Source organism: Arachis hypogaea, chromosome 16, assembly GCF_003086295.3.
Source record: "Arachis hypogaea cultivar Tifrunner chromosome 16, arahy.Tifrunner.gnm2.J5K5, whole genome shotgun sequence".
Taxonomy (NCBI): domain Eukaryota; kingdom Viridiplantae; phylum Streptophyta; class Magnoliopsida; order Fabales; family Fabaceae; genus Arachis; species Arachis hypogaea.
This window is the reverse complement of record NC_092051.1, coordinates 119201561-119273649: the sequence shown is the minus strand read 5'-3', so window position 1 is coordinate 119273649 and position 72089 is coordinate 119201561. Positions and strand designations below refer to the sequence as shown.

At 38.6% G+C, this 72089-nt stretch overlaps 1 protein-coding gene, 1 long non-coding RNA gene and 1 other non-coding gene across 3 annotated transcripts; all 3 read right to left on the bottom strand.

Annotated features, from left to right (window-relative positions):
* Window positions 1-6559: 6559 nt before the first annotated feature.
* Window positions 6560-6667, bottom strand: LOC112761518 (small nucleolar RNA R71). The gene has a single exon (XR_003181910.1). It is a non-coding gene; the product is annotated as a small nucleolar RNA R71 (small nucleolar RNA).
* Window positions 6668-39347: 32680 nt separating this feature from the next.
* On the bottom strand, window positions 39348-41859 carry LOC112758936 (uncharacterized). Its single transcript, XR_003179861.3, has 5 exons — window positions 41630-41859; window positions 40867-41503; window positions 40584-40667; window positions 40365-40471; window positions 39348-39962 (listed from the first exon to the last, which is right to left on the bottom strand). It is a non-coding gene; the product is annotated as an uncharacterized lncRNA (long non-coding RNA).
* Window positions 41860-51181: 9322 nt separating this feature from the next.
* On the bottom strand, window positions 51182-51658 carry LOC112757419 (uncharacterized). Its single transcript, XM_025806010.1, has one exon. It carries the CDS (start codon window positions 51656-51658, stop codon window positions 51182-51184), a length of 477 nt encoding a protein of 158 aa, XP_025661795.1.
* Window positions 51659-72089: the final 20431 nt, after the last annotated feature.

The following is a 72089-nucleotide window of genomic DNA, read 5'->3' as shown; positions in this document are numbered from 1 at the left end:
TAGAATACAGTCATACCAAAAATCATGAGGTCTTTAATTAAGGTTGTAATGGGGCCAAGGTAAAGGTAAGGATATATGTATAAGGCTAAGTGAGCTAATAAGTGAATCCTTAATTAGACTAAGATCTCACCTAACATACATACTTAGTAAAACAAAACTTCTTTACCTATTTTCCCATGTTTTTCCCACTTTTGGATGTTACATGCTCATGTTTCAATTTTTATTTTTATCCCATGTGCATTGCTTTTATTTTGCATTTGGGGAATTCTTTTTGTATCCCCTTTATTAAATACTGAAAAATAACTTTTTTTTAATGATTTTTTTAATGCACATGGTAATTTAATCACTTTGATTTCTCATGAGCATGCTTCCCAAAATTTCTTAATTTGAGTTATTTTATTCCTTTCGAATTTTTCTACCTTTTGTTTTTATCATCCATGTTCCCAATAGGTTTTCCACATTTTAAACTATTCATAATTTTCTATCTTAAGCTAACCAAGGATTCAACTTGGGATTTTATTTTATTTTTCTGCTTAAGGCTAGTAGTGTGGCTAATAGAATAAAAAAAAAGGGATTTAAAGGCTCAAGGGGGCTAACAAGGGTGATGTGAAAGGTAGGTTATTTTTGGGATAAGTGAGCTAAAATCAAATAATGGCCTCAATCACTCTTTTGGTATGTATCTATATTCTATATTCTATATTCTATAATTTGACATATAGATTAAAGCAAAGTAAAGAACATCAGAATATAAAAGAAGGGCGGAACACACAGGAATAAAAATTATGGTTTAAATGTAACCATACAATTAAGCTCAAAACTCACAGGCTATGTGTTCTCTAGCTCAAAAATCATTTATCACTTATGTATGTCATGCAGGTTTAGTTAAAAATTCTCATTATTCTCAATGTAAAGATGGAGCAAGCAAGAAAGCCCATTCATGGAGCTCAAGAGGCGCAGGAAGCTCATCACCATGAGATCCCGGAAATGCCTCAAATGCATTTTCCTCCACAAAACTATTGGGAGCAAATCAACACTTCCCTAGGAGAATTAAGTTCCAACATGGGACAATTAAGGGTGGAACATCAAGAGCACTCCATCATCCTTCATGAAATTAGAGAAGATCAAAAAGCAATGAGGGAGGAGCAACAAAGACAAGGAAGAGACATAGAAGAGCTCAAGGACATCATTGGTTCCTCAAGAAGGAAACGCCACCATCACTAAGGTGGATTCATTCCTTGTTCTTATTTCTCCTGTTTTTCGTTTTCTATGTTATGTGCTTATCTTTGTTTGTGTCTTATTACATGATCATTAGTAGTTAGTAACCTTGTCTTAAAGTTATGAATGTCCTATGAATCCATCACCTCTCTTAAATGAAAAATGTTTTAATTCAAAAGAACAAGAAGTACATGAGTTTTGAATTTATCCTTGAACTTAGCTTAATTATATTGATGTGGTGACAATGCTTCTTGTTTTCTGAATGAATGCTTGAACAGTGCATATGTCTTTTGAAGTTGTTGTTTAAGAATGTTAAATATATTGGCTCTTGAAAGAATGATGACTAGGAGACATGTTATTTGATAATCTGAAAAATCATAAAAATGATTCTTGAAGCAAGAAAAAGCAGCAAAGAACAAAGCTTACAGAAAAAAAAAGGCAAAAAAAAAAAAAAAATAGAAAAAGAAAAAACAAGCAGAAAAAGCCAAAAGCTCTTAAAACCAAGAGGCAAGAGCAAAAAGCCAATAACCCTTAAAACCAAAAGGCAAGGGTAAATAAAAAGGATCCCAAGGCTTTGAGCATCAGTGGATAGGAGGGCCTAAAGGAATAAAATCCTGGCCTAAGCGGCTAAACCAAGCTGTCCCTTACCATGTGCTTGTGGCGTGAAGGTGTCAAGTGAAAACTTGAGACTGAGCGGTTAAAGTCAAGGTCCAAAGCAAAAAAAAAGAGTGTGCTTAAGAACCCTGGACACCTCTAATTGGGGACTTTAGCAAAGCTGAGTTACAATCTGAAAAGGTTCACCCAGTTATGTGTCTGTGGCATTTATGTATCCGGTGGTAATACTGGAAAACAAAGTGCTTAGGGCCACAGCCAAGACTCATAAAATAGCTGTGTTCAAGAATCATCATACTGAACTAGGAGAGTCAATAACACTATCTAAACTCTAAGTTCCTATAGAAGCCAATTATTCTGAACTTCAATGGATAAAGTGAGATGCCAAAACTATTCAAGAGGCAAAAAGCTACAAGTCCCGCTCATCTGATTGGAGCTATGTTTCATTGATAGTTTGGAATTTATAGTATATTCTCTTCTTTTTATCCTATTTGATTTTCAGTTGCTTGGGGACAAGCAACAATTTAAGTTTGGTGTTGTGATGAGCGGATAATTTATACGCTTTTTGGCATTGTTTTTAGTATGTTTTTAGTAGAATCTAGCTACTTTTAGGGATGTTTTCATTAGTTTTTATGTTAAATTCACATTTCTGGACTTTACTATGAGTTTGTGTGTTTTTCTGTGATTTCAGATATTTTCTGGCTGAAATTGAGGGACTTGAGCAAAAATTAGATTCAGAGGTTGAAGAAGGACTGCTGATGCTGTTGGATTCTGACCTCCCTGCACTCAAAATAGATTTTCCGGAGCTACAGAACTCAAAATGGCGCGCTTCCAATTGCGTTGGAAAGTAGACATTCAGGGCTTTTCGGCAATATATAATAGTCTATACTTTGTCTAAGTTTAGACGACGCAAACTGGCGTTCAACGCCAGCTCTCTGCCCAATTCTGGTGTCCAGCGCCAGAAACAAGCTGCAAAGTGGAGTTCAACGCCCAAACTGGCACAAAAGCTGGCGTTCAACTCCAAGAATGACCTCTCCACGTGTAGACTTCAAGCTCAGCCCAAGCACACACCAAGTGGGCCCCGGAAGTGGATTTATGCATCAATTACTTACTTCTGTAAATCCTAGTAGCTAGTTTATTATAAATAGGACCTTTTACTATTGTATTAGATATCTTTGGATTATGTTTTGATCTATTGATCACGTATGGGAGGCTGGCCACTTGGCCATGCCTACCCTCTATTCACTTATGTATTTTCATACGGTAGAGTTTCTGCACTCCATAGATTAAGGTGTGGAGCTCTGCTGTTCCTCAAAGATTAATGCAAAGTACTATAGTTTTTCTATTCAATTCAACTTATTCCGCTTCTAAGATATTCGTTTGTACTTCAACCTGAATGTGATGAACGTGACAATCATCATCATTCCCTATGAATGCGTGCCTGACAACCACTTCCGTTCTACCTTAGATTGAATGATTATCTCTTAGATCTCTTAATCAGAATCTTCGTGGTATAAGCTAGATTGATGGCGGTATTCATGAGAGTCCGGAAAGTCTAAACCTTGTCCGTGGTATTCCGAGTAGGACTCTGGGATTGAATGACTGTGACGAACTCCGAACTCGCGAGTGCTGGGCGTAGTGACAGACACAAAAGGATAGTAAATTCTATTCCAGTATGATCGAGAACCTCCAAGATGATTAGCCATGCAGTGACAGCGCATCGGACCATTTTCACAGAGAGGAATAGGATGCAACCAACGACAAGGGTGATGCCTCCAGACGATTAGCCGTGCTGTGACAGAGCATCTTGGACCATTTTCCCGAGAGGATTGAAAGTAGCCATTGGCACTGGTGACATCCTTACAAAAAGCCAGCCATAGAAAGGAGTAAGACTGATTGGATGAAGACAGCAGGAAAGCAGAGGTTCAGAGGAACGAAAGCATCTCCATACGCTTATCTGAAATTCTCACCAATGATTTACATAAGTATTTCTATCCTTCTTTTATTACTTATTTTCGAAAACCCCATTACTATTTTATATATCTGCCTGACTGAGATTTACAAGGTGACCATAGCTTGCTTCATACCAACAATCTCCGTGGGATTCGAACCCTTACTCACGTAAGGTATTACTTGGACGACCCAGTGCACTTGCTGGTTAGTGATGCGAAGTTGTGAAGATATGTTTAGACCATGGTTCTGTGCATCCGTTTTTGGTGCCATTGCTAGGGAATCAATTTCGAACAACAATTCACAACCTGAGTAACAATTTCGCATACCAAGTTTTTGGCGCCGTTGCCGGGGATTGTTCGAGTTTGGACAACTGACGGCTCATCTTGTCGCTCAGATTAGGTAATTTTCTTTTTGTTTTCTTTTCAAAAATTTTTCAAAAATCTTTCAAAATTTTCTCCTTTGTTTTTGAAAAATTAAAAAAAAAATGTGTTTTCAAAAATATATTTTTCTTTAGAATTTTTAAGAGTGAATTCTAATGTTTCATGAAACATGTTGAATCCTATCTGGCTGTAAAGCCATACCCAAACTGCTTTGGGATTGGTCTTCAACTAATCACCTCAATGGAGCCATGTCCAATTCTTCTGGATAGGGTATGTCAGGCGTGTCATGTCTGAGTTACATACTAAAGCTTGGCTGGCTTTTAAGCCATGCCTGACCCTTTGATTGGAGCTTTAGACTAAAGAGCATAAGATTCCTGGAATTCATATTAAAAATTTTGGAATCCTTATTTTCCTTTTTCAAAATAATTTTCGAAAAAAATTCCAAAAAAAAAAATTTAGAAAATCATAAAAAAAAAATATTTTTGTGTTTCTTGTTTGAGTCATGTGTCATGTTATAAGTTTGGTGTCAATTGCATACTCATCTTGCATTTTTCGAAAATTCATGCATTCATAGTGTTCTTCATGATCTTCAAGTTGTTCTTGGTAAGTCTTCTTGTTTGATCTTGATGTTTTCTTGTTTTGTGTTGTATGATGTTTTTCATATGCATTCTTGCATCCATAGAGTCTAAGCATCAAAGATTTCTAAGTTTGGTGTCTTGCATGTTTTCTTTGCATTAAAAATTTTTCAAAAATGTGTTCTTGATGTTCATCATGATCTTCATAGTGTTCTTGGTGTTCATCTTGACATTCATAGCATTCTTGCATGCATTCATTGTTTTGATCCATAACTTTCATGCATTGCATCATTTTTCTTGTTTTTCTCTCTCATCATAAAAATTCAAAAAAAAAAAAAATATATCTTTCCCTTTTTCTCTCTCAAAATTTCGAAAATTAGATTTGAATTTTTCAAAAATTTTTTAAAATCTAGTTGTTTTTATGAGTCAAATCAAATTTTCATTTAAAAAAAAATCTTATCTTTTTCAAAATCTTTTTCAAAAATCAAATCTTTTTTTCAATTTTTTTAGTTATTTTCGAAAATTTCAAAATTTTTTTTCAAAAATCTTTTTCTTAATTTTACATCATATTTTCGAAAATAACATCATCAATTAATGTTTTGATTCAAAAATTTTAAGATTGTTACTTACTTGTTAAGAAAGATTCAAACTTTAAGTTCTAGAATCATATCTTGTGATTTCTTGTGAATCAAGTCATTAATTGTGATTTTAAAAATCAAATCTTTTTCAAAACTAATTTCTATCATATCTTTTCAAAAATATCTTCTTATCTTATCTTTTTCAAAAATTTGATTTTAAAATATCTTTTCTAACTTCTTATCTTATCTTTTCAAAATTGATTTTCAAAATTTGTTTCAACTAACTAACAAACTTTTTGTTTGTTTCTTATCTTTTTCAAAACTACCTAACTAACTTTCTCTCTTTCTAATTTTCGAAAATATCTCCCTCTTTTTCAAAAATTCTTTTTAATTAACTAATTATTTTAATTTTTGATTTTTTATTTTCGAAAAATTACTAACCTTTTTCAAAAACCATTTTCGAAAATCACTAACTCTTTTTCAAAAATTATTTTTGAAATTTTTCCTCTCTCATCTCCTTCTAATTATTTATTTATCTACTAACACATCTCCTCATCTCACATCTCTGCTCTCCTCACCCTTGTGTTTCTTTCCTTACATTACATTCTTTGTCCCCTTCCTTTCTTCCACTCACACAGGGACCTCTATACTGTGGTATAAAGGATCCCTATTATTGTTATTATTATTTTTTCTGTGCCCTCTTCTTTGTCATATGAGCAGGAGCAAGGACAAGAATATTCTTGTTGAAGCAGATCCAGAACCTGAAAGGACTCTAAAGAGGAAACTAAGAGAAGCTAAATTACAACAATCCAGAGATAACCTTTCAGAAATTTTCAAACAGGAAGAGGAGATGGCAGCCAAAAATAATAATAATGCAAGGAGGATGCTTGGTGACTTTACTGCACCGAATTTCAATTTACATGGAAGAAGCATCTCCATCCCTACCATTGGAGCAAACAATTTTGAGCTGAAACCTCAGCTAGTTTCTCTGATGCAGCAGAACTGCAAGTTTCATGGACTTCCATCTGAAGATCCCTTTCAGTTCTTAACTGAATTCTTGCAGATCTGTGATACTGTTAAGACTAATGGAGTAGATCCTGAAGTCTACTGGCTCATGCTTTTCCCTTTTGCTGTAAGAGACAGAGCTAGAATATGGTTGGACTCTCAACCCAAAGACAGCCTGAACTCTTGGGATAAGCTGGTCATGGCTTTCTTAGCCAAGTTCTTTCCTCCTCAAAAGATGAGCAAGCTTAGAGCTGATGTTCAAACCTTCAGACAGAAAGAAGGTGAATCCCTCTATGAAGCTTGGGAAAGATACAAATAGCTGACCAAAAAGTGTCCTTCTGACATGCTTTCAGAATGGACCATCCTGGATATACTCTATGATGGTTTATCTGAGCTATTAAAGATGTTATTGGATACTTCTACAGGTGGATCCATTCACCTAAAGAAAACGCCTGCAGAAGCTCAAGAACTCATTAACATGGTTGCTAATAACCAGTTTATGTACACTTCTGAGAGGAATCCTGTGAGTAATGGGACGCCTATGAAGAAGGGAGTTCTTGAAATTGATACTCTGAATGCCATATTGGCTCAGAATAAAATATTGACTCAGCTTGTCAATATGATTTCTCAAAGTCTGAATGGAATGCAAGCTGCATCCAACAGTACTCAAGAGGCATCTTCTGAAGAAGAAGCTTATGATCCTGAGAACCCTGCAATAGCAGAGGTAAATTACTTAGGTGAACCTTATGGAAACACCTATAATCCATCATGGAGAAATCATCCAAATCTCTCATGGAAGGATCAAAGGCCTCAACAAGGCTTTAATAATGGTGGAAGAAACAGGTTTAGCAATAGCAAGCCTTTTCCATCATACACTCAGCAACAGATAGAGAATTCTGAGCAGAATCTATCTAGCTTAGCAAATTTAGTCTCTGATCTATCTAAGGCCACTGTGAGTTTCATGAATGAAACAAGGTCTTCCATTAAAAATTTGGAAGCACAAGTGGGCCAGCTGAGTAAAAGGATCACTGAAATCCCTCCTAGTACTCTCCCAAGCAATACAGAAGAGAATCCAAAAGGAGAGTGCAAGGCCATTGAATTAATTACCATGGCCGAACCCACAAGAGAGGAGAAGGACGTGAATCCCAAGGAGGAAGACCTCCTGGGATGTCCAGTGATCAATAAGGAGCTTCCTTCTGAGGAACCAAAGGACTTTAAGGCTCAATTAGAGACCATAGAGATTCTATTGAACCTCCTTATGCCATTCATGAGCTCTGATGAGTACTCCTCTTCTGAAGAGAATGAGGATATTACTGAAGAGCAAACTGCCAAGTTTCTTGGTGCAATCATGAAGCTGAATGCCAAATTATTTGGCATTGAAACTTGGGAAGATGAACCTCCCTTGTTCACCAATGAACTAAGTGATCTGGATCAACTGACATTGCCTCAGAAGAGACAGGATCCTGGAAAGTTCATAATACCTTGTACCATAGGCACCATGATCTTTAAGGCTCTGTGTGACATTGGTTCAGGAATAAACCTCATGCCCCTCTCTGTAATAGAGAAACTGGAAATCTATGGGGTGCAAGCTGCTAAATTCTCATTAGAGATGGTAGACAATTCAAGAAAATAGGCTTATGGACAAGTAGAGGACGTGTTAGTAAAGGTTGAAGGCCTTTACATCCCTGCTGATTTCATAGTCTTAGATACTGGAAAGGAAGAGGATGAATCCATCATCCTAGGAAGACCTTTCCTAGCCACAGCAAGAGCTGTGATTAATGTGGACAGAGGAGAATTGATCCTTCAATTAAATAAGGACAACATTGTGTTTACAACTCAAGGATCTCTCTCTGCATCCATGGAGAGGAAGCAGAAAAAGCTTCTCTCAAAGCAGAGTCAACCAAAGCCCCCACAGTCAAACTCTAAGTTTGATGTTGGGAGGCCACAACCAAACTCTAAGTTTGGTGTCAAACCCCCATATCCAAACTCTAAGTTTGGTGTTGGGAGGTCTCAACAAAGCTCTGCACATCTGTGAGACTCCATGAGAGCCCACTGTCAAGCTATTGACATTAAAGAAGCGCTTGTTGGGAGGTAACCCAATGTTTATTTATCTAATTTTATTTTTGTTTTTCATGTTTTCTTAGGTTCATGATCATGTGGAGTCACAAAATAAACGAAAAATTTAGAAACAGAATCAAAAACAGCGGAAGAAAAATCACACCCTGGAGGAAGCACCTGCCTGGCGTTCAACGCCAAAACAGAGCATGGTTCTGGCGCTGAACACCTAAAATGGGCAGTATCTGGGCGCTGAACGCCCAAAATGGGCATCATCTGGGCGCTGAACGCCAGAATTGCACCCTGGAGAGGAGCTGGCGCTGAACGCCCAGAACAAGCATGGTTCTGGCGTTCAACGCCAGAAATGGGCAACAAATGGGCGTTGAATGCCCAAAATGGGCACCAACCTGGCGCTGAACGCCCAGAGTTGTGTGCAAGGGCATTTTACATGCCTAATTTGGTGCAAGGTTGTAAATCCTTAAACACCTCAAGATCTGTAGACCCCACAGGATCACCTCAGGATCTGTGGACCCCCACAGAATCCCCACATACCTCCACCCACCTTACCTCCTCATAATCCTATATCACTCTCTCTCTCTCCATTCATAATCATCCCTTCTATTTTCCATTTACCACTCACATCCACACACCCCACCAACCTTCAAAATTCAAAATCTCTTTTCCGACCCAATCCCACCCATATGGCCGAATACACACATCCCTCCATCTCCTCCATATCTTCTTCTTCTTCACCTATTCTTTCTTCTCTTGCTCGAGGGCGAGCAACATTCTAAGTTTGGTGTGATAAAAGCATAGCTTTTTATTTTTCCATAACCATTAATGGCACCTAAGGCCAGAGAAACCTCAAGAAAGAGGAAAGGGAAGACAATTGCTTCCACTTCTGAGCCATGGGAGATGGAAAGATTCATCTCACAAGCCCATCACTAAGAAAAAGATGGAGCAAGCAAGAAAGCCCATTCATGGAGCTCAAGAGGCGCAGGAAGCTCATCACCATGAGATCCCGGAAATGACTCAAATGCATTTTCCTCCACAAAACTATTGGGAGCAAATCAACACTTCCCTAGGAGAATTAAGTTCCAACATGGGACAATTAAGGGTGGAACATCAAGAGCACTCCATCATCCTTCATGAAATTAGAGAAGATAAAAAAGCAATGAGGGAGGAGCAACAAAGACAAGGAAGAGACATAGAAGAGCTCAAGGACATCATTGGTTCCTCAAGAAGGAAACGCCACCATCACTAAGGTGGATTCATTCCTTGTTCTTATTTCTCCTGTTTTTCGTTTTCTATGTTATGTGCTTATCTATGTTTGTGTCTTATTACATGATCATTAGTAGTTAGTAACCTTGTCTTAAAGTTATGAATGTCCTATGAATCCATCACCTCTCTTAAATGAAAAATGTTTTAATTCAAAAGAACAAGAAGTACATGAGTTTTGAATTTATCCTTGAACTTAGCTTAATTATATTGATGTGGTGACAATGCTTCTTGTTTTCTGAATGAATGCTTGAACAATGCATATGTCTTTTGAAGTTGTTGTTTAAGAATGTTAAATATATTGGCTCTTGAAAGAATGATGACTAGGAGACATGTTATTTGATAATCTGAAAAATCATAAAAATGATTCTTGAAGCAAGAAAAAGCAGCAAAGAACAAAGCTTGCAGAAAAAAAAAAGGCAAAAAAAAATAGAAAAAGAAAAAACAAGCAGAAAAAGCCAAAAGCTCTTAAAACCAAGAGGCAAGAGCAAAAAGCCAATAACCCTTAAAACCAAAAGGCAAGGATAAATAAAAAGGATCCCAAGGCTTTGAGCATCAGTGGATAGGAGGGCCTAAAGGAATAAAATCCTGGCCTAAGCGGCTAAACCAAGCTGTCCCTTACCATGTGCTTGTGGCGTGAATGTGTCAAGTGAAAACTTGAGACTGAGCGGTTAAAGTCAAGGTCCAAAGAAAAAAAAAAGAGTGTGCTTAAGAACCCTGGACACCTCTAATTGGGGACTTTAGCAAAGCTGAGTCACAATCTGAAAAGGTTCACCCAGTTATGTGTTTGTGGCATTTATGTATCCGGTGGTAATACTGGAAAACAAAGTGCTTAGGGCCACAGCCAAGACTCATAAAATAGCTGTGTTCAAGAATCATCATACTGAACTAGGAGAGTCAATAACACTATCTAAACTCTGAGTTCCTATAGAAGCCAATCATTCTGAACTTCAATGGATAAAGTGAGATGCCAAAACTATTCAAGAGGCAAAAAGCTACAAGTCCCGCTCATCTGATTGGAGCTATGTTTCATTGATAGTTTGGAATTTATAGTATATTCTCTTCTTTTTATCCTATTTGATTTTCAGTTGCTTGGGGACAAGCAACAATTTAAGTTTGGTGTTGTGATGAGCGGATAATTTATACGCTTTTTGGCATTGTTTTTAGTATGTTTTTAGTAGAATCTAGCTACTTTTAGGGATGTTTTCATTAGTTTTTATGTTAAATTCACATTTTTAGACTTTACTATGAGTTTGTGTGTTTTTCTGTGATTTCAGGTATTTTCTGGCTGAAATTGAGGGACTTGAGCAAAAATCAGATTCAGAGGTTGAAGAAGGACTGCTGATGTTGTTGGATTCTGACCTCCCTGCACTCAAAATGGATTTTCTGGAGCTACAGAACTCAAAATGGCGCGCTTCAAATTGCGTTGGAAATTAGACATCCAGGGCTTTCCAGCAATATATAATAGTCTATGCTTTGCCTAAGTTTAGATGACACAAACTGGCGTTCAACGCCAGCTCTCTGCCCAATTCTGGCGTCCGCGCCAGAAACAAGCTGCAAAGTGGAGTTCAACGCCCAAACTGGCACAAAAGCTGGCATTCAACTCCAAGAATGACCTCTCCACGTGTAGACTTCAAGCTCAGCCCAAGCACACACCAAGTGGGCCTCGGAAGTGGATTTATGCATCAATTACTTACTTCTGTAAACCCTAGTAGCTAGTTTATTATAAATAGGACCTTTTACTATTGTATTAGATATCTTTGGATTATATTTTGATCTATTGATCACGTATGGGAGGCTGGCCACTCGGCCATGCCTACCCTCTATTCACTTATGTATTTTCATACGGTAGAGTTTCTGCACTCCATAGATTAAGGTGTGGAGCTCTGCTGTTCCTCAAAGATTAATGCAAAGTACTACAGTTTTTCTATTCAATTCAACTTATTCCGCTTCTAAGATATTCGTTTGTACTTCAACGTGAATGTGATGAACGTGACAATCATCATCATTCCCTATGAACGCATGCCTGACAACCACTTCCGTTCTACCTTAGATTGAATGATTATCTCTTAGATCTCTTAATAAGAATCTTCGTGGTATAAGCTAGATTGATGGCGGCATTCATGAGAGTTCGGAAAGTCTAAACCTTGTCCGTGGTATTCCGAGTAGGACTCTGGGATTGAATGACTGTGACGAACTCCAAACTCGCGAGTGCTGGGCGTAGTGACAGACACAAAAGGATAGTAAATTCTATTCCAGTATGATCGAGAACCTCCAAGATGATTAGCCATGCAGTGATAGCGCATCGGACCATTTTCCCAGAGAGGAATAGGATGCAACCAACGACAAGGGTGATGCCTCCAGACGATTAGCCGTGCTGTGACAGAGCATCTTGGACCATTTTCCCGAGAGGATTGAAAGTAGCCATTGGCACCGGTGACATCCTTACAAAAAGCCAGCCATAGAAAGGAGTAAGACTGATTGGATGAAGACAGCAGGAAAGCAGAGGTTCAGAGGAACGAAAGCATCTCCATACGCTTATTTGAAATTCTCACCAATGATTTACATAAGTATTTCTATCCTTCTTTTATTACTTATTTTTGAAAACCCCATTACTATTTTATATATCTGCCTGACTGAGATTTACAAGGTGACCATAGCTTGCTTCATACCAACAATCTCCGTGGGATTCGACCCTTACTCACGTAAGGTATTACTTGGACGACCCAGTGCACTTGCTGGTTAGTGATGCGAAGTTGTGAAGATATGTTTAGACCATGGTTCTGTGCATCCGTTTTTGGTGCCATTGCCAGGGAATCAATTTCGAACAATAATTCACAACCTGAGTAACAATTTCGCATACCAATGGGTCTCTGCCTCGGGCGCATCTGCCTCCTCCTCAGATGCCTCGGATGGTGTGTCAGGCTCGGAGGGGATGTCGCCAGATCGTATCATCAGCTTCAGGTGCTCATAGCGTCGCTTGTTGCGACGCTCTATCTGGTTAAGTCGTCGAAACAAGCGGTGCACCAGATGATAGACAGGCTCTGTGGCAGGTGGAGGTGCAGTGGTGGTGGCAGGGATGGATGGTGCAGCAGTGGAGGAAGAGGGACCGGCAGATGGTGTAGCTGTATCATCAGCAGTGGCAGTCAGGAATGGAGGTCTGTAGCCCAAGGCCAGGAAGTTCCTGCTGTGCGGGATAAGCTTCTTGCACTCTACAGCAGGTGGCCTCTCATCAGCATCCTCCCATGGCACGTCAGGTCGACGTCCCAGCTGTGTAACCAGATAGGGAAAGAGAAGAGTGCCTCGGACGTGGACCCTGGCCATATAGTGTCGGATAAAGCGTGGCAGGTACAGGTCCTTGCCCTCCATCACACACCAAAGGAGGGTGATCATAGCGGCTGGTATCTCAGTCTCGTGAGTTCTCGGCATAATGTAGTTGCTAAATATCTGATGCCATAGCCGAGCCTCATCGTTCAGGTAAATTTGCTTGATCCCTTTAGGCATGGTGGTGTTCTGACCCATGATCCAAGGAACTGACGGGTCAAGGGCGATCCGGGCCTTGACTGAATCCCAGTCAAACTTCATGAAGCGCATATCCTCCTCAGCTTTCTGATAACCATATGTCTGATCAGTCTTAGGCAGAAGTTTTAGAACCTCTTCTATTGCCTCCTCAGTAACCAGAATCTGCTTCCCTCTGAGGTACACTGCATCTAGGAAAGCTTTGAAGTAGTTGCAGTAGAATTTCCTAACCCAAGATGCATTAACCTCAGTCAGAGGTCTCTCCAGAAAGAACCAGCCTCGTTGTTTGATCTGATCAGAGGTGTATTGCTGGAGTTCTTCTGGGATCTTCAAAGTCCGCTCCAGGTATAGGTTTCTGGAGTTTGCAAACACCGGATACTTCAGCTCACAGTATCGGTTTGCAAACTTTACTGGGTCAGTGGCGGGAAGTAGCTGGTCGGCCTTCTCCTGCGGGATAAAGGCTTTCTCCCGCAAGGAGGCATCATGCATGAGGTCGATGATAGACACGGAGGCTTCTCCTCTTTTTCTTTTGCCCGAAGTGGCCTTGCGTTTTTCCTTTCTCTGGGAATCTGACATCCTGAAAAACAGAAAACCAGGATATAATAAAAATAGGAAGGCAAATAGGCAAATAATCAAAGAAAACACAAAGTGGCAAAGGAGCAATAGGATAATGAATATGAGTTAAGTAAAATATGCATTTAGGATTGTATATGAGTGAAAAGTCTGAAAAGAGAAATCACAATCCCAAATTGTAATTGAATGCAAGTTAAATGGAAAAATTAACATCTAGCCTTGGTTAGAATGTTAAAAGAAGGTGAAAGAAAAGCAAAAAAGAAAAAGAAGTTTTGAAAATGTTAGGTTGGTTAGAGTTAAAATTAGTGAGTTAGTGAAAATTGGGTTAAAGTAAGAGGCATAAGGAAAATAGTCCAAGTAACAAGTAATCACAGGTAGAAGCTATAGGTAACTTATATTTAAACAAGTAAAACAGTTGGATGATGATTCAAATAGAGATAAAGAAAGCAAAAATAGGAATCAAACATCAAAATTGCGATTTATGAACCAGGAGATCAAAGAAAATAAGAATGCGTGCCTAAGCATTCATGAATTAGTTTGGTGAAATTATAGGAAAGCACAGTTGAAAATGCCAAAACCAAGACATGAATAGAAATATTTTACAGAAATTCGGGCAGCATTCCGGCTAAAATATGACTTTTCTGGAAAATAAACAGTAATCAAGCTGTTCATATGAATCCAAATTAAAGCTTGCAATTACATATACGGAATATAAACATGAAAGTTCAATGTAAAGAGCAGCAATTACAGAAAAGTACAGCATATGAACACAACAACAGCAGAATTACAGATTTGATAAGACAGAAACAAGAATAGTGCAAATAAATAGACCTAAATCCACTAACCACATCCTAGGCTACCTAACAACCTAAAATCCACTACAACATGCATATCTAACTATCCTAACATGAACATAAACGGAAAAAATAAGAATAAACTACGAACGGATAAAAGGGATTGCGTGTTGCGGAACCTGGAAGGCCGAATAATGAGGAAAGGCAGAAAGGTGGTTGGGGTGGTGATGATGGTGGCGTCCGGTGCTGGGCACGGCGGATGGCGGCGGTGGGCACGGCGGCGCGGCTGTTCGGGGCAGGGGGGAAGAGAGGGTATTGGGGGTAGAGGAAAGGGAGGGGGGAAAGGGGTTGGTGGTGCTGGTGGGGCGCGGCGGGTACAGATGGCGGCGGTGGGTGGTGGCCAGTGGCGGAGAGGGGGGGAAGGGAGGAAGAAAGAAGAAGAAAGAAGGGGAGGGAGGAAGGGGGGTAGGTGGCGGCGGCGTCTGGGTGGTGGCGCGGTGGTGGCTGGGTGGTAGTGGTTGAGGGTTGGGGAAGAAGAGAGGGAGAAGAGAAATTGGGGGGGGGGGGGCTGCGCGAATGTAGGGTTTCGCGTGACTGGGGGGTTATATTTTTGAATCCACGCGGCCGCGTGGTTGGGGTGAAAATGGGGGTGACGCGATCGCGTGGGGCGCACGATCGCATGGGGGGGGGTAAAAGAAGGGATGACGCGATCGCATGTTGTGCTAAACGCACAAATCCAGCATCGTTCCAGCGCAACTCTCTGTCTCCTATTGGGAATTGTGCAATCCATGCGACGCGATCGCGTCGCTTACGCGGTCGCGTGGGATTGGTTGTGTGCATGTGACACGATCGCATGGGGCATGCGATCGCGTGGGCCATTTTGTGCTAGACGCACAACGGCCACACGATTCCAGCCTAACTTTCTGGACGTTGGATGTTTACGCCGATCTCCAGGTCACGCGGCCGCGTGGATGACGCGGTCGCGTGGGAAGTGTAGTTCGCCATTTGACGCGATCGCATGGGGCATGCGGTCGCGTCGCGCACCCCTTTTTTTATATATGCATGAAAAATGCAGAATGCAATGAATAATATGAGTGAGATGCAAAATTCCAGGTTCAATATAATAAAACAAAATAAAACTTGAAAACAAATAAAACTAAATAAAAATTAAAGAGAAACGATCATACCATGGTGGGTTGTCTCCCACCTAGCACTTTTAGTTAAAGTCCTTAAGTTGGACATTGGAGGGGCTTCCTGTTATGGTGGCTTGTGTTTAAATTCATCCAGAAATCTCCACCAGTGCTTGGAATGCCAATAGCCTCCGGGGTCCCAAACTAGGCATGTAAAGCTTCTGAGCAGCTTCAAACAGATTTTCAGGCTTCCGGGGTGACGAATGTCAGAATAGATTCCAGGATCCTAAGCCTTGGATCTAAATCCGCCTTCGTTTCGATTTATATTTTTCCATTCGGGCGGTTTAGAAAGTAAATTCTCACCATAGTGACCAAACGTTTTCTGAGATCCATTCAATTGAGCTTGATACCAATCCGTGCACTTCAAGTTGAAGCGTGGAACCTTATTGAACCTTGTACACCAGCTCTGAGCACGAGCCATTTTCCTCTTACTCTTAAAGCCGCAGAGAGCTCTAAGCTGGCCATCTATTTCAAGTAAACCATATTCAAGTGAATAAGTAAAGTTAAAGGTTAAGGATTGTACCTACTTGAAGCTTGTATTGGGTGGTAATGGCCTTGGGGAAGGTGTTTCTGGTGGTTCTGTAAGTTCTGCTCCCTGGTAATCTTCTGTGAATTCCTCCACTTCCTTGTAAGGTTCTTCAAATGCATCTGAGTTCTGGTCAAAGTCTTCTATATCTTCCTCATCACTTGAGTCATAGATTAGAGGTTGAGAGAAATCTACCTCTGCATCATCTTCGTATTCATTTGGGGAAGGTTCTTCGATCTCAGAGAATTCACTTGCGGACGGAAGTTCATCGCTAAGAGAGCTAGACTTGTGACTATCATCATCAAGGGAATTAGTGTCCTGGGTTATTCCGTCTAGTTCTTCATAAACTACTTGCCTTGGGGGTTGTACAATATCCTTCTTAGCATCAACTGTAATGTCCTTGACGGAGTTCTCCTCAGCTCTGGATTCCCATGGAGGTTCAGCATCTCCTAGATCTTCAACCAACTCTTCTTCTTGTACAATGACAGCTTCTTCTACTTGTTCTAGTACGAACTCATTCTCTGTCTTTCCCATTGGAGTTTCTAGTGTTTCCTTCATGCTACGTGCTTCATTAGATTGTCCACATGGGGCTGTGGTTGGTCCTTGAATGTTCGCGCGTCTAGAAGCTAATTGAATTACTGCTTGCTCCAGTTGTCGAATGGTTGTTTGAAGTTTATTTACTGTTGCCTTGAGGCGAACCTCTGATTCTCTGGGTGATGGATGTGGACATGAAACATAGGGAAGTGGTGGTGCTTGGGAATGATTGGATTAGAACTGGGGTGGGAAAGGATCATACGGTGGCGAATGACGAAAAGAAACTTGTGAGTGTGGTGGTTCGAGGTTATGTTGAGAGGATGGTCTATAGGCACGGGGTGGGGCTTGTTGGTAGTTACAATGTTGTCCACCATATCTATCAGCTGGGTATGCATTGTAGAATGGTCGTTGTCCATGATATCTTAGAGGGTGTTATTGCCTAAAGGGTTGATTAGATCCTCTTGGCTCCATCCATCCTTGATTGGCCTGACCTTGATGCATATTCCTGCTGTAACTTCTATTTCCTTCAACAAAGTTAGAACCAAACTCAAAGCGAGAGGGGTGAGAGTCCATAGTAGCAAATAAAAATAAAAAGGAGAAACAAAAATAAATAAACAAGCAAAAGAAAAATATTTACAATAACCAATAATAAGGCACACATTAGCAGTTCTCCGGCAACGGCGCCATTTTGACGTTAGGATTTTTGCCAGTAAAGAATTTCATAAAAACATTTGCGTTGTAGATATAGTCTCTAAACCGACAGAAATCCCTTCGTACAAACGTTTTGGTTGTCACAAGTAACAAACCCCTTAAAATTGATAACCGAGTATTTAAACCTCGGGTCGTCTTCTCAAGGAACTGCAAGGAAGTATGTTCTTATTATTGGTTATGGAGATTGTAGAATTGGGGGTTTTAAGAATGAGGGACAAATATGACAATTGATTTAAATAGCAATTAAAATAAATAAATAAATACTGTAAAGCAAATTTTTGGCAAGGTATGAGAAATTGGAAGTCCAGACTTAGTTATTCTTATCAACAACAATGAAAGTTGAATCTTAATTCTACTTGGTCAACCCTTACTAAAGTAAAGGAAAGTCAAGGGACTAATTAATTTGATCTTCGAATCCTATTTATTTCCTAGGAAAATATTGGGATTATGGAAGTTCAATTCAATTAACAAAGACAACAATTATCAATTATGTTGTTGAATTGGATAACTCCTGAGTTACTGATTCCTTAACCAAGACCAAAAGGAGAAAAATAAATCTACTTGGAATAAAAAATGTCTTCAGAGTAAAAGTAACAATAGCATGAATAATAGAAATCAATATTAAACTGAAATACCTCAAATAACATTAATTCAAATAATCTGTAACATGAAAGGATTCATAAAGTGGCTTGCAAAAGTAAATAAAAGGAATATTGAACCTGATCAAAAGAGATAATCCTAAAAGTGAATAAAAATCCTAAATCTAATTCCTAATTCTAAAGAGAGAGGAGAGAACCTCTCTCCAAACTAAATCTAAATCATGGAAAGTAAAAATTGGCGAGCTCTCCCTTAATGGATGCATTCCCTCACTTCATAACCTCTGGTCTATGCCTTCTGGACTTGGATTTGGGCCAAAAAGGGATTCAGAATTCGCTGGGAGCGTTTTCTGCAATTTCTGGTGCGTGGCCTCTGTCACGCGTCCGCGTGGGTCACGCGGTCGCGTCGTTCGGAGCTTTTCCTTGCCACGCGGTCGCGTCAGTCATGCGGCCGCGTCGCTGCTTCTTTGCGCTTGGCACGCGATCGCGTCGTCCATGCGATCGCGTGGATGCCAGTTTCTTCAAGGACTCTGTTTTGTGCTTTCCTTTCATTTTTGTATGTTTCCTTTTTCATCCTTTAAGTCATTCTGCCCTAGAAGATCTGAAACTACTCAACACAGTAATCACGGCATCGAATGGAATTAAAGGTGATTAAAATAATTAATTTAAAAGCATAGGAAACATGTTTTTCACATACATCACATAATAAGGAAGGAGAAGTAAAACCATGCAATTAATATGAATAAGTGGGTAAAGAGTTGAATAAATCACTCAAAATAAGCACAAAATATACCATAAAATATAGGTTTATCAGGGAGCAATGAACAATTCTCATCACAATTGATAAGGATAACTAGGATAGGACTTCTAATTCTCATACCTTGCCAAAAACTTTCTTAATTATTAGTTTATTTTCTTATCATTTACTTTCTTTGTTCCTTATTCAAAACCCCAAAAAGATACTTTTCCATAACCAATAATAAATACACCTCCTTGCAATTCCTTGAGAGATGACCTGAGATTTGAATACTTTGGTTTTTATTTTTAGGGGTTTGTTACTTGTGAAAAATAATTTTTTGTATGAAAGGATTCTTGTTGGTTTAGAAACTATACTTGCAACGGGAATTTATGGTGAATTCTTTACTAGCAAAAATCCTTCGTCAAAAAATGGCGCCGTTGCCAGGAAATTGCAAACGTGTGCCTTATTATTGGTTATTGTGAATAATTTTTGGTTTTTCGTTTCTTTGTTAGTGTTTCTAGTTTTAGGAGTTTATTTTCATTAATTTTTATTAGTTTTTATTTCTCTTGCTAGTATGAATTCTCACCCCTTTGGCTATGAGTTTGGTTACAATCGTATTATAAGAAGAGGAGATTACAATGAGAGCTTGGATCAAGGATGAGACAATCAAAGATGGGAGGAGTCACAAGGATTTGATCAACCCTCTTGGCAACAACCACCTCCAAGGTATTATCAACAACGTACCATTTTATGATGCTTACTAAGACAATGGTTATGGTGGACCTCTTCGTGACAATCAACACCCACCACAATATACCTATGAACTCCCTCCTCAACATAGCTTTGAACCACCATACTCACAAGCCCCTGTCCACCATTCACCTCCATATGACCCTAACCCATATCCACCCAACCAACCACCATATGAACCATACTTCGAACCACCCCATTCCAACACAATTACTCCCAAGAACCACCACCTCAATATACACCATCTCCATACCCGTACCAAGAAGAACTACTTTCCTATTATGAACCCTTCAAAATAATAAATCCTCCTATCCACCCCAACCTCCATTGGATGACAACACCCTTAATGTTATTCGCCAAAGGCAAATAGAGCTTCAAACCACAATTACCTCTGCTTTCACTGGTCTAACCTCTACTATCTAAGCTTTTATATCCCGTGTAGATGCATCAATCCAAGAACAACATGATCTCAATTATGCTATTGACACGGAATAAGAGAGAAGGGATCGGCTTAGGGGCTTAATGGATCGGATTCACGCACCCATACTTCAACAGAAGCACGAAGAGGCCCAAAATGTGAAAATAGAGACCCTTGAAGATGAAGGAGTAGCTGAAGAATTGGTGAGGGAAGACATCAAGGAGGAGTTCGATTTTGTATTAGAGCAAGTGGAGAAAGCCGAAATTATAGAAGAAGAGGAAGAAGTGGTTGAAGACTTAGGAGATGCGGAACCTCCATGGGAAAGTCAAGTCATAGAGCCTCATTCTAAGACGTTTGAAATTGATGTTGAGGAGGGTGTACAACCTCCAAGGCATATCATGGTTGAAGACTTTGAAGGGGATGATCAAGAGATAGATTCAATCATTAATGAATTCTTGTCTACAATTGAACCCTCTCCCATTGGACTAGACATGGAGATCAAAGAAGAAGAAGCACAACCTCCCATGCTCTTGGTAAGCAATGAAGAAGAGATTGAATTGGAAGAAAGCTACCAAGAGGAAGAGGTTGAAATTGAGGAAGCTTGCAAAGAGGTGGAAGTTGTCAAGAAAAAACACAAGGGAGTGGAGCTTGCAAGATCATTAGAAACACCTCTCCCAAAGCCATTACCATCCAATACAACATTCAAGTGGGTAAAATTCTTACCCTTGACCTTTACTTTCCCACTTGAATATGGTTTACTTGAGACGGATGTTCAACTTAGAGCTCTTTGTGACTTTAAGAGTAAGAGGGAGATGGTTAGTGGTAGGAGTTGTCATGCAAGGTTCAATATGGTTGCATGCTCCAAATTAAAGTACAAGGATTGGTGTAGAGCTCGATTGAATGGGTCTAGAAAGTTGTTTGGATGTCTTAGTGATAATTCCAATTGCTCACCACCCAAGTGGAAAAATGATGATCAACAAGAAGACGGGTGCAAAAGCAAGGTTTGGGACCCCGGAATTCATTCTAGCAATCAACACTCTTGGGGCCTTATCACTTGCTTTAACTTGCTTGAAGGCTTTATGCGCCTAGTTTGGGATCCCCAAGGCTATTGGAATTACAAACATTGGTGGGGATTCAAGGATCAGTACAAGCACAAGCCACCATGACAAGGAGCTCACCAAATGTCCAACTTAAGGACAATAACTAAAAGTGCTAGGTGGGAGACAACCCACCATGGTATGATCGTTCCTTTTTATTCCTAGTTTTATTTTATTTTGTTTTTCACAATTTTTTCATTCATAATTTCTGTATAATCATCTGCATCTGCATTCTGCACACAAAAAAAAAAGCCAACCCACGCGTGCGTGCAGGCCACGCGTGGGCGTCGATTCCAAATTTTGCTATCCCATCCCACGAACAGAAAGTTGTGATGGAATCGTGCGGCTAGTGTGCTCTGCGCACATTTCGAGCCACGAGTACGCGTCTAGGACGCGTGCGCGTCACTTGCAACTTGGGAAAACCACGCGTACGCGTCCCTGACGCGCACGTGTGGATATGGCAATTGGTGTAAACGGGTGATTGACCCGAGAGTTGTGCTGCCCTCGCGCTGGAACTGTGCTAGAAGTACAGAAACACCCACGCGTACGTGTCCCTGATGCGTGCACGTCATTTCGCTTTCAGACCACCCACGCGTACGCGTGGGCGACGCTTACGTGTCAAATGGCCAACTCAGATTTCACGCATACGCATGATGCGCGCGGACGCGTGGCGCCCTGCTTTTCAATTCTTACTTCTTTCTTCTCTCCTTTCTACTTCTCTCTTCCTCCTTTCTTACTTTCTTCATCTTGATTTCTTTACATTCTCATCCATATTCTCTTTCAATTTCTTCTACTTACTGCATTTGCATACTTTTCTTCCTTGCATTTTACTTCTGTTCATGTTTTTAATTCTTTTCTAAGTCTATTATCTTTCTATTGGTGTTGAATGTTCTTATTCAACTGTTATATCTTTTCTGATATTATTTTGGTGCTTAGTGACTTATTTTACACTGTTAGATGATATTATTTATTTGTCAATGACAATCTTTTTTGATACCTGTGTTCCTTTTGCATTGACATGAATTTATATTGTCTTTCATTACCTACTATCTCTTCCCCATTATTGCAATTTTTTTCACTATTGATATGCCATTTGCTTCTACTATTTTCTCACTTGCATGTTGTAGCTACCATGTAATTGAGACCCTCATTATTTGACATTAACCCAACCATATTTTATTTCTATCTTTGTTTTTGGGTTACTTTTCTTCCCTTTTCTCTTTTTCAGGATGGCCATCAAGAAGGAAAAGGAGAAGCTTTTCACTGGGGCGACAAACAAGTCACTCTGCACAATTTTTAGAGAAAAGCATCAGTTGTAGTAGCCCGTCCACTTGCACTTCCTTGCATCCACCGAGGACGGTACAATCTTTAAGTGTGGGGAGGTCGATACCGACTTTCGTGGGTTAGTTATCCCCTTATCAACACAAATGTTTAATTTTCTTTGTTAAATTAGTTGTTGCATTTTCATATTTGATTGCATGTTTGTTTGATTTTGTGCATTTAGCTACTACTTGGTTGAAGTAATATTTTCTTTTTCAAGAAACTTTTTATAGCATTTCACTAATTTAAATTAAAATTTTTGTTAAACTTGCTTGAAGAACTTTATTTTGGAACATAGTTTATAGCTAAAAACACACAACCTGTGAGATTTTGAGCTTAATCATATGGTTACATTATTTAACCATGAATTTTTATTCTTGTGTGTTTTCTTCTCTATGATTGCAATCTTTGCTTTGTTCCATTCTATATGTCCATTGTTTAGTGTATTTACATGCATACATATGATTGAGGCCATCATTTGATATTAGCTCACTTATCCCAAATAGCCTACCATTTCAATTACCTTTGTTTGCCACTTTGAGCCTTTTAATCCCCATTTGTTCTTTATATTACCACATCACTAGCCTTAAGCGGAAAAATAATTAATTACCTAATTTGAATCTTTGGTTAGCTTAAGATAGTATGTTAACTAAGTGTGAGGAATTGTGAGAAATCTGGGTTAATGGGAATGTGCTGTGTTTTTACTTTATTTAAATATTGGAAATTTGGGTACCTACTCATGTGAAACCAGAAAAACCATATGCATTGAAATGTTATGTTTTCTTTCATGTTAAAAAAAAAAGTTAAAATTTTTTTTTACAGCATCAATAAATAAATAAATAAATAGGAAACAAAATTACCCAAATGTTAAGTTTAATAGAAGATTAATGCATATGTGGTGAAATTAAAGAAAATTTTGATACATGAGTATGTAATGCAAAAGTGGGAATTTTGAGTAGCTAAGCATGATTTTAGAAGTACATAGAGTGTGTGTGTGTGTGTGTGTTAGGTGAGAACTTAGGCTAGTCAAAGATTCAATTTATAGCTCACTTGGCCATACATATCTCCTCACCCTTACCTTAGCCCCATTACAACCTTGAAAAGACCTCATGATGTTTGCATTGGTACATTAAATATTTGTTGATTGGTTAGATAAAGAACAAAGTTTTAGAAAGCATGACTAGAGAAGAGTAGAGTGATCAACCTTAGACACTTGAAAGATTAGAGTGCATATACACTACCAGTGAGGGTTCAATGCTTGATTTTATATTCCCTGCTTTCATGAGCTATCTTCTTACAAGTTTACTTGTCTTTTATTGTGTGATTTAAATTAGTGGAATCTGATTTGTTTTTGTCTTGGGAACTTATTTACTTTTTAACCAAGTAGACAAAATCATCTTAGCATATAGTTGCATTCATAGGTTGCATCTCATGAGTCTTACTTTCCTCCATTCATTCTTTATATCTCCTTGAGCTTAGCATGATGACATGCTAATGTTTAAGTGTGGGGAGATTGATAAACCACTATTTTATGGTTTATCTTATGCTCAATTGAGTGGTTTTATCAAGTCTTTGCACACTTATTCATACAATTTGCATGATTTTACAATTCCTTTCCAATTTTATTATATGATTGAAAACTTGCTTCCTAAGCCTTTAAATTGTATATTTTTTCCCCTTTATGCCATTCGATGCCTTGATATGTGTGTTAAGTGTTTGCAGGCTTTATAGGGCAGGAATGGCTTAGAGGATGGAGAGGAAGCTTACAAAAAGGGAAGGAACACAAGAAACTAAGGAGCTGACCAACAAGGAACGACACGCGCGCGTACCTGACGCGTGCGCGTGAAAACCAAAATTGCACCGCGACGCGTGCGCGTACTTGACGCGTACACGTGACACGCGAAGATGACAATCGATGCGTACGCGTGACTGACGCGTACGCGTGACATGCGCCACGTGCAGAAAGCGCAGAAGACGCTGGGGCGATTTTGGGATGAGTTTGGACCCAATTTTTGGCCCAGAAAACACAGATTAGAGGCTACAAAGTGGGAGAATCATTCAGAATTCATTCATACAACTCATTATTCACACAATTTAGGTTTTAGATGTAGTTTTCTAGAGAGAGACTCTCTCCTCTCTCTAGGTTTTAGGATTCTTAGGTTTAGCTATTTTTAATTTCAGATTTCTACCTTAGTTTAATTTAGTTTTTTCTTCTACTCTTATTTATTCTAGCACTTTAGTTTCTCTTCTCTTGGTGATTTATTTATTTATCCACTTTAGTTTATGAATTTTCATGTTAGATCTGATTTTCTATTTAATGTAATTTGAGATATTTCATATTTACGATTGCTTTCTTTAATTTGTGTTATTGATGCTTGCAATTGGTTGTTTGGATTTTATTATCTCTTATTGCTTTTCTATGCTTTTATGTTGTGCCTTCCAAGTGTTTGATAAAATGCTTGGGAGGACTTTAAGTTAGATTTTTATACTTTTAGCTCGAATTAAGTAATTGGAGACGTTTGAGTTATCAAACTCCTTTGTTGATTGATAATTGAAAGTTGCTAATTGACTTGAATTCCACTAACTCTAGTCTTTCCTTGGGAGTTGACTAGGACTTGAGGATTCATATTGATTTATCCATTTAACTTACCTTCAATAGTTAGAGGTAAACTAAGTGGGAGCAATAAACAATTCTCATCACAATTGATAAGGATAACTAGGATAGGACTTCTAATTCTCATACCTTACCAAGAGCTTTCTTAATTATTAATTTATTTTCTTATCATTTACTTTCCTTGTTCCTTATTCAAAACCCCAAAACGATACTTTTCCATAACCAATAATAAATACACCTCCCTGCAATTCCTTGAGAAACGACCCGAAATTTGAATACTTCGGTTTTTATTTTTAGGGTTTGTTACTTGTGACAAACAATTTTTTGTATGAAAGAATTTTTGTTGGTTTAGAAATTATACTTGCAACGAAAATTTATTGTGAATTCTTTACTAGTAAAAATTCGTTCGTCAGAGACAAAAATAACATTTTTTTTAAATATTTGAAGGCTTTTAATTAATTAAAGACGAAGAAGATAAGACTCATACGGTAAGACAATAAGACTTTTAGGAGTGTTTTTTTTTTTTTTTTTGTAATTTTTTGTGCTCCAAAGAAGATGAATTGAAATTAAAATCTCAAAAAAGTCCATCTTCTTTGGATTCTCTTATGCAAAAAAGAAGAGAAATAGCCTGACCTAGCCTTAGCCTAATAAGGCTCAGATTATTATTAGGTGTATTCTATGATAATTATCATACAGAAGTTACAGTGGTTATACAATTTTAATAACTTTTTTTTAAGTATTGTCAAAATTAAGGTTACAATTTTTTTATATTTTTACAACATTTTTTGTTTTTACTTTTTAATTTGAAAAGTATTTTCATAAGAAAAATTGTTACCTTATTAATTTAACAATATTTTTTAACTGTTACGAAACCTATATAATCATCATAACCACTATAATGATAGTCATCGTAGTATTCACTTATTTTTAATTTAATATATCAACAGTGACACATAAATGATCAATTGATAATATAAAAATTCATTTCGACATAAATTGAATTATTGTTTGTTTAGAATAGGCATTGGTCTTTAAAAAAAATTGTAAAATTTTCTTTTAATTTAGCCCATATATGTCTATAACTATATTTTTTGTTTTGTTTTGTTTGTTTTTTGGTCTTTACACCAAAATATAAATGTCTATTTCAAATATCTAAAGATGATGATAATTTGTTTTATGTCCTTGTAAATAATAAATTGAGTTTCCAAATATATAAAAGCTAATCTATTATGATTATTTTTTGGAGGGCTAAACCAAATATCTTTAAAAGTGGTTGGGTGTATATTAAAATGAAAGTTTGTACGAATATAAAGTATAAACCAATTTTTTTACTAGTAATATATTACTAAAAAAAATTTGAATTTATAATATTTACTTTAAAAATATATATTTTATTAAATAATAAAAATCTTAAATATTATTAATTTTTTAGGAAAAATACTAGTTAAAAATTATTCTTATTTTTTTAATTTAAGAGTGTATTACGAATTTAATTATAAAAGATTTTGACAAATGAAAAAAGGTTCAGGAGAGAATTAAAGATATGTTTAAAAAAAAAAAAATCTTAACATCTCCGTTTACTTCTTCCGTTCTCTAAAAAATCTCGTCTTTTCTCTCTATGGTAACTTGCAAGTTGCAAATACTTTAGACTTAAATAACATACATAAAGTAACTACCGAACGAAAAATATCTTGATTTTTTTTTCAAAGATAACCGTGAATATCTGTATTAATAGCATATTAAAATTAATATTTGATTATAATAATTACAAAAGCCGCAAAAAAAAAAACTTAGATTGATCTAATAGTTAGTTACTAATTCACTTAAGCAAGTGTCACAAATTTAAATTCCACTTTAGACAGACAACAATCCATTATTGACCAACGACAAATTCATTATTTAAAAACCAATAAAAACTTGAGATTTGTGAATCAATAGAAAATTAAAAGTATGACGAGAGAATGCACGAATGAAGGTCACATAATATCTATCTAAAATTAAGATAAAAATAAAGGATGCAGGCCCTCGAACATGAGAAAAAACTAATTTAAGAGGAACTACATAAGATGTAGCTGAATCAGAAAAAGGTAATTTGTGCATCTTAATTAACTTGAACACAATTTTCACAAACATGCATATTAGTATTAGAATTCTTATATGGTGTTTGAATATTTACATTGAGAGAGTACTAATTGTACAAATTTTAAAGCAGAATGTCCAAGACATTTATGCCAAAATGTAAAGGGAGTCTGTAAAAGCTTGAGACATTACTACATTTGTAAATTGATAAATTCCACCAATATGTATACCTTGTAAGAGGACTTTATGAATGAACTGGCATTTGACAAGGCAAAAATAGTATGAAATTCAAGTATACACCATTATCTTGAGCAAACTTAGATGCATTGATTAAGTTTTTAGTAACATGTGATGTATGAATTAATTATTGAAGATTAAACCACCTTTTAGAGTATAAAGAATAAAAAAAAGAATTACCAACATGAGAAATAAAAATACTTTTTTCATTACCTACTTGGACATGTTCTAGTCCTGTGTATTCAGAACTCATAATGAGATTAGCTTGATTAGATGTGACATGGTGTGATGTACCTATGTCTAGATACCATGATAGATCTATAATAGAATTTGGTGCTGCAAGGTATGCTGTAGGATAATAAAAAAAAATGGTGTAGAAAGAGGAGGAGTTGTGGATGATAAGAAAGTTTGTGAAGGAGTTGCTGATGATATTGAACAAAGTGTATAGAAGGAGTTTCTTGTAAATTGGTCTTGATTTTGGGATGGTAGAGGAATTTTATGATTAAACCTATTGAAGTTGTGTCAAGCAATGTGGACAAATCAGCCACAAACTTGGCACTAAGATCTATTTCTAAAGAATTTTTCTTTTACTCTACTCATCCTACCTCATCTTCCTCTTATTAAATCATTTTCTCGAGAGAGACCTTGAAATGTTGGGAAAGAAGTCTATGTGAGATTGGTCTGTATCATCCTTAAAATTGATTTTTTGAATTTTTGAACCATGTCATCAGGTGTCATGATCAAGTTTTCAATTTCAAAGAGGTTGTAAACCCTCAAAATCCTTGTTAAGGAATTTCAAGAGAGCTTCAACAGGTTCTTCTATTGATAAATGTGTCTTCGATACTGTCAAAGAATTAGCCACTGTCTTGATCTTGAAGATGTAGTTACTAGCAAATAATCCATTTTTCTTGATCAGCTTAATTGTGTCTGGAGTTGTTTGATTTTATATTTTGCAAATTTAGCAAAATAGTCTTCAATTCACTTCACATCTAATAAGAGTACTTGCAACTAACCATCTTGTTCTTGAATGTTCCATCAATCGATGCCACCATCTAAGAGATTAAATGAATATCATCTTGTTTCCATTATTTGTAAGCAGCATATTCAGTTTCTGCTTTTTATCAACTGCTGATGAAAATCGTGGAGGGACTCGTTCTTTGTAAAGATGATCTTTAAAAACCTTGACCTTGAATAGTAGCAAAATCTTACTGCTGTCAAATCTTGAAACACTACAGGAGAAACGCTAATACTATCAAATTTACCATTGCAAGTTAGCAGCGGGTTTACCGACAGATTTATCGGTGGATTTGGCAATGAACTCGTCGTGTAAAATATTTACCAACAAATTTGGTTTACTGACGATAAATTCGCCAGTAATAATTGGAAGAAAAAATCAGCGCGATCATTACCGTCAGATTTAGGGTCAAATTTATCTGATGGTAAACCTAATTAATGCAATACTGTGTTTTGGTCACTTGCTAATTCGTTACAGCCGGATTTATGACGGTAATCTTGCTCTAAATTCGAACTGGAAACCCTCTCCCCCTTATTTGAACTACACTCTCTCTACTCACCCTTTCGTCTCTCTCTCTCTCTCTCTCTAACCCTATCGTCTCTCCTTTAACATCATCTTCGGCAGCCCTCTCTCATCGTCTGTCTCTCCCTTTGCGTCTCTTTCTCTCTTTGCTGAACCGCTATTTCTGTCGTCGCTTCTCCAGCACTCCGGTGACTACCTTCCACAAGCTCTAGCTCTGGTAACATCACAGTGTCGTTGCACATCTTTCTCTTTTTCTGCTCCCTTTTTTATTTTTTCATCCCAAGTTTTCCCTCATTTTGGTATTAATTTCAATCTCTATTTTAGTAATAATCAGTATTAGGATTTTGTTAGATATTTTCTATAATTTTTCTATAATTCGTGATTAATTTTTTTACTCTTGAAGTTTATGATTTGAGTTTGTTATATTAATCTAGTATAATTAGAAATTAAATAATATTACGTTAGGTAGGATAGGATTTATTCTAAGGTCGGGAAATTTTATACACACACACACAAGTGCTTGAGCTATTAGAAGATTTTATTTGAGTTTAGTGATGAATTTCTTTTAACTGCATTGAATTTATATTATTTACTTTTGTTATGTTTGTTGTTAATTTGGTAAAATTAGAATTAGGTTTAAATTCATTGTAATATTTAGTTTCACCTTGTGAATTTAATAAGTTGTCTTTTTTATTAGGATAGTGTTATTTTCTTTGAGATCAATTGGAGTTCGCTTCATTCGTAGTTTGTGCAGTCATATTCTACGTTGGTTCTTCATCTCTCAATATAATGAATTGTTTAAGTTTTATGCTGGACTTACTTTTATTAGGATAGAGTTTTAGGATGGAAGTAGGAGAAGATTGTCTAGTAGTGCCTTCTCGAAACCCTTGTTTGTTGAAAAGTTGCGGAGTAATAAGGGATTGTGTACTAGAATGGCTAAGAATTGATGTTTACTTGAATGCCTGCTTGTTTTAATTAATGCATGCAATTGTTTTCTATGTGAAAATTTGATAAATGTTTTTAGTTGAGGTCTATGAATTAACGGAAAATTCTGCTAAATTTTTGTTAAAATCCTTGTTTGGGTTCTAAAAAATGAAAATTAAATTGGAAGAGGCTTTTAATTATAGATGAAACTTGCCGAAATCTCTTAAAAATATAAATATAATTGAACGATGAAATTAAAAACAAAAGTCTTTTTGGAATTGAATGAATAATAGTCATGAAATGTAACATTTAAATCAAATTTGAATCTTAAGTAATTTTTGAATCTAAACTAATTTCAACTAACTTTGTTAGAGACGGTTTAGATTTAGAAAACTCTTCCTACTTGACTTTTTGAAGCTAAACCAATTCCAACTCTCTGCAAACATTAGTATTTTATCTTGAGGTGTTTTTGTAGTAGGCTTTGAGTTGTAGGTTGTGACATATTTTTGCTATTATATTAGTTTTATGACATATGTGTTTGTTGGTATGCTCTTTTCAGACATAACGATAAGTAGAGGTGTCACGAATCGGCCTCGTGTCTGGGGAAGAGGGAGGGTGTCTACTGGTATCTCTATGACTTCTCAGTCAAATCCCTCTACTCTAACTACCAATGGGACATCACATGCATTCTTTATGGCTCTAATCCAACTACGTGGCTCCTTCTGCTGCGCCACCCCCATCACTAGGAAGTTGTCCGGCTGCTTCACCAGAGTGGACTTCTACACCACCTCCACCCGCTCAGTAGCCCACTACTTCGATGACAATGCCACCTCCAGGGACAAAAACTGCAGTGTTAGAACCCTCTCAATGATCCCAGTTAAATGTCCCTCCATAGAATCCTTCAGGCTAGAGCTTGGGCAGGAGCTGGAGTAGGTTCGGTGGATGTAGCAACAGATGGTGGTGTACCACGAGCAGATGCGCGCTAGTGGCAGCAACGTTGCTAGTGGCAACGACGCTATTGGAGGGGCACCAACATCACCGACTAGTCCGCTGCCTCAGGAGGACCAAGGGATGATGACGACAATGACTGTTAGGATCCGTAGCGATTAGGATTTTGTTCTAGACTATTTGATTGTATTTTATTTAATTAACTTTTATACTGTGCTTACACTTGATATTTGATAAAATCATTATTTGATTTCTATTATTTAGAATTTGACTATTAATGGTGTTAAAAAAATTAAACAAAATAAAAAAATTGAATTAGACTACTAGTTGTGTTAAAAAATAAAAAATTGAACTTACCGTCGGATTTACCAAGAAAAAAATATGACGGTAAGTTGGCGCGAAACAATATAGCATGACGCTAAGATTTCTGGTGAAAAATTTTCGTCGGTAACCAAATAGTTTTTGGCCAAAGAATTTGCCACAGAATCTGATGGTAATTACTAATTAGTTACCGGTGAGGCTGCCAGATTTTTTTCGACGGTAATATTTTTACCGGCTGATTATTTTTGTTATTTCGCTGATAAATTCAATGGTATTCAATGTTTTTTCTTGTAGTAAAATTTGTTTTATATAATTTACCACTGATTGGATTAAAGGAATGTTACTTGTAGATGATCTGTGTTGGTGCAATGTTATTGATAGCCAAATTATTAACTATGGAGAGAATTAAATTGTTGAGGCCTTGATGAGCGGATAATTTATACGCTTTTTGGCATTGTTTTTACATAATTTTTAGTATGATTTGATTAGTTTGTAATATATTTTTATTAGTTTTTAAATAAAAATCACATTTCTGAACTTTACTATGAGTTTGTGTGTTTTTCTGTGATTTCAGGTAATTTCTGGCTGAAATTGAGGGACTTGAGCAAAAATCAGATTCAGAGGCTGAAGAAGGACTGCAGATGCTGTTGGATTCTGACCTCCCTGCACTCAAAGTGGATTTTCTGTAGCTATTGGAGTCCAAATGGCGCGCTCTCAATTGCGTTGGAAAGTAGACATCTAGGGCTTTCCAGCAATATATAATAGTCCATACTTTGCCCGAGTTTAGGCGATGCAAACTGGCGTTCAACGCCAGCTTTCTGCCCTATTCTAGAGTTAAACACCAAAAACAGGTTGCACACTGGTGTTTAACTCCAAGGAAGACCTCTACACATGAAATCTTCAATGCTCAGCCCAAGCACATACCAAGTGGGCCCGGAAGTGGATTTCTACATCATTTACTTATCTCTGTAAACCCTAGTAACTAGTTTAGTATAAATAGAACTTTTTACTATTGTTTTTAAATCATCGGAGGGGATCTTTTGTTAATCTTTAGATCATTTTATACACGTTTAGGGGGCTGGCCATTCGGCCATGCCTAGACCTTGTTCTTATGTATTTTCAACGGTAGAGTTTTTACACACCATAGATTAAGGTGTGGAGCTCTGCTGTCCTTCATGAATTAATGCAAAGTACTATTGTTTTTCTATTCAACTCAAGCCTATTTCTTCTCTAAGATATTCATTCGCACACAAGAACATGATGAATGTGATGATTATGTGACGCTCATCACCATTCTCACTTATGAACGCGTGCCTGACAAACACTTCCGTTCTACATGAAAGCAAGCTTGAATGCATATCTCTTAGTCTCTTGATCGTGAGATCAGAGTCTTTGTGGTATAGGCTAGAATTATTGGTGGCCATTTTTGAGATCCGGAAAGTCTAAACCTTGTCTGTGGTATTCCGAGTAGGATCTGGGAAGGGATGGCTGTGACGAGCTTCAAACTCGCGAGTGCTGGGCGTAGTGACAGACGCAAAAGGATTACTGAATTCTATTCCAGTATGATCGAGAACCGACAGATGATTAGCCGTGTGGTGACAGCGCATTTTGGACTATTTTCACTGAGAGGACGGGATGTAGCCATTGAAAGGAGTAGGAAGGAGTAAATGATGCCCAACATACAGCTTGCCATGGAAAGGAGTAGGAAGAATTGGATGAAAACAGTAGGAAAGCAGAGATTCAGAAGGAACTAAGCATCTCCATATGCTTATCTGAAATTCTCACCAATGAATTACATAAGTATCTCTATCTTTATTTTACGTTTTATTTATCTTTTAATTATTAAAACTCTATGACCATTTGAATCTGCCTAACTGAGAGTTACAAGGTGACCATAGCTTGCTTCAAGCCGATAATCTTCGTGGGATCGACCCTTACTCACGTAAGGTTTATTACTTGGACGACCCAGTGCACTTGCTGGTTAGTTGTGCGAAGTTGTGACAAAGAACTAAGATTATGAACGTGCGTATTAAGTCTTTAACGCCGTTACCAAGGAATGAACGATCACGATTTCGTGCACCAGGCCTGTGGTGTTTTTGGTTAGGGTTAGCCATAGATCTTTAGAAACCTAAGCTCTGGATACCATAAAAGAGTTTCGAATGGTTTCTTAAGAAGCAAGAAAGACAGAGACCAGAATGAAGAGAATTGGAATTGAATTGAAAAATGAAATGTAAGATACAAAAGCACTAGTCTAGGTTACAACACTGCAAAGCACTACTTTTATACACCAATAGAAGAGTAAACCATGTATAGCCTAATTATAAACAAAATTTGTACACCTAAGAGACACTATCTTTATCTTTTTTGTTTTCTTCTTCTTTAATAAATGGAGCTCAGATTTGTAGCAAATTAATTCATGATCTGTGAGGTTGGAAATACTATCAGAAAAAAAAAATAATTATGTTTCACTTGATTTTTGGTAACCTCGATAGGATTTTTTGACAGGGTGTCGAATCAAGCTTGTATCAAGATCTCAAGTATCGGGGAGTAGATATGACTCCTCTGAAAAAGAGTAGGCTCGACCCGAAAATTACTTAGTTTCGTGTCGAAATGTATGAGATGCTCGAATTGTGGCAAATAATAAAGAAATGAAAATAAACAGATGAAGCTTTAAAATTGAAATTGAAAACAAGCAAAATGCTTGAAGAACAGAAGTAAAAATAAAATGTGTAAAGCAAAGAAATGAAAAGAAAACAAATAAATGAAAAGAAATAGAAAAAAGAAGATGAACGAAAAGCAAATAAAAGTGGACTTCCACTCACATGCACTTGTGCTCCATGGTTTTCCATTGCATCGCTAGGACTGGAAATTTTGGCGGAGGCTTATTTGTGATGATCTAGTGTTTTTGAAGAAGTCGCAGAACTCTTCTAAGCTTCTAGTATTTATAAACCATGGAGATAGACTTGCCATGGAACATGTTGTCTACGATCTTACTTCTCCTTTTTCTCAGCCATGACCTTGCCTTAACCATGAAGAATCTTGACCTCCTCAAGTTTTGACACCCACGTCTTCCTTGGTCTTCAAGTCCCACGTTTCTTTAGCTTGCTCCTCAAATTTTGCACCCATGTCCTCCACTTAACTTGAAGGTCAAGTAGCAAGCCTTGATACTCAAGGAAAGGCGCTAACTACCTTTCGACTTCGATGTTCTTTGTACCATCTTTCTTTGACTTCAGCTTGCCCGTTTTCACTTCTTATAATTGAAACAATTACTTTTATAGTCGAAACCATTGGCAGTTAAAAATGCCCTTATATAAAGGAAAATCTATTTTTTGTACCAACAAATTGGCCCTTTAAAACTTGTTATTTTGTCCAAAAATACAAGTTTTAATATTCCTTGTGCTGGGCATGTGCAACCTTTTCGAATTTTCAAAATTTGAAAGGACATTTACGCATCATTTAAAATGACATGCACTTTTCTGTGAATACATAACGTTCCCTAAGATTTAATGAGCCGTTCTTTGAATAGAGTATTACTTTTGCAATAAAATCATCCCCAATTTTTGAAAACCTTGCCTTTTGAAAACTCTAATCTCCTTTCTCTCTGAATGACGCATCTTCCATGGCTTCCCAATCCATGCCTCAATCGTGCTCTACACCGGATACCACCGCTGCTTCTTCTTCTTCGACAACCATTGCTACTACTCCTCATTCTTGCGAAGGTGATAAAGTCATTCTCCCTCTTTCATTAGTGGATAAAGTGGCACAATTCTACAATGAAGATGGACCTTTGAAAGCCCTAAACCCAAATGTAGAGACCTCTGATCTCTGGCACCACCAGGTATTTCTGACATTTTCAGTAAATTGAGTATTACATTCTTTCTTAGGCCCTTTGGCAATCCAAGAACAGATTGAGTCTATTTCTTCTTTCTTCCCATCGCCCCTAGAGGATTTACCATTGATTTTCTGCAAGAATGGCAAAGCCTCATACTTTGCTGGTCGAGTCTTTAGAACTTCTCCCCCTATGGATTTGAGTCCCTTTTCTTGACCTGGATGTCTCGACTTGCACCTGTATATAAACCTATTTAGGAAGCTCTGAATATTGTGCATGACTTAGAATTAGCTACCTTCGACCTTTCTTACACTGCTCCTTTACTAAGAGCTAGTCTGTAATTTTGGTGCCCTACCACTAATAATTTTTATTTTTCATATGGAATAATGGGTCCGACTCTGATAGACATTTTGACTCTGACCGGTTTACCAATCGATGGTGAATTCGTGTCATGGTCGACCGATTATCCTGAGGATGATTTCAACATCAATTTCGACTCGAACTTCATATCGAGCTTATTCAAAACAACATGGGTTCTAATGGAAACCCTATTTCTGACAGTGAGCATGTAGCTTCTCTCTTATTTTGGCTAAACTCTTTTGTTTTCTGCTCGAAGTCAATCCAAATTCAAAAGAGTGAGCTCGACCTGGGAATTACTTAGCATTCATGTTGAAATATATGAGATGCTCGAATTGTGGTAAATAATAAAGAATTACAAATAAACAGATGAAACTTTAAAATTGAAATTGAAAGCAAGAAAAATGCTTGAAGAATAGACGTAAAAATAAAATGTGTAAAGCAAAGAAATGAAAAGAAAACAAATAAATGAAAAGAAACAGAAAAAAGAAGATAAAAGAAAAGCAAATAAAAGTAGACTTCCAACACTCACATGCACCTTGGAGATAGACTTGTCATGGAGTATATTGTCCACGATCTTACTTCCTCATTTTTCTCAATCATGACCTTAACTTGACCATGAAGAATCTTGACCCTAAGTTTTGACACCTACATCTTTCTTGGTCTTCAACTCCCACGTTTCTTCAGCTTATTCCTCAAATTTCACACCTATCTCCTCCACTTAGCTTGAAGGTCGAGTAGTAAACCTTGATGGTCAAGGAAAGGCACTAACTGCCTTTCAATTTCGACGTTCTTTATATCATCTTTTTTCGACTTCAACTTATCCGTTTTCGCTTCTTGTAGTTGAAACTATTTTTTCTGTAGTCGAAATCATTGGCAGTCGAAAACACCCTTATATCGAAAAAAATTATTTTTTTATACTAACAAATTATAAACTTTTCAATTAATAATAAACAAATATGTACTTTCTATTAACAAAAAAGAAAAAGGATAAACATGAATCATCGGCTAGATATCGCAACGCCAACCTTTTAGCCTAAATCAATGTGCCAAATGGTTCTTTTGCATGGACCTCCCAAATATACATAAGAAGCATGCCTAAAGCTGGATGCGTTACTAACTTTATGCATACTAGCTAGTGCATTAATAAATTTGTAATTATCTATTAATCATTTTTTATTTGTTTAATGTATAGAATAATAATAAACATGATATTAAGTTAGATAACAATATCTTAAAATCAAATTAAGAGATTTTTTATTTAAACTTAGAAATTATAAAATATATTCATTTATTCAAAAATTGGATTTTATGAGTCGTCATGTGATTCCAACAATGTCTATAATTCAAGGCCAAAATTAATAGTCGACGATCGATCCTGTCCGGCCATTGAATGTATTTCTTTTTCACTTTTAAAATTGCTCATATTGCATGTTGTATTTTTACTTTGTCCTAAAATAACTTGTAAAACAACTGGTTCATAATCATATTGGGCAAAAAAAACGAAAAAAAAAAAATTTTCTTAGGTTGATGACTCATTTCTATCTTTTTAGGAATTCGATGCAACGTACTTGACACAGAATAAATGAATCTTGAAAGCTCCCACGCACTATTAGTAAGAGCTTTGACCTAATATAATTATGGCTATAAAAAATAATACTTACACTATCCCTCCTAACAACATTCCTCCACTAATTATCTAGGTAAAATTGACAAGTATAAGCAGTCGTCTTTCTTTCACGATAACAAAAGCAACAATATTCTAGTTTTCAACTAAGAGCTTCTTTAAATTTTTTGTAGAGACACGTGTTGTCAACTTGCACAAATGATTTGTACTATCTGATCTGCTAGCTATAACCCGATCTAATTATATCTATAAATTGAAATCTGAATAAAATATATAAATACATGCCAAATCAAAAGAACGTGTTTTTTTTTCCTAACAGACCTTTTTGTATAAAATCAAATATCACTCAGGAGCAGTTACCACAAAATCAGGCTAACATCCTCAACGGCTTCGCAAATACTAATAACTGCCTATAACACAATAACTTTATAAATACAAAACTCTTGCTACGTAAAAAGTACGCTATTCACTCTGAATTGCAATATACTCATCTCACTTGATCTCTTGTTGACTTGAGCGTTAGAGTGCTTTTGCAGGTACCCACCACCGCTGTTCTTAGGAAGCCGACGTATATCTCATCCAACCCAAGCGAAAGTGAATTCAACCTTGGACCGGACGAGCTATACCTCTCCCGAGGCTTACTATACAGGAACACTATCTAAATAATCTAATGTAAGAAAACTCTAAACTCAGTACATTATTTTGACTTTTTCTACCACTTTAAATAATCCATGAAAGACTACTATGGTATCTATCTGAGCTACATATCCTAATATCTTATTACATTTTTATATATTATGCTGGCAAACTTTCATAAGAAGCTTTTCAAAAAAAAAAAATTTGCAATTTACTTATTACATTTCCATATATCTCATCCGACCCAGGTGGGAGTGAATTCAACCTTGGATTGGACGAGCTATACCTCTCATGAGACTTACTACGTAGGAACATTTGGCTCCTACCGTGGAGCCTAAGTAATAAACTAGCCCCACCATTGTTCTCTCCTACCATATTTTTACCTCTTTTTTGCAGGTCACAACCTATGGCAGAAAAACAGAGCAACCCTCCACCTCTCCCCATTCAGGCTGAGCTAATGGCCATCAATGAGCAGAGAACCAACGAATGGCCGACTTGTTGAATCAGAGACAGTAGCCGAAGCAAGAGGAAAGAACACAAAAATTCTGAAAACAAAGACGACGAAGAAGAGCATATGTCGGAGGCCAAACCCATGATGAGATCACTCCGAAATCAACGATGAAGAGAACTAATCCATTTTCAAAAGACATCATGAGCTTTCAGATGCCCAAAAACTTCACCCTGCCAACAATGTTGAAACCTTATAAAGGAATCGGTGATCCTAACATACATCTCGCTAAGTTTCATACAATGATGTTCGTGAATGGTGCATTCGATCCGATATTTGTTGTATATTCCCTACCTTTTTAGATGATGCTTCCTTGATCTAGTTTCCTGGCTTAGGTGCAGGTTCTATATCAAGTTTTGACTAGCTGACCTACCTCTTTGTTAATAACTTTGTTGCCTCAAAGATTTACGTACACGACTCAGACTACCTTAGCACCATAAAACAAGGACACACGAGAGCCTTAAAGATTACATGACAAGGTTCACAAAGGCAACCATGGAGATACGTAACCTCAATCTAGAGGTCCACTTGCACACACCAAAAAGCAAACTCCGCCCTGGGAATTTCCAAGAAACCATAGTAGTTATAAACCGAAGACATTGGATGAGTTCAGAGAAAAAACAACAAGCCAAATTGAAATAAAAGAGCTCTGACAAATTCGAAAAGCAGAAAGACCCAACACTAACTGAGAGGAAGACAAACGGAACAAATACCCAAACAATAAGATGGACCAAAAACCTTTCAAACTCACCAAAATTCGACACATACACCCCTTTCAACACCAAAATGGAGGACATCATTAAAGACATTCTACACTCTAAACTGATCAAATCACCAAACAATCAGGACCAACAATATGTGAACAAACACTACAAGGTTTTGTTTATTTGTGACAGTTTTTTTCTTATTTGTGGGGGTTTCTAAAACTCCTAAAATTTGAGGTGCCACGAGGTCTTTTGTGGGAGGTTTTTTAAAAACCTCCACAATCTATTCAGTGGAGGTTTTGTATGTGTTTAGTGGGGGGTTTTGCAGTTTTAAATCACTTTTGTGACAGTTTAAACCCCACAAATTGATTTTTTAATTTAACACAAGTTAACTATTTTGTGAGATTTTCAAACCTCCACAAATTCTGTAATTATTTATTTTTAATTTCAAATCATTCATTAATTTTCATCTTATTTTACATATTCTCAAGTTAAAAAATTTATTTTTTAATATCAAAATTTAAAAATTAAATATTTTTTAACACAATTCCTCAATATAAGACAATTCTAAATATTAAAAAAAAAATCTCAACATCAATAGTTCCAAATATAACTGCATATGGTATTATTCTACATAACTATTACTATTTTTCTTTTAAAAGTAAAATAAAACAACTTCAATATTTCAATACCATTCAATTCTAATTACATAAATATCTCAAAATGAAAATATGAATGCAATCCCAAAAGACCTTGAAACTAAAGGAAAGAATGCATCTGGTAAACCTTGAAACTCATACCTGCACAATTATGCAAGCATTTTCAATGTTTGCAACCCTAACTTCATATAACTATGAAAATAAAATCAATAATCAATTACTCTATTCATTTCATGATATCAAATACATAACATTATGGCTAACCTGTATCCAATGCTATAAAGGAATGAAGATACAAGGGGAATTTTACACTAAAGAATTCGAAGTTTTTCATTGAAAACTCAATCATTTGAAGTACAAAACAGGCGAAGTTAGAAAATGGACATGAATGGAAGAAACAAAAAACAATGACACTATAGAGAGAGACACATTACTGTTGTAATTCAGGAGCTTCTCAATGAGGTCAACATGCGTCATAAGCATACGCCTACAACAATAATGAACCAGCCCCAAAGCATCCAGCGCATCTTTGCAATCCGTGATGTTAAGGCAACTATATTAGACCTAAATAATCAACTAAAATGCCATCAGCAATTAAGGAAAACTGAAAAAGCAATACCGAATTTCACATATTAAACATACGCAAATGCATGTTGAATTGAAAAGGTTAAAATAATGTACAACAATCAAATAGCTTCTGAATAGACCATGATTAATCAGGATTTGTTTACCATCCATCCTAAACCATTGACTACTCATACTACCGTTTTTCCAAGCATGTTAGATCCAATAAATTAATAACTAATTAGATAGACAAACAAGTGAAAAAAATCAATCTTTCTATCTAACTCGGCTATGAATAACATAGCTATACAAAATCAATAACAGAATTATAAGATGTAACATATTACATATATAATAAGGCAGTCGCAACAGTAATAAAATATACAGGCTATAAATCCTAACCGAGGAAAAGTAGGAATTGAAAGTATGAAGAAAGAGGGCGAAACTGATCCTTCAGAGTAATCTGACTGAAGAAGGTCCAAATATGCATCCCATTTGTTTTTGATAACCTATAAACAAAAATTGAGCACCAATTATCCAAAGACTTATTAAATAAACCCTGAAACCGTGAAAAAGAGAGAACAATAGTGTGTTGAAATGCAAGGAAGAAGAGAAAATCACCTTTCCATAGGTGAAGCAACGGACTGGGATAATCATTTTGCTCCTTCTCTGCACACTCTGGAAGCTTCTCTAAGAGGTAGCGTTCTGTTTCAACTTAAAAGTAAATCATCAACCAAAGTTTCATAATCGCATGAAAAAAACCCAAGCAAATGCCTAATAAAACCAGAAATTAAATCCATGAGTGAGTTTAATTTGTAAAATAAAAATAAAGAAATGAAAGAGAATAATTAATAAAGAGGAAATAGCAGAACATAATAATTTTGTGTGGATTACATTCACATACATGTATGTATTTTACGTTAGCAGATCATTCAATTTCCGTCACTTGGTGTATTGGTATTTTTATTAAACACTCATAGTGCAGGAATATGTAGTAGGCCTGTAGCATACCCAGTAAAATAAGTCAAAATTCAATATTGAATTTTTCAAGCATGAGTAATAACTAGTCTTCAAATTCGAGAATAAAAGTATTAGTTATTAAGTAGAATATAACTGTGATAGATAAATAAGCATAGATATAGAACAAGAACAATGAATTAAGGGAAAAACTATATATGAGGGTGAACTCACTTTAGCATGTAATTCATAAGCCACGTCATCATCTCTATCTTTAGATATTAAATAACTAACAACATCAAAAACTAGCCTCTTGTACAAGGTAGCTTGTTCCTGTCACAACTCACAACTGAACTCTTATTATGTATGAAAAATTAAAATTTGGAGTAAGCAAGCATAATTTATAGAAAAAAAAAGGAAGATTACCAAATTGGATTTAGCAGAATCAAGAAATAAGGAAGCTTAGGAAGGATCAGAAGAGTGGATAAAATGGGATGCTAAGATGTTGACCAAGGTACAATGTTTGTCATGAGCTACAGCTTCAAGAATCACATAATGCTTCTCTCTCTGCCATAGCTTAGTACCTTCACAACATTCAAAAACCAAATTCCAGGCAAACCCCACGCGTCAAAATTGAAACTTTATCAAACATATATCAACAATGAAGAACCTGATGGAAGCTATAGAAAAAACACAACTAAACACCTAACCTCCACAAGTAACTGAGTTTTTCTTTCTTGATACAACTCCCTATGTGGACAAGTACTTCACTCAACCTCCACAACATGTTTATGATTGGAGAGGAGTGTTGCCTAGAAAATGATACATTTTCAATTTCCTCAGGGATCTCTATTTCGCTCTCAAACAATCAAATGCAAACTGGAAGATTGTGGTGGGTCACCATACTAGGGCTTCAAAACCTTCTTCTCCCTATTCTTCAGGTACCATCTATACCTACATATATATGTATGTAATGTACCTTACTCTATTAAATATAAGCATGAACAAATGTTTCAGGAAATGATGATTTCAGAATTTACTTTATTTAGTATTTATTAAATTAATGAATACTAAATAAAATAAATTCTGAATGTTTTTTACTCATTCTTTTTTGTTACTAAATATTTTCGTATTACAAATGTGGCCTGTGTTCTGTTCTCCAAATTAAATTCTAAGTTCTTTAATTTTAGTAAACAAATATATAAGATAACATATATCTAGTTACGTACATATATAGAGTTACGTACATATATAGTTACGTACATATATATTCCAAGTTCATTAAATTATATGCTTATTTACCTAATGCAGATGATGTTTTGCAAGGCAATAAATAATCTGCAATTGCTTCCATTATTAAATCAAAATAAAATCATGCAAATCCACCGTCTTACCTGAAGTGCAAAGGACTTTGATGTCTTGCCCCTTAACCTCTAAAATTTCACCATCTATCCAAGCTACCTCTAGATCCTCCAATCAAACTTGGGACCCAGCTATAGGATTGGCAGTAGCAACCTACAATGCAGAGTGTCACAACAAAATAAAACCACTAGTCTCACCGTGTCTAATAACTATATTCATATTCAAGTAATTACAATAAAAGTAAATTTATCCGTACCATAAAATAAGAACGAAAATCAGCAAAATGCAAGTTTTTCAAAACCATCAAGATTACCAAAGATCAATCAACTTACCCTATCTGCCAATGTAAGCAGTCTCCATCAATTGCGCTAAGGGCTTAATTTCTTGTCCAGCAATTGCAGGTAAAGAAAATAATGAAGAACCTGATGGAAGCTAATGTGGTTTGATCAACAAATTAATCAAATTCTCAGTTCCAGACTGCTAGATCATCTCAAGCTCTTTATACCTTAGTTTTTGCTTTGTGCAAAGACCATATATAAGAAGAATATGCTCTGATTATATAAGTAGTGTTCTATATATTATATATTGTAAATGAAAAAATAGAAATTAACATATTAAGAACTGAAATCAAAGAGTAGCAGTATAGTATAAACCAATATAGTATATATTGCAACCTGCGATTAATTCATGAGATGACTTGAAGCTTTTTGATTAATTCAAACACTTTATCTTTGTTTTTTTTAACAGAAAACATTAAGTTTCACTCTAATGTTAATTCGGGAAAATTTCATTTCATTATAAAGACAACAAGTTACAAGTATAGGGAAGGGAGGGAGGGAAAAATGTAGAGCAGCATGAAATAATGTAAACCTTGGGAAGAGTATAAAATGCTGACTTGATCTACTTCACCCTGCATTATAAACATGGTAAAACATATAAGAAGAATTGCCTATAATGATTAGCAATTTCAATTGTCTTCTTGAATAGATGAACACAGGAAAGTAGAAAGTAAGAAGCTAAACACTGAGAATAAATAAAACAGAATTTGAATTACACAACAGAACTAAAGAAATGTCCATATCAGTAGGTTAAGAACTAAAGATTATTGCAAAACCTACGCATATAGGGATAAAATCCATTAGATTCTTTCTTAACCTTTCATTCAATATACTCAGAAAAATGGAAAACTAATTTGTATCTTCAGGAACATATCAAAATGTCAATTAATAGGACAAGAGAACAATTAATTAATCAAATAATTATAATTCACAATTAGAAAGAGAGATAGAGAATCATGATCATAGCAAATAATCAAATCCAAAATAACAAAGACGCAGAGAAACGTAAAAGGACAAATGAAATTCTTCAAAATAAAAGGACATTTATTAATAGAGAAGAGATATCAACAAATTAATAGCGAAGAAGAAGTACCAGCAACAGCTCGAAGGAGAAATATAGAGGGAGAGAAAGTTGCATCGAAGTAGAAGTTTAGGAGCGAATAAATCTGAAAACGCGTTGACAGAGGAGGTGGCTCAATCCAGAAGCGTTCTACCATGGCAACAGCGGCAGCAACAACAATGGCAGTGGTGACCGAAACGGCGGCAGCAACAACGGTGGCGAAAACTCCACTGTGGCAGAAACAACAGTATAGAAGAACATATCTAAAAACACGTTGATAGAAGAAGTAGCTCGATCCATTAGCTCTTTACCGCAACGGACACGGAAGTGGTGATGGTATCGACGACAGAAACGGCAGCGGAAACAACGGCAAAAAATGGCGCAGAAAACTTAGGTTCTCTCTGAGCTAACTCAATCTCTCATTTTGAAAAAAGAAAGAGAAAATTAGGTTTTGTTTCAAAATATAATTTTTATTAATTATTAGTAGAGGTTTTCTAAATTGCCATCAATAAAATGTATTGTGGAGGTTTTTAGAAACCTTCACCAAAATATTTCCTCAAATAAATAAAAATCTTGTAGTGAAATCCAAATATTGCACTTCTCATAAAAAATATAGACACACTAACCACTTTTACTCATCTTCAAAAAACTTTTAGAAACTCCAATATACATCCAAATGCGAAGCACATATTGTAACTCCAAAATTTTACAACACGATTACAATACCAAACCCACCCACTTATCAAATCAACTAGCCAAAAGAAAACCTTCCATATCCCAATCAATTAGAATCGTCAATCATGACAATCAAGCATGCAACCGATCATCACAACCTTGGTAATTGTATAGGTTTATCTAGGAGCATTCATTACACACGTCCCATCAATTATTTCACTTATCCTTATTGTCAATTTCAAGATTTTAAATTTTATTTATTTATTTCATAGACAAACTTTACATATTCCATTCATTTTTTAGCTTTGGAGATACCACTCACTGCACAAACTGAATTATAGATAAAAAATAACCCTCTCACTTTTCATCTTAATTTATTTATTTGTTTATCTATTCAATATTCCAACGTAACTTTTTCCTTTGTTTTTATATTTTTAATCCAACAAGTTGACCTTGTGGACTACTACTATTCCGATTCCAATTTATAGGTTGAAAGGTCAACCTGTCTAATTGAAAAATATCACAAGTCAAGATTGGGGTGCTATGATCCGTTAGCTATAACCCGACCCATTATACTGATGTAAGACGGAGGTTCAATTCGCATGTGGGTTAGGAACTCGGTTATCCAAAGGAAACGGATTTAACGTTGTAAGTATAGTCCCAACCTGACGAATTGACCCTTCGAATCAAATTGGAAATTCACAAGATATGTCACAAGCAAAACCAAAATAAAACCGAGAGTATTAGACTCCCGAGTCGTCTCCCTAAGAGCACTTTAGAACAATAAGTATGCAATTTCGGTTGTAGTGATTAACGGGTTGTGAATAAAGAAATGAACATAGAAAGCAATAAAAGAACATGCAAAATTGTAATGATTGAACGCATTAAGAAATTAAAGAACCGACTATGTAATATAAACAAGTAAAGTATGAAATAAATCAACATATAAAGGTATAAAAGATTGAAAGCATAAAGAAAAAGAGTCTTGGCTTGGAGTGAGCTAAGGGTCCTTTTCTTGTTGGAACCACAACTATAACAATTATGATGGATTAGTCTCACTTGATCAACCCTCACATCGGAAGGTAAGTTAAATGAGCATAAGTGTACTTAACCTACAAATCCTAACTTGCTTGCTAATTATCTTAGCAACAAATTAGCGTTAGTGGGAACAAGGACAATTAACAACCCAAGAATTGAAACTAAATGTTGGACATTCCAACTCTAGGAACCCAATTGCTCACTTTTCCCAAGCCAAGAACAAAAAATTTAGCCTAAAACCATGTTTAACATTTTCTCAAACACTTAGTGGGCAAAAAGCTTAAACATGAGGAAAATGAGTAAAGACTTAAAACAAAAGCAACAATTGATCTCAATCAACAAAGATAACACAAGAGAGCATATAATCAACATACAACATCAAATTCATCAACAAGAAATTGAAATTGCAAGAGAAAATCAAAATTGAACTATAACTTGAATTAGAAGAAAGAGCAATGACAATGTAACTATAAAGAGTAATATCAAGAAATTACTTACAATGAGAGCTTGCAAAATCCAAGATCAAAAATGGAAATGGCACTTGAATGTAAACTCTAATATAAACCCTAATAGAGATGATGAAAAACTTAGAGAAAAACTAAAACTAAAACTTCCTACCACTACTCCTAAACTATACTAAAATGATATGGTATGTTATGGCTTCATTCTCCCCTCTAATATGAGCTAGAAGACTTCAGAAATGGGCTCCAAAGTCCTCAAATTTCGAGGCACGTGCTATTTTAATGAAGTCATGTGCAGACACCTGTGCGGACGCATAGGCTGGTGCGTCCGCACACATCGCGAGAAATCCAGGCCTGTGCGGACGCACAGGAAGGTGTGCGCACGCACACTACGTGATGCATGGCTGGACACATGACGTGCTCGCTGCACTTCACGCACTCTGCTTGGAAGGCTGTGTATACGCACAGGTAGCTGCGCGCACGCACACGTCTCTGAGTTCACTCCTTTGTTTTCTCTTGCTTTCTCCACTTTGCATGCTCTTCTTCCATTTTCTCCAATCCATTCCTACTTTATACACCTGAAATCACTTCACCAACAACATCAAGGCATCGAATGGAAGGCAAATGGAATAAAATAGATTAAATTAAGTATAAAAGAGCATATTTTCATGATCAAGCACAAATTGGGAGGAGAGACCAAAAGCATGCTATTCAAGGGAATAAGTGTGAGTTTATGTGATGAAAATCCATTCAATTCTAACCAAAAATCATCATCAAATATGGATTCATCAATTCCCCCACACTTAAACACTAGCATGTCCTCATGCTAAACACACAAAGGAGATAAATGAAAGGGAGAATGACTTATGCTATATACTACTTAAATGCATGCAACTATCTAAAAACTAATCTCTAATATGTATTATGATGAGAGTTGGTAGAAACAAACTATGAAATTCCAATCCATCGCAAGAGAACTTTTAGGGTCAATGCCAAGGATTCATGCATTAAGATCAATGTCCAAAGAATTGAATTGAAGTTATCAAAACTATCCAATCAGACAACTTGCAAGAAGACGCGATATGAGGTGTAAAAACATGGAATTGAGCAATCGAACCCCTCACCGGATGTGTATCCACTCAATTTGCTCAGTGTTTAGCATTTTACCACTCAATTCTCCTTTTATCATGCTTTTCAAAGACTTGCAATTCATCTAACAATCAACTAGTATTAATGCATGAATAACAAATATCATGAGGTCTTTAAAGGGATGTAATGGGGCTAGGGTTTAGGTAGGATGAAGTTTGGTCAAGTGGACTTAAAGAATTAATTTTTTGATTAGCTTGAATGTCCACCTAATCCTACATCACTTATATACACATAACAATGCAACCTTCTAACCCATTTCCTTTTTATATCTCATCTTACTCATGCATTTTCTTTCAACCATGGCATATGCATCCTTTATTTGCACTTTTTATTCATACTTTATTATGCACTAGGTTTTTTTTTTTTAATTGAACTATGAATGCATATGTTTCAATTAATGGAATGCATGAGTATTACCTAATTACCAAAAATTTTCACGAAGAATTCACGCCTTTATCACCAATGCTTTCTAAACTTCTCCCACGCTTAGAATTTACACACTAATCCACCCAAGCTAATCAAGGAATAATTCAAGGACATCAATGGTTTTCGGCTTAAGGGGAGTAATGTGCTATCATCAGAACAAAAGGGGATTCATAGGCTCAAAGGGGTTCACAAAGGTGAATGCAAGGTTGGCCATATAGGTTAGTGAGTTTATCATCAAAGATGGCCTCAATCATGCTAAATGCATCCAAACACAAATACAGGACATAAAGAATCATGTAAATCAATGATTACAATAAAAAAGGAGTACAATCACACACAAGAACAACATTATGGTTGAGAAAATGCAACCATCTATTAAAGCTCAAATCTCACAAGGTATGTTGTTCGAGCTCTTTTTCCATGTTCTACAAACAAAATACTCCAAGCAACTTGGTAAAACAATTTTTTTTTTCAATTCAATCAATGGTATGCCCTTAGAAAAGGATTTCATGGGAATTCCTTGGTGTTTTCACACTTATTCATCATATCATGCAAGATGCAAACATTAACTACTAAATATTCATAAATGATAAAGAAATATTCACAACAAACCAAACAAGATGCAATAGGAATAAAACTACTCAAAAATAAAGAAAAAAGTACTACAAGAGACATTACAAAGTGTCTTTAAGAAAGAAATTTTTACCCCCTTGAGGTCATCGATCCTCCCCCACACTTAAATTGTGCACGGTCCTCCATGCATGCTCGCGATCCAGAAGGATGAAGAGGGGGCCACCTTCAGCTGGTGGGCTCAGAAATGGGATGGTCAACTGCATCAAGCTCTTCCCCAGCTAGCTCGGATGAAGGTGTAGGAATCGGGCCGGGGTATCTTCCTTCTAAACTTGCCACTATCCACTCAAAACGCTTGTTCTCCAAATTCTCCATGTGGTGGATATCATGCAAGTTGTCGCGGAATAGATCCGGAAGAGGACGAAAAAAAGGTAAAGTAGTTGATAGGGTCGGTGGACTTGATGGTGGTGCTATGGGTGCCTTCCTCTTGGAGGGGGTTATTTTTGTTGATCTTTCCAAATCTCCTCTCGGAATGAATTTGTTGCCACTAGGAAACTCAAACATTCTATCCATTGGTCGCCTCTCTATCCCAGCTGTATTTGCTAAACGCATCACTATCGATGGAAATGGAATGCTGACATTCTTCTTCTCAATCAATTTCCAAATTGATTTGCGCAATAAAGGCAAGATGGGTATATGCTTCCCTTGCATAATAGCCCATAGTAGCAAAGCAGTTCTAAATCTCACATGGGTGGTATGGGTGCTCGGGATGATATAGTCCGCCACAATTTGATGCCATATACGAGCTTCAGCATTCAAATCAGAATATGCAATACTGGTGGAAACAGAATTCTTCCCTTTGCTATACTCCCAAGATGCACCAGGACGGTCTATTTTCTCAAGAATGGGAGTCAGAGATATTCTTCTTTCGAAGACATCCTCATTTATCTTGGAGTATCTGTCTTTCTCAAATGCAATATGGGGAATGTTCAGGATAGCTTCTAGAGCTTGATTGGAGGTATCCAACATCTTACCCCGGAGGAAGACTGACTCTGTTTCCCAAGCTTGGTAGTTTGCATAGAATTCCCGCACCATAGTCTCATTGACTTCAATAGGTTCTCGCTCGAGAAACTCCCAATGAAGTGAGGCGATTCTTTCGTGAATAATCTCCTTGTATTGGCTTGGAACCTTCAACGGCCGCTCCCAATGGATTTTACGTTTCTCAATGGCCTCGTATTGAGAGTCGGCTCTTCGGTTAACCAAGGTAACCAGTTTATTACCGCGGCGATTCCACCAAATATTAGGAGAGCGAGTGGTAGTTTTCCTAACCGGCGAAGAAGCTAGTGCCTTACCCTTCTTTCTCATCCTGAAAATACAAACAAAAGAATTTCGAGATCATAGGACAACATTAAAGTAAAAATCATTGAGGAAGCATTAATAACTTTGAAAGAGGCTTATATAAGTGGTGTAATTTATAAAAACACGGTGTATATGTTCCAATAATGCGCGCGGGTGGGATACACACACCGGCCGATCATTACGGCAATCACACCCTTAAGCAATTAACAACTCGAAGCTTTAAGCAAGCCCCAAAAGGGAATTAGCAATTGTTCATTCTCAAGAAGTGGTAATCACACATACAATGGTCTTAATTTGAGTGCAAAAGATGTTTGATCAAGACATCAACTAAGGTTGAGCCATTGTATAGGGGTTACCATATCAAAAATTTTTTATGAACAACGACAAATGAATTCATACCACACAATGCATTTGCAACCGAGAATTGCACATGAACAAACAAGGAAATGCATCGGTGAATTTACTTAACAACCATCAAAAGTCATTATAGACGTTGCAAAATTCATACAGTATGCCTAACAAGAGATAAATCGAACACATATGATGGTCAAGTCATATGAATCAAACAAAGTGTTTATTGAGACATTTTATCGAATATGTGGTATGCAATGTGCAAGTTCATCACAATTAAGCTCAAATATGCTCATAACCAGTCCCAAAAATCAAACAACAACACTTTGCAAATCAAGGAAACAAGAAAGAAAGCAATTAATAAAATCTAAGCAATATAAAAGGGATGGAAACACTTGCAAAGAAAATATTAACATAAAGAGAAAAGGAAAACAAGAACGTTAGATATAAAGGTTGAGAAGACAAGAATGAGGTGGGAAACAATGGCACTTCTTATAGCCACTGCGAAATTACGGCGGTTGGGTTCGCCGGAAAAGAAAGCAACACCGGAAGAGGGAGAGCTCACCCGTGGTGTATATAGAAAAGAGAAGGAAAGAAAGAAGGAAAAGAGAGAAGAGAAGGGAAGAAAGGGGAAAGAGAGAGGGCGCCGGCAGTGGGCTGGCGGCGGCGGCGGCCAGGACCGGCGGGCTGGGCAGAGAAGAGGGAGAGAGGCAGCTGTGAAGAAGAAAAAGGAAAGAGGGGGGCTGCCTCTCAACAGGGCAAATTGCCTTGTTATTGCCCAGAATGCGTCTTGTGCGGACGCACAGAGACGAAAACTTGGAGCGGTGCGAATGCACACAGCGTGCGATCGCTGCGACCAGAGGAGTTGCAAAAGGACGTGCGACCGCAGAGATTTTTTTTTGTTTAGAAAAGCTTGAGGACAAAGGTTCGCATGCGTGCGCACATAGGTCCGTGCGCACGCACAGAGGTTAGGAATGGGGTGGGTTGTGCCCACGCACAAGCTGTTCCCTTGCTGCCAACAGAGAGGTTGTCGAGTTGCGTGTGGACGCATACATCTGTGCGGCCGCACAGGTGGAGCGTGAAAGGGAGTGCGTGCGGGCGCACGCGAGTGATCGCTCGCTCAGGCTGGTGCGTCCGCACACATGGCAAAAAATTCAGGGTTGTGCGGACGCACAGGTGTCCTGTTTCAGAAAATTCATTTCTTCTCAAAACCAAGGTTCCCACCCTTAGCATATCAACAAACCACACCCAAACCATTTAAATAAGCACAAATTCACAGTCTACAAGCAATACATCTTGGACAGCTCAAAATTCATCAAATCAAACCTAAACTAACCATTATATCACAAAAAGGCAAATAATGCAAAAGACTATAAACAAGAGATAGAGTTGGAATAATGTCACCATGGTGGGGTGTCTCCCACCAAGCACTTTGGTTTAGAGTCCTAAGTTGGACTTGCATGGCTTCATTGGTCATTTGGGAACTTCACCAAGGAGGAAAATCTCCAACTCCTTGGCATTTTTGGGTTGAGTGTGATAAAGCTTTACCCTATGACCATTGACCTTGAGCTTAACTCCATTAGTGGGGTGAATCACCTCCACCACCCCATATGGCTTGACATCTACTACTTTAAACGGACCATCCCATCTAGACCTCAATTTTCCGGGCTTGAATCGCAACCTTGAATTGTACACAAGTACTTCGTCACCTATCTTGAAGTTCTTCTGCCTTATATTCTGGTCATGGAATGCCTTAGCTTTTTCCTTGTAGAACTGAGCATTTTCGTATGCTTCCAACCTAAGGCATTCGAACTCTTCCAATTGGAGCTTACGTTCCATTCCCGCCCCCTTTAAGTCCGGATTGCAATTCTTCACCGCCCAAAAGGCTCTATGTTGGATCTCAACCGGAAGATGACAGGGTTTCCCGAAAACAATACGGAAGGGGCTCATTCCAATCTGGAACTCTAATCCTTCCTCTGTGGGTTAACCACCTTCTCTAAGATTCTTTTGATCTCCCTGTTGGATACTTTCGCTTGCCCATTGGTTTGGGGGTGATAGGCTGTAGAAACTTTGTGAATAACCCCATACTTTTTCATCAATGCCTCGATTTTCCTATTACAAAAATGGGTTCCTTGGTCGCTCACTGACGAACTGGTTTTCTGCTAGTAAAGAATTTTATAAAAGTATAATCGCGTTGTAAGTATAGTTTCTAAACCAACAGAGAATCCTTTCGTACAAAAGTTTTGTTTGTCACTTAAGCAAACCTAATAAAAATAATAACCGAAGTATGGAAATCTTGGGTCGTCTCTCAAGGAATTATAGGGAAGTATGATTTATTATTGGTTATGAGAAAAAGTGTATTTTTGGGTTTTTTGAAATAAGGAACAAGTAATTTAAATGACAAGAAAAATAAATTAATAATTAGAAAATCTCTTGGCAAGGTATAAGAATTGGAAGTCCTATCCTAGTTATCCTTATCAGGTGTGATGAGAATTGGGTTTTAATCCCATTTAGTTAACCCTTACTAAACAAAGGAAAGTCAAGTGGACTAATTAAATTGATTCCTCAAGTCCTAGTCCATTCCTGTGGATAGACTAACTTTAGAGCGATTCGAATCAATTAGCAATTCCAATTTCAATTAACAGTTGAGTTTGATAACTCAAGTGTTACCAATTAATCAACCAAAGCCCAAAGGGAAGAAGATCTACTCGAATGAAAATAATTTGGATAAATCGAAAACATCAATAACATAAATAAAATAAAACGATCTTATATCTGAAATACCTCAATTTATATTAATTAAGAAAATCCTAACATGAATGGTTCATAAGCCAAATTGAAAAGATAAATAACAATTAAAGTAATAGAATAAATAAAAGTAGAAAATAAATTAAAGGAACATTGAACCTGTAATTGAAGAGAAGTAGCCTAAACATAATAGAAATCCTAAATCTTAATCCTAAGTGAGAGGAGAGAACCTCTCTCTCTAAAAGCTACATCTAAAACCTAAAATTATATATAAATGAATGTTGTTTGAATTGTTCCCTGGTGAATGGATGCATTCCCCCACTTTATAGCCTCTAATATGTGTTTTCTGGGCCGAGAACTGGGTCAGAAACAGCCCAGAATTCGCTGGTTGTGAATTGAAACACGCTGATTTTTGTCACTGCGATGCATCTGTGTAGAGCACGCATTTGCGTCGCCTAGCTGTATGGCAACTATAGCAAATTATATATCATTTCAAAGCCCTGGATGTTAGCTTTCCAACACAATTAAAACCGCATCATTTGGACTTTTGTAGCTCAAGTTATGACTGTTTGAGTGCGAAGAGGTTAAGCTAGACAACTTTGCAGTTCCTTCAGCTTCTTGTATTCCTTCCACTTTTGCATGCTTCCTTTCCATCCTCTGAGCCATTCCTGCCCTGTAATCTCTGAAATCACTGAACACACATATCACGACATCGAATGGTAATAAGAGAGGATTAAACATAGCAAATTTAAAGCCCAAAGAAGCATGTTTTCAATCATAGCACAAAATCAGGAAGGAAATTATAAAACCATGGAATTAGTATGAATAAGTGTGCAAAGACTTGATAAAAACCACTCAATTGAGCACAAGATAAACCATAAAATAGTGGTTTATCACTCACGATTGCTCGTGGTGACCCAAATCTACAAATGATGTTATTTTTCAAAAAGGAAGCAACAGTATTAGCATCATTGCAACGAGTAGGAATTGCTTCCACCCATTTAGAGACGTAGTCCACTGCTAACAATATGTACAAAAACCCATTGTGACCTATGAAATTCATGCCCCAAACATCAAAGATTTCGTAAAAAATCATCGGTTGTTGGGGGCATTTCATCCTTTTGTGAGGTATTTCTGGATTTTTGGCATTGATGACAAGATTTGCAAAATTGGTTTGCATCGCTAAATAGAGTAGGTGGTGCACGAATTGTGAATCACACTTTTCACAACTCGTACCACTGACCAGCAAGTGCACTGGGTCGTCCAAGTAATACCTCACGTGAGTAAGGGTCGAATCCCACGGAGATTGTTGGTTTGAAGCAATCTATGGTTATCTTGTAAATCTTAGTCAGGAAGTCATTTATGTTTATTAGTTGAATTGCAAATAAACAATAGAGCATGGATTAAAGGTTACTTGTTATGCGGTAATGGAGAATATGTTGGAGTTTTGGAGATGCTTTGTCTTCTGAATCTCTGCTTTCCTCTGTCTTCTTGTTCACGCACGCACGTCCTCCTATGGCAGGCTGTGTGTTGGTGGATCACCGTTGTCAATGGCTACCTTCCATCCTTCCAGTGAAAACTACGCTCACGCGCTCTGTCATAGCACGGCTAATCACCGGTTGGTTCTTGATCCGGTTGGAATAGGATTTACTATCCTTTTGTGTCTGTCACTGACGCCCAGCCTTCAGGAGTTTGAAGCTCGTCATAGTCATTCAATCCTTGAATCCTACTCGGAATACCACAGACAAGGTTTAGACTTTCCAGATTCTCATGAATGCCGTCATCAGTTCTAGCTTATACCACGGAGATTCTGATTAAGGAATCTAAGAGACACTCATTCAATCGTATATAGAACGGAGGTGGTTGTCAGGCACACGTTCATGATTTGAGGAAGGTGATGAGTGTCACAGATCATCACCTCCATCACAGTTAAGCGTGAATGAACATCTTAGATAGGAACAAGCGTGTTTGAATGGAAAACAGAAATACTTGCATTAATTCATCGAGACACAGCAGAGCTCCTCACCCCCAACAATGGGGTTTAGAGACTCATGCCGTCAGAGAATACAAATTTTTGATCTAAAATGTCATGAGGTCCAAAATAAGTCTCTAAAAGTTGTTTAAATACTAAACTAGTAGCCTAGGGTTACAAAATATGAGTAGACTATGATGGATGATGCAGAGATCCACTTGTGGGGCCCACTTGGTGTGTGCTGGGCTGAGACTTAAGCAATTCACGTGCAGAGGCCATTTGTGGAGTTGAACGCCAGTTTTTATGCCAGTTTGGGCGTTCAACTCCAGCTTTTGATCCTTTTCTGGCGCTGGACGCCAGAATTGGGCAGAGAACTGGCGTTGAACGCCAGTTTACGTCGTCTATCCTTGTGCAAAGTATAGATTATTATATATTGCTAGAAAGCCCTGGATGTCTACTTTCCAACGCAATTGGAAGCATACCATTTCGAGTTCTGTAGCTCCAGAAAATCCATTTTGAGTGCAGGGAGGTCAGAATCCAACAGCATCAGCAGTCCTTTTTCAGCCTGAATCAGATTTTTGCTCAGCTCCTTCAATTTTAGCCAGAAAAATACCTGAAATTACAAAAAAACACACAACTCATAGTAAAGTCCAGAAATATGATTTTTTTTCCTAAAAACTAATAAAAATAGACTAAAAACTAACTAAAACATACTCAAAACTATATGAAATTATCCCCAAAAAGCGTATAAAACATCCGCTCATCAGTAGGCCACCAGAATCCACAGTCTAAAACCTTCCTTGCTGTTCGTTGTTGGCCAAAATAATCCCCACTCTCAGATGAGTGGCAAAATTGAAGGATAGACTGGAATTCAGATTCCGGCACACATTTTCTAATTACTTGATCCGCCCCACGCCTCCATAGATATGGGTCATCCCAAATATAATACTTAGCATCGGTCCTCAATCTATCTTTTTGATGCTTTGAGAATTGTGGGGGAAAAACGTGAACGACCAAGTAGTTAGCTATCGGGTAAACCATGGGGTGCTTTGGGATATTGCTTGCAAGGCATCTAAAGGAAATGAGTCATTGATAGGAGTGGGATCCAGAGTTAAATGTTCGAGGCGACTCAAATGGTCTGCTACTAGGTTTTGGGATCCACTTCTATCTTTGATGTCCAAGTCAAATTCTTGCAAAAGCAATATCCACCTAATGAGCCTAGGTTTTGACTCTTTCTTTTTTAGCAAATATTTCAATACAGCATGGTCAGAATACATCACCACCTTAGAGCCTAGCAAATAAGGTCGAAACTTGTCTAGAGCAAAAACAATGGCTACAAGCTCTTTTTCGGTGGTGGTGTAGTTCGACCGAGCCAAATCTAAAGTTTTTGATGCATAAGCTATAGTGTAGGAAGCATTACCATCGCGTTGTGCTAACGCGGCTTCTACGGCGTGATTCGAGGCATCGCACATGATCTCAAAAGGTTGACTCCAATTTGGGCCTCGCACAATAGGAGCTGTGGTTAGCGCTTCCTTCAACTTATCAAAAGCCTTTTTGCAATCTTCATTGAAATGAAATTCTACATCCTTTTGTAGTAGGCGGGAAAGGGGCAATGCGACCTTGCTAAAGTCCTTGATGAACCGACGATAAAAACCTGCATGATCCAAGAAGGAACGGATCTCCCTCACTAAGGAGGGGTAAGGTAAACTCGAAATGACATCGATCTTAGCCGGGTCGACGGAAATTCCGTCTTTAGAAACAATGTGACCCAACACTATACCTTGTTTCACCATGAAATGGCACTTTTCAAAATTTAGAACAAGGTTAGTATTGGTGCATCGCTCTAGTACCCTAGCCAAGTTCCCTAAACAAGCATCAAAGGAGCTACCATACACACTGAAATCGTCCATGTAGACTTCCATACAATTCTCTAAAAGATCCGAGAAAACACTTGTCATGCATCTTTGGAATGTTGCCGGTGCGTTGCATAAACCAAATGACATTCTCTTATACGCAAACGTCCCAAAAGGGCAAGTAAAAGTAGTTTTCTCCTGATCTTCAAGAGCTATGTGAATTTGAAAGTAACCTGTGTACCCATCTAGAAAGCAATAATGGGATTTACCTGCCAAGCGATCCAACATTTAGTCAATGAACGGCAACAGGTAACCGTCCTTCCACGTTGCTTGATTTAGCCGGCGGTAATCGATGCACACTCGCCAAGTGTTCTAGACTCGGGTGGCCACAAGCTCTCCACTCTCCGTCTTCACCATTGTTACTCCGGACTTCTTCAGTACTACTTGGACCGGACTCACCCATTCACTGTCGGAAATGGGGTAGATGATCCGCTTCCAAGAGTCGGGTCACTTCCTTCTTTACTACGTCAAGGATTATAGGATTTAGCCGCTGTTCTGAGGGTTACCTGAAACTATAGGTCGATCTCGGACGAGATCTTCTGTACTGGTCGGAGATGACGTGTCCGGCTGGTGGGTGGCGGCCAGAGCTGTCGTGTCCGACTTGTTGGACTGGATGCGCTGCTGATCCTTCGTCACCGGAGGGTGGTGGTACCTGCAAGGGACTCCGATGCTTAAGTTAGCAAGGATATTGAGTAGGTTTTTAGTAGAATCAGAGTATGAGTTATACCTGGGTGCTTCAGTATATTTATAATAGTAGGAGATGACCTTTCTGGGGATAAGATAGTTATCTTATCTTATCTTATCTTATCTTTGAGTGAAGTCATCTTATCTTCAAGGGAACCGCCCTTATCTCTATAGGCTTGGGCTACCTTTAGATTTGGGTCGTGTTCCTCTATCTGGGCCCTTATTGGGCTTTCCTGGAAATTTAGCCGAGCTCTTTTGAGAAGAGGTCGGTCGCTTTGTTACTGAACATCCCGGGTCGGGTAGCTCGACCCAGGGTGTGAACAGTGCCCCTGCTCGAGCTCGGTCTTTTTCTTTTTTGAGATCGAGCCTTAGTCTTTAGGACTTCGATCCTTCTTGGGTGAAGCCGAACTCGAGCATTTGTCGACTTCTTTCTTTGTAGAATCTTCCTTTTTGAATATGGAACGTTTTTCTCCTCAAAGCGCGCCCTTTTGTATTAGCGCTCTGTTCTTGGGAACGGGCGAGGGTTTTAATACCCTTATTAATTTCTTTTTAATGCTCCGTTTCTCTTAGCTCTTTATTTTGAATTTTACATACAAAAAATGGTTTCTCTTCTTCGACTTTCTTTGTAACTTCCTCCTTTATTCTCTCGCCTTCTGTTTTTGCCCAAATTTTTGCATTGCAATGTCATTTGGTGATCTCTGGTTATTTTCTTTGAAAGGCGATTCTGTCTCTCCGTCTTCAATCTCTTTCGAAGCTTCCTCCTTAGTCCAGGTTTGGTTTTTCTTTATCTTGCCGTTCCTTTTCTTTCTTTTGTTTTGCCTTCGGTTCTTGGTAAAGTTTTGGTTTTTCTTGAATGCATGTTTGGAAAGCTTGAATCTTTTTGCATTGTCGTGCTTGCTTGTCGCTGTGCTGTATGTTTTTCTGGTTTTTTATGAACCTGTTTTACTTTGCCCAGAAGGTTGCTCCTTTTGATGACTTTCGCTATGTTGATGATTTCATTGATGATCCTTTGTAGAAAGTAACGATTTTTTCTAGTGGCTTGTTTATTTGGGGTGTTTATTTTCTGAAAAAGGCGATGTCTTTGATGACTTCTTGTTGATACTTTCATTGCTTGGTAGTTTCGTCTGCGGCTGTGAATTTTGGGAGGTAGTTATTTTGATGACTTTATTTGATTTGTAGCTCGTGGCTTTCTTCTCAAGGTGTTATCTTTCTGTTTAAGATGTGTAGAGGTGTAGACTTGTAGGTTTCCCTGAGTCCTTGTTCTATAAGTTGCCTCTAAAGGATGCCCCTGGATTTTTAGTGTGGGTCCTGGGGTTTCCTTTTGTTGCTTGTATTGCTCTGGTGTCATGCTTATCCGGGCTGTTCTGATATGGTTTTTTGACTTTATCCGAGATGTTTTGGGTTAGTAATCTATTTTCTTCTTTTCTTGCTGTAGGACTAGTTGACCTCATGTCTTCTCACAAGAACATTATTGAGACATCTTCCCAAGTCCCCGAGGGCATTGCTGATTGGGTGGATTCGATGGTTCTTTTGTGCGTTTCTTTGGTTGATTCCGAGTTTTGTCAGCAGCTTAGGCAGTTTCATAGGGTTTGTAGAAGTGGTAGTGAGGAAAAGAATTATGAGCTTGTACCCCCCATTCCTGAAGAGAGAGTTTGTTTCTCTACTCGAGTTGCTGGAGACCGTCATTTTTTCTATGCATATGATTACTTTTTTGGCCAGATGAATATCACCATTCCTTTTACTCCTTTTGAGACCAACCTGTTGTTGTCTTGCAATGTAGCTCCATCCCAACTTCACCCCAATTCTTGGGGTTTTATAAAGATCTTTCGATTGCTGTGTCGCGAGTTTTGACGTCCCTGCTTCGCAATCCCTTTTTTTTATTTGTTTGTCTTGAGAAAACCCGGGGTAGTGAATAAAAAGGCTGCCTGGGTTTCTTTCTGAGCTTCGCAAGGGAAGAAAGTTTTTTCCATGTATGACGAGTCGTTTCGTGATTTTAAGAACTATTTCTTCAAGGTCCGAGCTGTTGAAGAGGCTCGTCCCTTTTTTCTGGATGAGAATGATGAGCCCACTTTTCCTTTAGAGTGGCAAAAGAACGTTGTTGTGTCGAGGTATTCCTGGGAGATGTTGGACGAGGTCGAGCAGGCCTTTGTGACTGTGTTGGAGGAGAATTGGGGGGAGCCTCCCTATCTTGATACCAAGAACTTCTTAGGGGACCCCTCACTCCTTCGAGATGAGCTGGGTAGTGTTCAATTTTGGTCTTTCTTGTTTTGTTGAGTTTATTTCTTTACGAGCTCTTTTTTTTATTTGTAACTTAGTTTCCTGCTGTGATGTTTTGTTTGCAGAGATGATTAAGAACAAGGAATCCATGAAGGCCTTTAAAAGGGCAAGAAAGGCTACTGCAGCTCAAAATGTCTCAGCTAAGGCGGCCGGTGAGGGATCATCTCAGGTTCAGTCGAAGCCGGCCATACCGACTTCGCCGAGGGTGAGGAAGGTAATCCCTGCTCCCCGGGTTCGTTTGGCTGATCCTCCTCAAGTTTCTGTTGCTACTTCTAGTGCTCCTCCAAACAAAAAAACAAAGAACAAATGAGCCTTTCAACCTTGATGCCCCTGACTTTGATGCGGTTGAGTTCGTCAATCAGCAGATTGTCCCTACGGTACCATTCCTACCGACGATGTTTCTCTCCTTCGCCACTTGGATTTTATTACTCGGAGTAGTGTCAAGATGGTGCATATGGGAGCTGCCTTGTACCGAACTGCCCAAGACCTCCCTCTTCATGCTACCAAAGCTTTTATGGAAGAGGCTAAGCAAGAGTTCGATCGTATGAAAGGTTTAAAGGAGGAGCTCTAAGTGAAAGTGACCAAACTGGAGAAGGAGTTGGAGATCGAAAAGGTTAGTTCTGTTGCCTTGGCGGCTTCTATTAGGTTGGCTGAGGATACCGCCTTGAGGCACAAGGATAGCTATGTTACGGCCTATAGGGAAGTGATGCGTCTCAGGGAGGAGTTGGAGTCTGCCCGGGTTGATTATGCTGAGCTCCAGGATCACCTCGTAGGCAGCGTAACTGCTGCTTATGAGAACCTGAATGAGCAAGTTCGAGTTCTTGCTCCCGAGGTCGACCTTACTCTCTTCAGTCTGGACAATGTTGTAAAGGATGGCAAGATTGTCCCTGACGACCCTGATGACGACGATGTTGAACCTCCCCCTGTGCTTGCTGCCAAAGCCTCCGAAGTGCCGACTTCTTCTGCTCCTTCAGCTGAGGTTGATCTTCCCGTGTCAGATCCTGACTGTCAAATATTGAATCGGGATGATGAGACTGTGGATGCTGTGCCTATCCAGACTCGCCCTCCTTCACCTCGTGCTGCCGAGAAGCCTTCGGATCTTTCCTGATTGTGTTAATGCTTTGTGTAGATAGCCCGTCTTGTGGGCTTTTTTAAACTCTTTATTTTGTAAATGATGTTTGCTGACTATTGACACTCTTTTAGTTGCTTGTTTAGCAACTTTATTTTGAAAAACAAAATAGCTTCCAAGTTCTTGGGGCTGATTTGGGTAGCCTCTTGAGCTTGTTCTAATTATAACTCTATCATGTCGGTCTGCACTCGACTTGGCACCTTTCTAGGTTTTGTGAATGCTGGAACCTTTCGTTGTCTGACTTCTTTGGATAGGCTTGATTCCTTTACCTTATATAACACTTAAGGTCTTTTGGGAGGCCGGTTTCGTCGTGTTGGTTTCGTCCGAGTTGTTGTTAGTGATCCTCTTTGGACTTTGTTTAGATCTTTTTTAGGGATTACTTTTGTGATCTCCTGTTTTGGGCCGACTTCGTCATGTCGGGCTCTTTTAAGTTGTTTTGTAATCCTCTTTCTTGGACCTTGTTCAGGCCTCTTTCAGGGATTATCTTTTTGTGTTTTTCGGGCTGACTTCGTCATGTCAGGCCCTTCTAAGTTATTTTTGTAATCCTCTTTCTTGGACCTTGTTTAGGTCTCTTTTAGGGATTACCTTTATAACTTTCGCGTTTTTGGGCCGACTTTGTCATGTCGGGCCCTTCTAAGTTATTTTTGTAATCCTCTTTCTTGGACCTTGTTTAGGTCTCTTTCAGGGATTACTTTTATAACTTTTGTGTTTTTGGGGCCGACTTTGTCATGCCGGGCCCTTCTAAGTTATTTTTGTAATCATATTTCTTGGACCTTGTTTAGGTCTCTTTCAGGGATTACTTTTATAACTTTCGTGTTTTTGGGGCCGACTTTGTCATGTCGGGCCCTTCTAAGTTATTTTTGTAATCCTCTTTCTTGGACCTTGTGCAGGTCTCTTTCAGGGATTACTTCTATAACTTTATGTTTTGGGCCGACTTCATCATGTCGGGCCCTTCTAAGTTATTTTTGTAATCCTCTTTCTTGGACCTTGTTCAGGTCTCTTTCAGGGATTACTTTTATAACTTTATGTTTTGGGCCGACTTCGTTATGTCGAGCCCTTCTAAGTTATAGTAATCCTCTTTTATAGGGTTGGCCAGACCTCTTTCCAGGGTTTACTTATAACTTTGGTCGACTTGGTCCAACTTCTTAGTGTCGGCCAGTCTTTAAGTTATTATTTAGCAATCCATCTTATCAAGACCTCGTCAGGTCCTTTCTTCGGATCACTTTCGATAACTTCTTGCATTATTCTGTTTTCATCTTTGCCGATTTGTAGAAGGTGGGTTCAATCCTTGTTTAGTCGACCTTTAGATGAATTTGGTTTTCATCTCTGTTGGTCTTTATCGTGATCGTGTAGTGAATTTGTTTTTCACTTTCTGTCGATCTGTTGCTTTATAATCGGGTGATGAATGTTTCAGATTAATGCGTCTTGAAAACTTGTAGAACATCTAATATATTTTATTTAAAAGAAAATGCAAATATGTACATGCGGAATTTTTATCCTTTTAAGTCGGATAATTCGTGGATCTTAACTTGGTGCCTCATTAAAAAATCTTTTCAGGAAAAAGAGTGCATCCTATGCTGAGATCCTTTACCATCCTAGCTATAGTACCTTCTTAGGTTGCAGGCGTGCCACGATCTGGGAAGCTCTCGCCCCTCGAGTTCGGACAGTCTGTAGTAGCCCTTCCCAAGTACTTCTATGACTCGGTAGGGTCCTTTCCAATTTGCTGCCAACTTTCCTTCTCCAGGTCGAGTTGTTCCGATATCATTTCGGATTAGGATGAGATCATTATTAGCGAAACCTCGTGGCACTACCTTTTGATTATATCTGGAAGCCATTCGACGTTTTAGTACTTCTTCCCTGATCCGAGCTCTCTCTTGGATTTCTGGAAGTAGGTCGAGCTCTTTCCTTTATAGTTGGGAGTTGGCCTCTTCATTGTAATGGACCACTCTAGGCAACCCTTCTTCGATCTCTACTAGGATCATTGCCTCCATTCCGTAAGCTAACCAGAAGGGTGATTTCTTTGTGGTAGAATGTTGCGTTGTTCGATATGCCCATAGGACTTGTGGGAGCTCTTCAGCCCAGGCTCCCTTTGCGTCCTGTAATCTTCGTTTTAGCCCAGCCAATATCACTTTGTTGGCGACTTCAGCTTGTCTGTTGGCTTGAGGATGTTCTACGGAAGTAAATTGGTGTTTTATATTCAAGTCGGCCACTAACTTTCTGAAGCCTGCATCTGTGAATTGGGTGCCATTATCTGTGGTGATGGAGTATGGGACCCCGAACCTTGTGACAATGTTTCTATATAGGAATTTTCGACTTCTTTGAGCAGTGGCATTAGCTAGGGGTTCTGCCTCGATCCACTTTGTAAAGTAGTCTACCCCTACTATGAGGAATTTAACTTGTCCCGATCCCTGAGGGAAGGGTCCGAGAAGGTCGAGTCCCCATTTTGCAAATGGCCATGGTAAGGTCACGCTGATGAGTTCCTCTGGCGGGGCGATGTGAAAGTTGGCATGTTTCTGGCATGGTAAACATGTCTTTACAAACTCTGTGGCCTCCTTTTGTAGAGTTGGCCAATAAAATCCTGCCCGGAGTACTTTTTTGGTAAGTGCTTGTGCTCCGAGATGGTTGCCACAAATGCCACTGTGTATTTCTTCTAAAACTTCCTTTGTATTGGAAGTCGGCACACATTTTAACAATGGTATTGAAATCCCTCTTTTGTATAGAGTATTATTTATGATAGTGTAGTGTTGTGCCTCCCGCTTTAACCTCTTTGCCTCCTTTTCATTTGTGGGGAGTGTTTCTGTTTTGAGGTAGTTAATTATGAGGGTCATCCATCCTTGATCCTGACCTGTTATGGCTAGGACTTTTTTCTTCTTCCGAGATGGACGGACTCTGCAGTATTTCTTGGATGAGGCTCCTATTGTTGTCCCCTGGTTTGGTGTAGGCTAGCTTTGAGAGTACGTCAGCTCACACATTCTGTTCGCGGGGTATGTGGTGGATCTCATATTCCCGGAGTTGTCCAAGTTGTTCCCTGGTTTTACCCAGGTACTTTTTCATAGTGGGATCCTTAGCTTGGTAGCTCCCTGTTATTTGTGAAGTGACCACCTGTGAGTCGCTGAAGATAATGAGCCTTTGAGCTCCGACCTCTTTAGCCAGCTTCAAACCAGCTAGTAGTGCTTCATATTCTGCTTGGTTGTTTGAGGCAGGGAACCCAAATTTGAGGGAAAGTTCAATTTGGGTTCCTTGGTTGCTTTCAATTATCACACTTGCGCCGCTTCCAGTTTTATTTGAGGAACCGTCCACGTAGAGATTCTATTCTGTGGGGGTTTCCGAAGTGTCTGTAAATTCTGCAATGAAGTCGGCTAAGTATTGTGATTTGATGGCTGTCCGAGCTTTGTATTGAAGGTCGAACTCATACAATTCGATTGCCCATTGCAAGATTCTGCATGCTAGGTCTGTTTTCTACAATATCCCTTTTATGGGCTGGTTGGTCCGAACCTTAATAGTGTGAGCTTGGAAGTACGGGCGAAGTCGTCGAGATGTTAGTATGAGAGCATAGGCAAATTTCTCTATTTTTTGGTAGTTCAGCTCGGACCCTTGTAGTGCTTTACTGATGAAGTATACAGGTTGTTGCCCCTTGTCGTCCTCTCGGACTAGTGCTGAGGCTACTGCCCGACTTCCTACTGCGAGGTACAATATGAGTGGCTCTCCCTCTCGTGGTCGAGTTAGGATAGGCGGTTGCCCCAGGAATCTTTTAAAATCTTGGAAGGCTTGCTCGCACTCCGTTGTCCATTCAAACTTCTTTCCCTTTCTTAGAGTGGCGTAGAAGGGGAGAGACCTTATTGCTGATCCCGCTAGAAATCTGGACAAGGCTGCCAACCTCCCATTGAGTTGTTGTACCTCTTTGACACAAGTTGGGCTCTTCATGTCGAGTATGGCCTGACATTTATCCGGATTTGCCTTGATTTCTCTTTGTGTGAGCATAAAACCCAAGAATTTGCCAGCTTCTACTGTAAAGGTACATTTTGCAGGATTGAGTCGTATGCCATGCTTTCTTATAGTGTTGAACACTTGGGCCAGGTCGGACAATAATGTCTCTTCGTTTTGTGTCTTTATTAACATGTCGTCCACATAGACCTCCATGATCTTTCCGATATGATCTGAAAAGACTTTATTCATTAACTTTTGATAAGTAGCTCCTGCGTTTTTAAGACCAAAAGGCATTACGATGTAGCAATAGTTTGCTTTTGGTGTTAGAAACGAGGTGTTTTCTTGATCAGGTGGATACATTGGGATTTGATTGTATCCGGAATATGCATCCATAAATGAGAGGTATTTATATCCGGATGAGGCATCCACCAGAGCGTCGATACTTGGGAGTAGATAAGGATCTTTTGAGCAGGCTTTGTTGAGATTAGTGTAGTCAGTGCACATTCGCCACTTCCCATTTGACTTTTTCACCAAGACGACGTTAGCTAGCCATAGTGGGTACTTGACTTCTGATGAATCCTGCCTCCAGTAGGGCTTGTACCTGCTCTTCCACAGCTTGGGATCGTTCTGGCCCAAGTTTTCTTCGTTTCTACTGTACTGGCCGAGATCCTGGGTAGACCGCCAATTTGTGGCACATTAGTTTGGGGTCTATACCTGGTATGTCTGCAGCTTTCCATGCAAAGAGATTGACGTTATCTCGTAAGAACAGTACAAGTGATTCTTTTATGTCTCCTCTTAGAATCGTTCCAATATTGGTTGTTTTGTCCGGGATGTCTCCGATCTGGACTTTCTCTACTTCACCTTCAGGTTGTGGACGGAGTTCTTCTCGCCTCTGAACTCCACCAAGTTCAATTGTGTGGAATTATTCTCCTCTGCCTCTGAGGTTTAGACTTTCATTGTAACAACAGTGCGCCATCTTTCGATCTGCTTTTATTGTAGCTATCCCTTCTGCAGTTGGGAATTTCATGCATAGATGTGGAGTTGAGACTATTGCGCCGAGTTGATTTAATGTTGTCCGACCTATTAAGGCATTATAGGCTGAACTCACGTCGACCACGATGTAGTCTATTTTGAGTGTTTTGGATTGATTTCCTTTTCTGAAGGTTGTGTGTAGTGGGATGTATCCCAGTGGTTGCACTGGGGTGTCTCCCAGTCCGAACAAGCTGTTTGGATACGCTCTAAGCTCTTTTAATTCTAAGCCGAGCTTGTTGAAGGCAGTTTTGAACAAGATGTCGGCAGAGCTCCCTTGGTCTATCAGTGTGCGGTGAAGATTTGCATTTGCCAGTATAATGGGGATGACCATGGGATCGTCATGTCTCGAGATGACACCTGATGCATCTTCTTTGGTAAACGTAATTGTCAGGATGTCGGGTGCTTCCTCCTTTCCCTCGACATGATATACTTCTTTGAGATATCTTTTGCGAGATGATTTGGAGATTCCCCCTCCTACAAATCCCGTGTATCATATGGACATGTCTTTCTGGTGTACGAGGTGATTGCTCGGTTCGTCCAACATCCTCATCCCTTCTCCTTTTTCTTTGCTCATCATCCCGGGTGGCCAGATACCGATCTAGTTTTCCCTCTCTTACTAATTTTTCTATGACATTTTTTAAGTCAAAACATTCGTTGGTGGAATGCCCACGGACTCGATAGTATTCACAATATTCGGTCCGATTTCCCCCTCCTTTTTTGCCTTTGTGTGGTCGAGCTGGTGGTATTTTTTCTATGTGGCAGACTTCTTTGTAGATATCCACAAGGGATACCCAAAGAGGGGTATAATTATGATATTTTTTAAATTTTCCCCATGTCGATATTCCTTCTTTTTGGACTCTTTATCCTTGTCCCGGAGGGGGGGGATAGGTGAATCCGAATTTTGAGGTCTCTCCTAGTCGAGAATTTTCCTCCATGTTGATGTATTTCTCCGCTCGTTCTTGCACTTCATTCAGAGATGTGGGGTATTTCTTCGATATGGATTGACTAAAAGGTCCCTCTCGTAGGCCATTGATGAGGCCCATGATGGCGGCCTTTGTTGGTAGGCTTTGTATGTCTAGACATGTTTTATTGAATCTTTCCATGTAGTTGCGAAGACTTTCCCGATCTCCTTACTTGATTCCTAATAGACTGGGGGCATGCTTGGCCTTATCTTTTTGGATAGAGAATCTGAACAGGAACTTTTTGGCTAAGTCGTCAAAGCTTGAGATGGACCTCGGAGGTAAATTGTCGAACCATCTAATTGCTGTCTTTGTAAGAGTTGTTGGAAATGCTTTACAGCGAACTGCATCTAAGGCGTCGGTATCTTTTAGTGTAGTGTCCGCATTTTTGTGCGGTGTTCTATCTTCTAGATCTGAATCGTGGTCGTTGTCATGGTCGTCCGCCATGGTGATGGGATGACTTCTAGGTCCCCGGCAACGGCGCCAATGTTCTGACGGTTACCTGAAACTGTAGGTCGATCTCGGACGAGATCTTCTGTACTGGTCGGAGATGACGTGTCCGGCTGGTGGATGGCGGCCGGAGCTGTCGTGTTCGACTTGTTGGACTGGATGCGCTGCTGATCCTTCGTCACCGGAGGGTGGTGGTTCCTGCAAGAGATTCCGATGCTTAAGTTAGCAAGGGTATTGAGCAGGTTTTTAGTAGAATCAGAGTATGAGTTATACCTGGGTGCTTCAGTGTATTTATAATAGTAGGAGATGACCTTTCTGGGGATAAGATAGTTATCTTATCTTATCTTATCTTTGAGTGAAGTCATCTTATCTTCAAGGGAACCGTCCTTATCTCTATAGGCTTGGGCTACCTTTGGATTTGGGTCGTGTTCCTCTATCTGGGCCCTTATTGGGCTTTCCTGGCAATTTAGCCGAGCTCTTTTGAGAAGAGGTCGGGTAGTCTGACCTGAAGAGGTCGGTTGCTTTGTTATTGAACATCCCGGGTCGGGTAGCTCGACCCAGGATGTGAACAGCCACCTTTGCGGTTGTCGGACCGGCTTGGTGCCTTCTTCTAAGAAAATCCGATGGTGGCACACCCGAGGGCTTATCCCCACGATGTCACTTAAGCTCCATCCGATTGCCTTCTTATACTTCTGGATAACTTCAAGGAGTTGCTGCTCTTCTTGATTGGAGAGGTCGGTTGCCATTATCACCGAAAATTTACGTTCCTCATCAAGGAACGCATACTTAACATGGGGTGGTAATGATTTCAAATCATCCCTTGCCACTTGGTGGGGTAACTTTTCCTCTTGATTGTGGAGACTTGGAGGGCTACTTTCATCTTCTTCCTCTTCAAGGTTCCCCACTTGGAAGATCACATCATCACTTAGACCTTTTTGAAACTCATAGTGGCTATCTTCTTGAAGTCCGTCTTGTCTCCCTTTTTCAATAGATTTCTCACCCACATTAGTAGATTTCTCCTTCGGAAGAGTGGGTTGAGGGTTTACCTTACTAGGCGGCTCATTCCCTTTCGGAGTTATAGCATCAATGCTAGGGGCAAGGTTACTAGAGGTGGAGTGAGAGGGTGCTAATCGTGACAAAGCTTCGGCAAGAGTGGCCATGCAATTCTCTTGCTTCCTTTGAAATTATCTTTGCTCTTGGATGATGACTTGAAGGCTAGGCTTTCCATAAGGGAAGTTAGATGGGGTGGAATGGTAGATGGGCGAAGATGGGCTAGCGTTAAACCAGCCAAGAGGGCTTCATACTCAGCTTGATTATTGGGGATCGAGAATTCGTATTAAATTGACTGTTAGATGAAAATTCCATTCTTGTTCTCCCATATCACTCTTAATCCATCAGAGCTGACGTTTGACGATCCGTCGATGTGCAACTTCCATGGCTCGGGTGTTTCTGCCCTAGGGGTCATCTCAGTGATGAAATCTGCCTTCGCTTGAACTTTGATCGCGTTTCTGAGATCATGCTATATTTCGTATTGGGATAGTTCTACTGACCAGGCGAGCATTTGTCCTGCCAAGTTTGGCCTTTTAAAGTACTTGTCTGATGGCCTGGTTTGTTCAAAATGCAATGGGGTGGCTCTGAAAGTTCAGACAGAGACATCGGGAAGCCATTAGCAGAAGGTAGGCAAGTTTTTCAAGTCGGGTTGTGTTTTGGCATTCTGGAACACATTGCTTATGAAGTATATTGGTTGTTGAGTCTTTTATTCGTCTTACGAATCAATGCTACGGCCAGAGCCTCTTTCATTATGGATAGGTAGAGGTACAACATTTCCCCCTCCTTTTTTGCCTTTGTGTGGTCGAGCTGGTGGTATTTTTTCTGTGTGGCAGACTTCTTTGTAGATATCCACAAGGGATACCCAAAGAGGGGGTATAATTATGATATTTTTTAATTTTTTCCCATGTCTATCTTCCTTCTTTTTGGACTCTTTATCCTTGTCCCGGGGGGAGGGGGGGATAGGTGAATCCGAATTTTGAGGTCTCTCCTAGTCGAGAATTTTCCTCCATGTTGATGTATTTCTCCGCTCGTTCTTGCACTTCATTCAGAGATGTGGGGTATTTCTTCGATATGGATTGACTAAAAGGTCCCTCTCGTAGGCCATTGATGAGGCCCATGATGGCGGCCTTTGTTGGTAGGCTTTGTATGTCTAGACATGTTTTATTGAATCTTTCCATGTAGTTGCGAAGACTTTCCCGATCTCCTTACTTGATTCCTAATAGACTGGGGGCATGCTTGGCCTTATCTTTTTGGATAGAGAATCTGAACAGGAACTTTTTGGCTAAGTCCTCAAAGCTTGAGATGGATCTCGGAGGTAAATTGTCGAACCATCTAATTGCTGTCTTTGTAAGAGTTGTTGGAAATGCTTTACAGCGAACTGCATCTAAGGCGTCGGTGAGGTACATTCTACTTCTGAAATTGCTGAGGTAATGGTTGGGATCTGTAGTGCCATCGTACAAAGCCATATCCGGAAGTTTGAAGTCCTTAGGGATTTTAGTCTTCATGATCTCCCTAGTGAATGGATCTTGATCCTTGCGAGAGTTGTCCTCAGGAGTGGACCGAGTAGCTTTGGTTTTGAGATCGGCTTCGAGTTTTAGAAGTTTATCTTCTAACTCTCGGCGTCGCTTTACCTCTTTTTGTAGATCCTTCCCAACTTCTCGTTGATGTTGGCTTTTTTTTTTCAAGTTGCTTTAAATGGTCTTGAAGCGCTTCTAATACTCCCGAATTTGATGAGTTTTTGTCCCTGTTAGATTCCGGGGTATCTTTTAGTGTAGTGTCAGCATTTTTGTGCGGTGTTCTATCTTCTAGATCTGAATCGTGGTCGTTGTCATGGTCGTCCGCCATGGTGATGGGATGACTTCTAGGTCCCCGGCAACGGCGCCAATGTTCTGACGGTTACCTGAAACTGTAGGTCGATCTCGGACGAGATCTTCTGTACTGGTCGGAGATGACGTGTCCGGCTGGTGGGTGGCGGCCGGAGCTGTCGTGTTCGACTTGTTGGACTGGATGCGCTGCTGATCCTTCGTCACCAGAGGGTGGTGGTACCTGCAAGAGATTCCGATGCTTAAGTTAGCAAGGGTATTGAGCAGGTTTTTAGTAGAATCAGAGTATGAGTTATACCTGGGTGCTTCAGTGTATTTATAATAGTAGGAGATGACCTTTCTGGGGATAAGATAGTTATCTTATCTTATCTTATCTTTGAGTGAAGTCATCTTATCTTCAAGGGAACCGTCCTTATCTCTATAGGCTTGGGCTACCTTTGGATTTGGGTCGTGTTCCTCTATCTGGGCCCTTATTGGGCTTTCCTGGCAATTTAGCCGAGCTCTTTTGAGAAGAGGTCGGGTAGTCTGACTTGAAGAGGTCGGTTGCTTTGTTATTGAACATCCCGGGTCGGGTAGCTCGACCCAGGGTGTGAACAGCCACCTTTGCGGTTGTCGGACCGGCTTGGTGCCTTCTTCCAAGAAAATCCGATGGAGGCACACCCGAGGGCTTATCCCCACGATGTCACTTAAGCTCCATCCGATTGCCTTCTTATACTTCTGGATAACTTCAAGGTGTTGCTGCTCTTCTTGATTGGAGAGGTCGGTTGCCATTATCACCGAAAATTTACGTTCCTCATCAAGGAACGCATACTTAACATGGGGTGGTAATGATTTCAAATCATCCCTTGCCACTTGGTGGGGTAACTTGTCCTCTTGATTGTGGAGACTTGGAGGGCTACTTTCATCTTCTTCCTCTTCAAGGTTCCCCACTTGGAAGATCACATCATCACTTAGACCTTTTTGAAGCTCATAGTGGCTATCTTCTTCAAGTCCGTCTTGTCTCCCTTTTTCAATAGATTTTTCACCCACATTAGTAGATTCCTCCTTCGGAAGAGTGGGTTGAGGGTTTACCTTACTAGGCGGCTCATTCCCTTTCGGAGTTATAGCATCAATGCTAGGGGCAAAGTTACTAGAGGTGGAGTGAGAGGGTGATAATCGTGACAAAGCTTCGGCAAGAGTGGCCATGCAATTCTCTTGCTTCCTTTGAAATTACCTTTGCTCTTGGATGATGACTTGAAGGCTAGGCTTTCCATAAGGGAAGTTAGACGGGGTGGAATGGTAGATAGGCGAAGATGGGATTGGTGGTGAAAAAGGTATAGTGGTTTGGAAGTATGATGGTTGTATCTCATGTCGAGGGTGTGGAGCATGAGCATGTGGGTGGCCGAAATTGTAGTGAGGACGTGTTCCACTAGGTGTGAGAGGTTGATAGAAATTGGGGTCGTAGGGCCCTTGCAACGGTCCTTGTTGCCAAGAGTTGACGGCTTGTGACCCTTCCTCAAATTGACATCTCATACCTTGATGTGAACCAACGTCGGAATTGCCACCCCCTACAACATGATAACAACTAGAATCCAAGCCAAAAAGGTGATAATTCATGATGAATAGGAAAAGAAAACAAAATGCAACGATATCAACAAAAGCTATGAACAAATGAGTATATATGCTCTAATTATATCTACTAGTTTAGGCCTAAACAAGCAAAAAGTGTTAGTTGCTATCAATACTAGGATAGAGGTACCTCTTACTAATTAGTGCCAAGTAGCAAACCAAAATCAAGTATTCACAATATTCACATATTTACAACAACCAAAAATTGTAGCACTCATTGCAACGACGCCAAAATTTGATGTAAGAGGGAGGTTCAATTTGCATGTGGGTTAAGAACTCGGTTATCCAAAGGAAACGGATTTAACGTTGTAAGTATGTCCTAACCCGACGAATTGACCCTTCGGATCAAATTGGAAATTCACAAGATATGTCACAAGCAAAACCAAATTAAAATCGAGAGTATTAGACTCCCGAGTCGTCTCCCTAGGAGCACTTTAGAACAATGAGTGTGCAATTCCGGTAGTGATCAACGGATTGTAAATGAAGAAATGAACATATAAAGCAATAAAAGAACATGCAAAATTGTAATGATTGAACGCATTAAGAAATTAAAGAACCGACTATGTAATATAAACAAGTAAATTATGAAAGAAATCAACATATAAAGGTATAAAAGATTGAAAGCATAAAGAAAAAGAGTCTTGGCTTGGAGTGAGCTAAGGGTCCTTTCCTTGTTGGAACCACAACTATGACAATTATGATGGATTAGTCTCACTTGATCAACCCTCACATCGGAAGGTAAGTTAAATGAGCATAAGTGTACTTAACCCACAAATCCTAACTTGCTTGCTAATTACCTTAGCAACAAA

Excerpts from the sequence above, each read along its gene's own strand:
- LOC112757419 (XM_025806010.1), bottom strand. The coding sequence starts at position 51,658 with ATGAGCCCCTTCCGTATTGTTTTCGGGAAACCCTGTCATCTTCCGGTT.